This window comes from Vombatus ursinus, unplaced genomic scaffold, assembly GCF_900497805.2.
Source record: "Vombatus ursinus unplaced genomic scaffold, bare-nosed wombat genome assembly UNPS02014894.1, whole genome shotgun sequence".
NCBI lineage: Eukaryota > Metazoa > Chordata > Mammalia > Diprotodontia > Vombatidae > Vombatus > Vombatus ursinus.
The window spans coordinates 7,006,746-7,077,659 of NW_020954672.1; the positions used below are offsets into that span (position 1 = coordinate 7,006,746).

At 39.0% G+C, this 70,914-nt stretch overlaps 1 pseudogene; it reads right to left on the reverse strand.

Annotated features, from left to right (window-relative positions):
* Window positions 1-31,332: 31,332 nt before the first annotated feature.
* On the reverse strand, window positions 31,333-59,873 carry LOC114028765 (annotated as a pseudogene).
* Window positions 59,874-70,914: the final 11,041 nt, after the last annotated feature.

Consider the following 70,914-nt stretch of genomic DNA (forward strand, 5'->3'; position numbering starts at 1 on the left):
CAGACATTAACTAACCACATAACCCTAAACAAGCCTCTTAACCTTTCTGATATTCAGTTTTCTTATCTGTAAAATGAGAATAATAATTGCACCTACTTAGCAAAGTTGACATGAGAATCTAATGAGATAGTGTGCTCAAGTTGTTTTGAAAACCTTAAGGTTTTCTGTCAATGTGCACTATTATCATAGTCCAGTCAGAGAAGCCATGGCCAGTGCAAATGAAGGTGGTTGGGGAGAGGGAGGAGAAGGGAAAAGAGGGAGAGGAAGGAGAAGGGGAAAAGGGAGAGAGGGAGAGGGAGAGGGAGAAGGAGGGAGAGAGAAAGAGACAGAGAGAGAGGCAGAGAGGCAGAGACAGAGAGGAGGAGGGAGGGAGAGGAAGAGATAGAGGGAGAGGAACAGCATAAGGAAGAGGGAGGCGGGAAGGGAGGACAGAAAGAAGAAGGAAGAGAGAGAGTGGGTGAGAGAGGGCAGGAAAGGAGAGAAAGAGGGGAGATAGGGAAAGGGGAGAGAGAGAGGAAGATGGAGAAAGAGAGGGAGGAAGAGGGAAGGAAAAAGGGAAAAGAAGAGGAACAGGATAGGCAGTGGGAGGGAGAGATGAAAGGAGAAGGAGAAAGGGAGAGGGAATTAGAGGGAAAGACAGAAAGAGAGACTAGGGAGAGGAACTGTTTTCCCATATTACATTTTCCTTCTGGTTGCCATCTTTTCTCCCTTTAGTTGTTCTGATCTGTCCACTTATATAACATCTGCCTGCCTGTTCAGATTACAAGGGAAGGAAAGATGTCTCATGGGAAGAAGAGTGATTGTGAATGTGTCACCAGGGTGTGGAAGCCCAAGTTTGGGAAGTGCCCTTAATTTCCTGAAAGCCAGAGAAGGGTTCTTGCTTGCAAAGGTACAGCTTAAGTCAAGCATGAACATGGTGCTTCCTAGACCTAAAAACCTCAGCAATGACTCCTCCCTTGGAATACTAGCAAGGGCAGATAAAGGGCATTCATTCCTTTCTGCTTCTTTCTTATTAGGACGTAAGTTCCACAGCACCCAGGCCTCTGGCCATCTCTACTGGTGCCCATCTCCTAGGATCCTAGACTTTCAGTTTCTCCTTCTCCAAAATGGACTATAATCTGCTCTGCCTTCCTCCCAGGGGCTACTGAATGAGGTATTTGCAAAAGTGCCTTAGAAGCTATAAAGCAATTCAGGAACATAAGGAACTGTAATAGAAAAGGAAATAGAAATTTGAGATAATTATCTGGAGGTCTCAAGTCATATACACATCAGTTCTTTACCTGCTTTGTACTTTTTTGTTCAAGTATAAAACTCGGGTTTCGTCTTCAAGCATCCAAATAAGGAGATGAAGGGAAACGCAGGAGATTTGAGACATATGTTTTTAACTAAAAACAATTTAATTAGATAAGTAGTTAATTGAGACCCTACTACAGTGTCGGGAACTGTGCTGGGTGCTAAGATACAAAGAAAACATGAAACGGAGTCTGTCTTCAAACTTAGTTTTCTTTTAACTGCCTATGTAGCCTTCCATTGTAATTAAGCATGAGTTCAATCACATCAAGCACCAAACTCAAGGCCAATGCCACATCTGCCATAGCCTCAGTTCTATTGGTGGGCTACCCTTAGTCTCAGCATTAGGGTTCTCCAAGCCTGCTCCTTTGGAATCAAGGATTAACATTCTGTTAAGGTGGGAAAATCAGGGTGATGAAGTGGAAAAGAATCCTGGAGGGAGAAGACCTGTGTTGAGATCCTGGCTTTGCCATTTGCAAGTAATAAGTGTATGACTTTGACCAAATTAGTTGGCCTATCTCTCTGGCCCTAGTAAAATGGAAATGGACCATATGACCTCTAAGGTCCCTTCTAGGTCAAAATCTATGCTGTCTGTGATCCTATGATCTTTAGGACTTCAATGGAGCCATTTTAAAAAAATCAAATTCACGAGACGACACAAAATAGAAAAGTACCTCAAATTCAATATGTCCAAAATAGAACTCCTTCTCTTTCCCCCAGACCCTCCTGTCTTTATTACTGTCAAGAGTTCCACCATCCTCCCAGTCACCCAGACTGGAAACCTCAGAGTCTCCTTGATTCCTCACTCACACTCAGTTCACAAATCCAATTTGTTGTTAAATCTTGTCTTTTTGATCTTCACAATGTCTCTTTCTCCCTATCCATACCACCTACCTTTGTAAAGGCTCCCTAAAGGCTCATGTTACCTCTCCCCTGGATAATTACTATAGTCTTCTAATTATTTTTCCTGCCTCGTGTCTTTCCCAAATCCAATCTATCCCCCTCCAAGCTGTCAAAACTTTTTTTTCAAAAAGTGGTCTAAAAAAAAAAGTTTAAAAAAAAGTGGTCTAATCATGTCACCCCAGCTCCTTCCACTCAATAAACTTCAGTGACTCACTATTAACTTCAGGATCAAATATAAAATCCTTTGTTTGGCACTTGAAGAACTTCACAACTTGTCCCCTTCTCTCTTTTCCAGCCTTACCCTTTACTTTCCTCCACATATTTTATAATTTAACTTTTTTGGTTTGGTCATTTTTCAGTCGTGTCTGACTCTTTGTGACCCCATTTGGGGTTTTCTTGGCAAAGACACTGGAGTGGTTTGCCATTTCCTTCTCCAGTTCATTTTATAGATGAGGAACTGGGACAAACAGAGGTTAAGTGACTTGCCCAGGGTCCCATAGCTAGTAAGTGTCTGAGGCCAGATCTCAACTCAGGTCTTTCAGACTCTAAGCCCAGCACTCTATGCACTGTACCACGTAGTTGCCCCTAAGCTCTAGCTGCACTGGCCTATTTGCTAGCCCTCAGGCACTACTCTTCTAACTTCTTGTATTTGCACTGGTTGTCTTCCATGCTTGAAATGATCTCCCTCCTCATCTCCAACTCCTGTCTTCCCTCTATTCCTTCAAGACTCAGCTCAGTGCCCATATTCTGCAAGAGGCATTTCCCAGTTCCTCCCACTACTAAGGTCTTACCTCTGAGATTATGTTTAATTTTTACTGTATGTATGTTGCATGTTCATAGTTATTTGCATGTTGTATCTCTATTAAAATATTAATTAGGGAACATCTTTTCACCTTTATTCATATCCCTGTGCTTAGCACATTGCTTGGCATGTAGTAAGTGCTTAATATAAAAAGCTGGTTGACTGAAGGTATCACAACAAAAGACAAAATTAGCATCCAAAATTTGAAATCACCAGGCTAGAATGATGGATTAAATCTAAAAAGATTAAATTTAATAAGGAGAAGTGTACTGTTATGCTGGGTTCAAAAAATTGACTACATGCATAATTTCAGGACATAGAAGGGAAACAATACTTTAACAATACTTTAATAATACTTCAATATACAATAATACTTCAAACAATATAGGATTGTTCTTGGATTAAAATCCAACTAGCTCTGGATGGCCAAATGTTGGCCAGTAGGACTCTTAGAATGAGATATCCAGAATGGAATACAATCTGCTAGATGTGATCTAACCAGAAGGTGAGTCAACTCTCATTTATTAGGTGCCTACTGTATGCCAGTCACTATGCTAAGCACTGGGGATTCAAAGAAAGGCAAAAAACAGTCCCTGATTTCAAGAAGTTTCCAGTCTAATGAAAGAGACAACCTGCAAACACTTATGTACAAACATAATGTAAGATTTTTAAAAAATCTAAGATTTTTTTTTAAAAAGTAGCTATGTCCTATAATCACTAGCTTATATTGTTTGATTGCAACCAATTAAACCCCTTTGACTCTCCATTAAAGGCTATCAAGGCACCTTTCAGTAACTTGTGCATTTGTTTGTTTGTTTGTGTGAATGTTTGTTTGTTTGTTTGTTTTTGAAACCTTTTAAAAGGGCCAAGGCAAGATGCCAATTATTGAATTGCCTTAATTAGGATAACATGTAGAGGTCATCCAGTAATGGAATAGCGACTTTTAGAGCTCACAAGGACTTCAGCGATAACCTGGTCATCTACATTTGAGGAAACTGAGGCCAGAAGAGGTTAAATGACTTTCCAAAGTCAGGAAAGATTAAATGACTTTCCAAAGGCCACATAGGTTGGACAGAGCAGAGCTAGAGTTTAGACCCAATCTGATTATAAAATCGGTGCATGTTTAACTTTGTTTTTCTTTTGACATGTATTAGAAGAAGCCTCAGACTTTGGAGATAGAGATGGATGAGCTACAGTTTATGAATTGGCCACTTTTCAATCCAAAAAAAATGAATATTTGGTCATAGTGATAGTTCACTGTTTTAAAGTGTATAAATAGTCTCCATAAATTATTTCAGCTAATCTCCTCATTAATACTATGAGATAAATGCTATTATTATCCCCATTTCAGAAGTGGACGTGGAGTCAGGAAGACATGAGTTGGAATCCTGCCTCAGACACTAGCTGTATGACCCTGGGGCAGCCACTTAACCTCTCTCTGCCTCAGTTTTCTCAACTGTAGAATGAGGATAATAATAGTACCTACTTCCCAGGGTTGTATGAGGATCAAATGGGATATTATTCATAAATTCTTAGTACAGTGCCTGGAATATTATATGTACTTAATAAATGCTTATTTCCTTCCTTCCTATTTACCTCAATTTACTCATCTGTAAAATGGAGATAATAACAGCATATATCTCCCAAGGTTGTGAGGATCAAATTAAGATAACATATGTAAAAAGCTTTGTAAACCTTAAAGTACTATATAAATACTACTTATTGTTGTTGTTATAGTGTCTGAGGCAGGATTTGAACCCAGGTCATCTAGAATCCAAGTCCAACACTCTTTCTACTAGATAGGTTATTGGTTTTCTCAATTGTAAAATTGAAGGAATATTAGGGCAGATTAGATGATGTCAAATGTCCCTTCTATCTTTCTTTCTCAGTAATTTTTGCTATAAGAAAGAACCATATCTGATACTATAATGGCTTTCTTATATCAAAAATTACTGAGCAACCTGACTTTATTATAGGATTTAGAGCTGGAGGGAATCTTGGGGACCAAGCAATCAACCAAAGTGTTTATATTAAGCATCTACTATGTGCTAGGTACAGGATATACAAAGGCAAAAATGAAATAATCCCTGCCCTCAAGGAACTCACACTCTATCAGACCAATGAGTTCAAAATTTCATTTTGCAAATAATAACTCACTCATGTAACTATTCAGGCTTTCCCTTAATAACCTGAGACCTAGAGAAAAGTTAAGTGATTTTCTCCAGGTCACACACATAGTCCACAGCAAAACTACTATTCAAATCAAAAACTCAGAGATGGAAAGGACCCTAAAGGCTTCATCTAATTGTCAAATCCCACAAGGATCCAATCTACCAGTCTCTGAGGAACTGCTTCTCTGGTAACAGAAACAGACCAAGAGACTGCTGAATCAGGCCGACTAGAAGATCTAGTCCATTTTTCCCCCACCCCCACCCTCACCAAACAAAATTTCATATGGGGAAATGGAAGCCTAGAGAAATTAAATGACTTACCTAAAGTCACACAGGAAATGAGCAACAGAATCAGGATTCAAACCCAAGTCTTTTAATTCCAAATCCAGCACTCCCCACCCCTTACACCATGCTACTTTAACTCAGGACTCCCTATCCCTGCTAGTCCAAGAGTCTGTGTGACTCATGCCCCAGGTCAGTTTGTAGTGAGGGTTCTGAAGTGAGCCCCTAAGTTTGATCATAAGAGCAAAGCTCCCATGGCAGCTGCATAGTTCCAGATCACTGGAAAGAGAAAAGCTCTAATATTTAAAGTTTAAAAATTAAGATGAACACACAGCCTCTGGTTACTTATTGATCAAGTTCAGAGTTATTTTTAAAAAGCAAATCAGCCAGCTGTGCCCAGCAGTAGTGTATTCTGTCTTCTCTTCTTCATCACGCTGTCACTCCACCATGATCTAGTATGTACTAAAAGCAATAAATTAGGGGATGTTGTTGCTGTTATCAGTTCTGGTCTGTGCATGTGTTTGTGTGTGTGCAAGTGTGTGCATGCCCACAGTTAGCTTTGTCTGTTTGATGTTGTACATAACAGTGTGTGTGGTTATTTTGTGGTTCACAGTTTACTACAAGAATGATTTTTTACTTTGAGGATTTGGGAGTGAAGAAAGATAGCTAGTTTACCTACCTGGCCTGGGAGACTATTTTTCTTCTCCCCTCCAGCTACCTTGCTTTGGTTGAGGTTGAGGTTCCAAGTTTGCCACCAACCTTGCACTGAGATTCCACATGGACTAGATATAAAAGAAAAAGGAAGCTGCCCTTAGTTGGGAGGGGGAGAGGTAGATATGTGGAGTACCCTAGCTTCTCCTTATACATTGATTTTCCTGAAAGCTACTCCATGCCTGAGGTATATTGAGAGTCAGTATCCCATCAATGCCACAGTCTTAGAATGTAAACTCCTTGAGAACTGGGGTTGTCTCACTTTTGTATTTGTAACCCTAGAAACTGGCACATGGAAGGGAAGGGGAGGATAGAAGAAGGGAAGGGGAGGATAGAAGAAGGGAAGGGAAGAGAACAGAAGGAAAGTGAACAGAAGAAAAGGGATAGAAGGGAGGAAGGAAGGGAAAGGCAGAAGGAAGCACTGTGCTAAATGCTTTCCAAATGTTATCTTATTTGATCTCATTTATTGAGGTTACATAGTAGACACCTAATAAGTTGATTGACAGCTAATGAGCCCCAACAGATGTGTTTCTTTTATCAACCAACTGGAGGATACATCATTCACAAGAATATATATTTAATTGAACAGCACAACCAAATAAATGACAAGGGAGTACATTCTCTCACAAGTTAATACGCCTCTAGTGGAAGAGGAGATATAAACATAGAACAGATGTGGCCAGGGAACCTGCAAAATTCATGCCTATGTTGCTTCTATTTGCTCTTCTGTAGAGGTGGTAGCGTTCTCTGGTGATGCCATTGTTTGAGATGTTTTGTTGGTTGGGCTAGAATCCTTTGTTGATTTGTGCTCTCTGCCATGCTGTTTTCAGCTGGGCTTTTTTTTTTCTTCTGTTGAGGATTTCTGTTGAGCTCCTCTCTGTTTCTCCTGGATGTTTCACTAAGCTTCTGCTGCTGTCTGTTCAGCATCTTTGGGTCTTTAGGTAATGAAACTTTTTCTCCTATAAGGGAAGAGGTCTATGAACTCTTCCTATAAGGGAAGAGGTCAATGACTCATAGTCCTAGGGGCTGTTTCAGCTCTTCCATGACCCCACCCACCTAGATGGAGAAGTCCTAGGAATTTAAATTTGTCTTTTAAACTCTCTTGCTTTAATGCCATCTGCTATTGCTCAACCTGGTCTTGTACCTCATTTAGTGTTGGAAAATTCCTTTCAACTCCTTTGTGTTCTCATCATGCCAGCTGTGGTCAATGAAAATCTAACCCTAAGACCAGGATTGAAAGGGGTTAGGTGGAGATGAAGATCTTTGTCTTATTTCTTTGCTAGTAACAAAGTAGTTCCTTCCCTCTCTACATAACAAACACCACAACAAACTGGAAGTGTACACAAATGTGTTTGTCCAATCCCTCGGTAAGGGACTTGGTAAGGGACTTAGACTACCCCGAGTCTAGCCCAGAGAAACAGTGTAGTATAGTAGAAAGAACACTAGTGTTGGGGTCAGTCAAGAAAAGTTAAAGTCATGTTTACATACAAGCTGGGTAGTCCTGCACAAGTCACCTTTCTGAGCTTCCATTTCCTTATCTGTAAAATAGAGAAAGCAATAACTTGAAAGATCGACCTCACAAAGCTGTGTGTCCGTCAACAGTCAATAAGTAGTTATTCAGCACCTACTGTATTTCTAGGCACTTTGCTAAGTGCTGAGGACACAAAAAAAGGTAAAAAAAAATATTCTCTGTTCTTAAAGAATTCACAGTCTAATGAGTAGACCACATGTAGACTACTATGTTCAAATAAGACAAAGACAGGATGAAGTGGAAATAATCATCACCGGAAAGGTACCAGAATTAAGAGGACTGGGAAAGGCTCAGAGTGAATATAAATAGCAATTGTTTCTATTTTGGCCAGAAACCCTGAGGGTCTTCCCCTCCCAGATTGATTTTTTTTTTTTGACTAGGTAAAAGAGGCCATTCTCTGTCTCATTTCTTACCTAGCCTTAATCATTCAATGGGTCTTGCCTTAGTCAAACTGAGAATTGTTAAAGACCTTAGCTTAAAAAGGTGAAGGTCTCCCATTACTTGCAGGGCCATCTCTAGTCATTTTGATTTATATCTCACCACTGGACCCAGATGGCTCCAGAGGAGAAAGTGAAGCTGGTGTCTTTGCACAGCCCTGCCTCATTTAAATCCAATTCATTTGCATGTCATGGCATCACCTCCCTGATGTCATGGTACTCTTTGAGAACTAAGGACAAACAACAACAACAATGACAAGAACTTATTCGGCATCTACTATATTTCCAGGCACTTTGCTAAGTGCTGAGGATACAAAGAAAGGAAAAAAATACTCTCTGCTCTCAAGAAACAGTCTTATGGAGAGAGAAAGTGTAAACAACTATGTTCAAATAAAACAAAGACTGGATAAATTGGAAATAATCAACACAGGGAAGCTACTAGAATTAAGGGGATTGGAAAAGGTTTCCTATAAAAGATGGGACTTTAGCTGAGACTTGCAGGAAGCCAGGGAAGCCAAGAGGCAGAGATGAGGAGGAAGAGAATTCCAGGCATTGGGAAAGCCAGTGAAAATTCCTAAAGGCCAGGAGATGGAGTGTCTTGTGGGAGGAACAGCAAGGAAACCAGGATTATTAAATTACATGGTATAGGGGGTAGACCGGGCAGGGGGTGGAGTGAGCAAAAGAAGACTGAAAAAAAACCACTTTTATATATAGATATTTGCCTAGGCAATGGGGTTAAGGACTCGCCCAGGGTCACACAGCTAGTTAGTTATGTGTCTGAGGCCGGATTTGAACTCAGGTCCTCTTAATTCAGGGCCGGTGCTCTATCCACTGTGCCACCTAACTGCCCTCCCCAAAAAAAACCATTTTTAAAAATGTGAAGTGCTGTCTGCTTTCTTTAGGAGCACCGACTCAAAAAAGAGAGACTTAAAAGTCTTCATACCCCAGTGCCTACCAATCTTCTTTGTGATATGAATTCTGAGAATTTATCACACTAATTTAGAACATTATCACTTGGTTACCTAATGATATTCTTTTAATCTTCATTTCCTTCATGTGAGGATACATGCAAACACATGCAGCCTCTTAGAATAAAATTCGTTGAAATCTCTACCAGCAAAGAACCCAACTCTGCTTAGCAACATTATAAGTTACTATCTCTAAATTGAAGAACAGTGTTCCTATAAAGTAAGTCAAAAGGAATAATGTATCTCATAAAACTCACCACCGGAAACATGGTATCAGATGGCTTCACTGCTATAACCTATGCAAGTCCAGACTCCTTCTGGACATTTTTAGCTGAATTAGCAAGGGGTGTTCTAAATTCCTAACATCTGTGAGTCAATAGAAATGATTCACTTTACAACTGCTTCAGACTTCCTTGGCAAAAACAAAGATGCATAACTTAGACCAGTGCTAAGCGGGACGGTTCCAGGTACAGCCAGTCCAGGGGCTGGCGGGGAAGAAGAGAACCCTCCCAGTTCCTAGATCACCCACATCCACAAGACATCCAGCCTGCAAGTTGAGAATAGAGACTTTATTGTTGCCCTTGTTTTTTGCAGACCAGAGAAGTGGCTAAAAACATGCTCCTCCCTCTATCACCCAAAAAGAACTGGAAATGACCAGAATATTGCAAAAGATAGAAAGGGCAAAAGGCCAAGGACTAGAGAATTGGGAGGCCTGGCAGCAATGGAATTACCTATTTGAATATTCTTGGGAAATTCTCTTAACCTCTTAGAACCTCAGTTTCTTTACCTTTCAAATAAGCAAAACAAAAACTTTCCCTACCTCACAGGATTGCTACAAAGATCTAAGAAGATTCTACTTTTCTATGTGAAATTCTATATAAATGTGAGGGTTTTTTGTTTGTTTTTTTAAAGAGGCTGTGTAGTAGTGGAAGAGTAGAATGAATTCTTCTGACTCTAACACTTTGCTTTGATGAGCTAAGGCTGGAAAGGTAGACAGAAGACAGGTTATGCAGGCTTTTGAATGCCAGGCTAAGGAGACTGAACTTTGTTTTATAGGTAATAGGGAGCCACTGGAGGTTTTTGAGTGGGAGAGTAATATAATTACAGCTGTATATTAAGAATATTAACATAAGGATGGGAATAAGACAATGCAGTAGAAAGAGAACTGAAGCTGAAACCCTGAACTGGAGTCACAGAACCTGATTTAACTTCTTTGCACTTCTATAAAATGAGTGGAGTGGACCAGATGCCCTCCAAGTTTCCTTCCATCTCTGACTCTATGATCCTATAAGTTTCTACCATCATCAAGGACAACATCACACCAACACTGTTGTACCAATGATATTGAAGAAACTTCCATAGGTCCTAGAGTTCTCTGGGTACACCATTTCAAGGATGCTTTTTAGCCTGGCAAAATGGACCTAAAGATGTGCCATGTGATTTCCAGTGTAGATTTCTGGTGGTCAATGTTATTAATAAATGTCTCAAACCGTTGATAATGTCTATAAGGTGGTACAGTGGATAGAGCACTAGTCCTGGAGTCAGGAGCACATGCATTCATATTCAACCCCAGACATTTACTAGTTGTATGAACCTGGGCAAGTCACTTAACCCTGTTTGCTTCAGTTCCTCATCTGTAAAATGAACTGGAGAAGGAAATATCCAGTGTCATTGCCAAGAAAACCCCAAATGGGGTCACAAAGAGTTAGACACAACTGAAACAATTCAACAATGGCAAAAAAATAAATTAGACTGTAAGATTCTTGAAAAAAATACAGTCAAATCCAGTTATTCCCTGGCCTACTAGAATTCCCTAATTGCTCAACCACCATTATTCATGAGGGTATGCAAAACCTGGAGAGGGAAGTTCCTATATCAGAAATTAACACTTGCTGATTCTAAAATAACATTGAGGCATCACCTAGTGCTCACTGGGTTTAAACACCTAGCCATTTGCTCTGTCTTCTAACATTGCCTCTGAATAATCCTGAATTCCAAATGGCAAGGAGTCTGGGTACAAAAGCTTTTCAAAAAAAAGTGATCGCCACACTGAATAGTTTTTAAGTTTTCAAAGTAGACAAAGTTGCTAAGAAGCTGGAGTTTGTTTACAATGCCCTATACTCACCTCCTTTGGAATACCTGGCCCCTCTCCTGTTTTCCTTCTCCTGGAATAAACTGTCCCATCCTCCCAAACAAGGCCTTTTTCCTCCATCACCCTCATTGACTTGTGCCATGTTTTCTGCTAACCATACAACTACTTGACATTCAAAGACACTTTTAACCAAGTATAATTTAAGCTTTAATGGTAGAATTTCAAGAAGTATGAGAAATGCGTGCAGGGGACATTTGGGAGCAAGATCATTCTAGCACCCCTTAAATCAGACCTCTTTGTGAAGTCAGGTTTATCCATAACATACTAGAAATTCTCTCTCACACACACACACACACACACACACCCTAACCAAATCCTTATTCATCCTCATTCAGTAAATGTTGTTACACAGGAATGGTCTGAACTCCTTAAAGATGGCTTTAAAGCATGTGTGTGACAGCAGATTAAAATTTAGCACTTCTTCTTTGAAGTGTCATCTTTCCTTCCATTCAGTCAGTCTTTGGTCTGGGAAATAATGTTGGCAGTTAGCTAAGCTTTATAACTATGCCTGTGGGAGAAGATGTACTCTTCCTCTCTCATTGACTCCTTGGCTCACTCCCCATAGCTTTGCTTGAAACATTCCCCTCTCTCTCTCTCTCTCTCTCTCTCTCTCTCTCTCTCTCTCTCTCTCTCTCTCTCTCTGTCTCTCTCTCTCTTCACATTTCTAACTCCTCTTACCAACCCCCACCTCATTTGCAGCAGATGACCTCATGTCTGTTTTCACTTAGATCCCCACTTCTACTTATCTGTGACTCTATATTTAACCTTTCTTCTTTTGCCTAAATCTGAGACAACATATTCTTCCCTCACTCCAAATATCCTTGTATCTGTGTGACTCATAATAATAATAACAATAATAATTATCATTTAGATAGTACTTTAAGGTTTGCAAAGCAATGTGCAGGTGTCATCTCATCTGGTCCTCACAACAGTCTTATGAGTTATCTGCTATTATTATGCCCATTTTATAGATAGGGAAACTGAGGCACAGAGAGGTTAAATGATTTGGTCAGAGTCACACAGCTATTCAGTGTCTAGGCCAAGATTTGAACTCAGCTTCCTAACTATAAGTCTAACATTCTCTCCACTACACCACCTAGCTGCTTCATTATGAAGTTAGATTAAATTTTATGCTCATCTCCATCTCAATACTTTTACTATCCCCACCTCCCATAGGCTCCTTTCCTTCTATCTTGCTATATAAGGGAGACATGAATATTGGTTGTTGTCCTATATGCTCAAAGAAGACCACAATGACATTATTATGCCGGGGTCAAGGTACAGTGTGTCAACTATAGCTGATCAGACCAACATGAGTGAGGAAGGCTACAAATAGTACATATAAACATTTGGAGTGGAGATGTCTCTAAATTTGCATATCCCAGGTTTCGCATATCCCAGGTTTCTTTTGAACTACTGCAATTTTGCTTTGCTCATAGAGCATAGCACCTTCTTTCATGTAGATACACCATGCCAGGCAGTCCTGTGCCAGTGTCCCCCATGTCTCACAATCGATTCCGAAGTTCTTCAGAGAAACCTTGAGAGTGTCCTTGTATTACTTCTTCTAACCTCTACATAGCACTTGCCTGTGTGAGTTCTCTGTAAAATAAGTCTTTTAGGCAAATGCACATTTGGCATTCAAACAATGTGGCCAGCCATAGCCTCCTTTCTTTCCGTATTTCAATATAAGAAAGACATGAATATATGTAAAAGTAGAAGGCAGAATTATCCAACTCCTTTTATACCTATTTTCTCTAACAAGGAAAGGGTCATTGGCCTGGAAAGGATCCAATGGAAATGATTAATAGAGAATCGCAACTAAAATGGGGAGGAGGCAAGAGAGTACCTAACTGCCCTAAGTGAATTCATGTGACTTGTCCTGGAGCAACTACAACCAGAAGTGCTATACAAACTTGTAAATGTGATGGCTGAACCACTGTTAATAATCTTTAAGCAATGAGGATGAGCAGGAGAGATGTTTCAATACTGAAGACGAGCAATTGTCCTAATTTTAAAAAAGAAAAGAGGGAAGAAAATCGGTGCTGAGGCTGATGAGCTTGGCATACATTTCTGGCAAAATTCTAGAATGGATTATTAAAGGAATAGCCTCTGAACCTTGTAAGAGGAAAAAAGAAGTGATAATTAAAAGTCAACATGAGTTCCTTAAGAACAAATCCAATCCAAAACAATCTCATTCCTTTTTGGCAGTGTAATACTATGGACAGTCTAGCTAGATATCAGCAAGGAATTTGACAAATCTTCTCATGCTATCATTGTGGACAAGATGAGGGAAATAGGGGATAGATGAAATGGTTTGGTGGGTTCAGAATTGGCTCAATCAATCAGTATTTATTAAGTACCTACTATGTTCCAGGCATTTTGCCAGGACCCAAACAAACTGATGCCTTAAATTAATGGAGTGACCTGAAAGGAAGTCTCTAGTGCTGTGCCATTAGAGCTCTGTCCTTGGTACTGTTCCATTCAAGATTTTTGTCAATGACTCGTATGAAGACAAAGATGGCATGCTTATCAAATTTGTGCATGACATGAAGCTAAGAGGAATACCTAAAGTAGCTGATGAGAGAATTAGGATCTAAAAAGAGGTTACCAAGATGAATTGTAATAGGAGTAAAAACAGAATCCTACACATGGATTTTTGAAAATCAATTGTTTAAATTCAAGAGAAGGGAGAATATTCCTAGACGGCAGTTTATGTGAAAAATATCAAGGTATTCTCATGGATATAAAAATCAATATGAATCAACAGTGTTATTTGGCAGTAAGAAGTGTTAATGAGAATGAGTTACTTAGAGGCATGATAAGTTCACCTTCTCTAGAAGTCTAAGCGGAGGATGAACAAATTTTCAAGCAAAAGGTCAATAACAAGAACATTATGGACAAGATTTAGGTTGGTAGACTCATTGAATTTTCAGGATTCTTTAAATTCTGAGATTCAATGATTCTATAATCCTATAGGGATAGAGATTAGGCTCATGATTTCACTGGTAGAGGGAACCCCCAGGTGAGGAAACTCACTCACCAAAGTATGCTGGCCCCTTTTTTGCAATTCATAGTTTAAGAGAGTTGCCTAGAGCACTAAGAATTTAAATGACTTGTCCAGGGTCACACAGCAAGTATGTATCAGAGGCAGGATTAGAACTCAGGTCTTCCTGATTCCTAGGCCAGCTCTTTTTACTATGATATTCTGTCTTCTAATTCTCCATGTCTCTTAATTCAATACAAAATTATGTTAGTAGACTTCTTTAAGCCACTAGCAGATGCTGAGTTTTTTAATAGCTAGAACTCCCAAACACAAAATTTTTTTCTTTATAAACAATTGTGCATATCTGGAGTAGTAAGAAGTGGAAACCACTAAAAGTTTGAGCAGAGGAATGGCATGGTAAGTATGAATGACACTTAAGGAAAAATAATTTGCAGAGTTATTCAGAATGAATTGAAGGAAGGAGAGACTGGTGTCAGGGAACTGAGTTACTAGATTGTTGTAGTAATCCAGTGTGGGATGATGAAGGTCTGAGCTAAATTGCTGACAGAGGGAAAAGAGAGGAAGGATTAAATGAATTAGATTTCAAGCAAGAATCAACAGGACTTTGTGACTGACTGTCTGAATATAACGGATGAAGGAAAGGGATGAGTCAAAAATAACTCCAAGGTTTTATGCTTGGATTATTGGTAGAAAATCAGTTCCATTGACAGAGCCAATGAACTTGAGAAGGGTAAGTCATTTAAATGGGAAATATTAAATATGATTTTAAACATGTTGAGTTTGAGATGACAGTGGGACATCTAAGTAGAAATACCTGACATCCAATTCTACTCTGTAACCAGAGCTTGGTTGAAAAACAGAACTGGATATAGAGATTCAGGAATCAGAAGAATATTAGTGATAGTTGAAGCCATGAATAGTCAGAAGGTGAACTTAAGTAACTACAGATCAATCAGTATAATAATATTGCTTGGGAAAATACTAGAAGAAATCTCCCATATCCACTGACCCAATCCTACCATCCTACAAGATCCATTCTAATGAAACTTCTTTTACAAAACTTTTTCCTCATCATTCCCCTTTGGGTATAATTTTTCTCTAAGTCACCAGGCTTGTGGTCATCTGCTCTTATGGAACTTATCATGCTCTGCTTTGTACTGTGATTATTTTTGTATACACTTTATCTTCCAGTGTTTTTACACATATACCCTATATTCTGTAATCCAGTGACACTGGACCCCTTGCTGTTTCCAGCACTAGACATTCCACCTCCCCATTCTGGACATTTTTTCTGACTGTCCCCCATACCTAGAATTCCCTCCTTCCTCATCTCTGCCTCCAAATTTTCCTGACTTCCACCTTCTACAAGAAACCTTTCCCAGTCTTCCTTAATCTTATCTTATCAAGTAAAATATTCATAAAGCACTTAGCACAGTGCCTGTCAACTAGTAGGCACTATATAAATGCTTATTCCCTTCTCTTCTCCCTTCCTTAATCTTAGTGCCTTTCCTCTGAGATTATCTCCAATTTACCCTGTTTCCCCTATTAGACTGTGAGCTCCTTGAGAGCAGGGACTATTATCCCCCCTCCATTTTGGAGGACATCCCCAGTGCTTAGTATAGTCCCTGGCATATAGGAAGTACTTAATAAATGTTTGTTAATTGACTGATTGAGTCACTGGTAAGTTGTAAGTGTTTTGAACATAGTGATCAAGTCTTATTCAACTTTGTATCCCTTGCAGTGGGAACTATGATGCCTTGAACATAGCAAGCAGATTGCAAATATTTTTTTGAATTAACCATTGGTGAAAATCAATAACTAACTAGCAGCCACCTAAAAGAACTTAGGTATATGTACTAGAAAGCAACTAAACGGGTTTTGCGGTGAGTTTTTTGTTCAGATCAATTGAATTTCCTTTTTTGATGGCACAATCATTCTTGTAAACAAAGAAGTTGTAGATGTGAGCTATCTTGATTTCAACAAACCATTCAGTCACCTTTCTCATTTGAAAGCTACGTCACTGATGTGCTTTACTAACCTGTCAGGTAGAAGAGCAACCACTTCAAGGTTTACATCTAAAAGTTAAGTGATGACAGGCATCAATCTAGGGCATTGTATTGAGTGGTGTGTAGTAGAGATTAAGCAGAGGATTTATTCTATTCCATGTCCTTTCTGACAACCTGGGCAAAGTAATCAGAGAGAAACATCCTTATCAAGTTTGCAGGTGATTTAAAAACATAGAGATAGTAAGGCATGGTAGATAGAGTACTGGGCTTAGAATCAGAAAGATCTAGGTTCAAATCCTGTCTCTGGACTCTTACTAGCTGTGGTAATTCAACTAGCATTTATTAAGTGACTACTAACTAGAATGCCAAGTACTGTGCTAAGTCATTTAGCCTCTATGTTCCTCAGATAACTCCCTAGGACATATATATGGAAGTCATAGATAGGTTAAGATTTTTATTGATGGAAAAAGTTTCCACACAAGGAGCTTCCCTCACCAACAGACTGCTCCTTGTTTGAGATCTGGAAATTTTGTGATTCTCTCAAAAAAAAAAAAAGAATCCCTTAAAAGATCCTCAATCTTTACATTTCATTCTTTGTTTCTATGTTTCTATTAGGAATCTCTTTTGGAGCTGCTGGTAATTCAGATGTCATTTTACATATGCTAATATTTAGAGAAAAGACAGTGCTGTTTTCCACTCTTATTGGCAAGATTTAAGAAATCTCAATGGTCACTCATGGATTTAAAATAAAGTGAAAATGGGAATGTGGGGTGAAGTAAGATCATATTAACTATGTATTCCAGATGAAGGAAATTCTCAGACATTTCCTTTCTCATCTGTCCAAGAAAAGATCAATTACTCTAAACTTTTGGTTCATGTAATATGCATAAACCTTGATGTTTTGGTGGAAGAAGATCCCACCGCACCTGGAGAACCCCAGCTGAGGAAATTGCAACTCCTTCCTGGGTATTAAATTGGGTGGGAGTTCTTATAATCTAAAGGTAGGAATAAAATCCAAAATGATCTGGATATGTTGAAAAATGCTTCTGTAAAAAAACCGTATGAAATTCAAAAAAGATAGGTCCTTGATTATTCAGAGAGATGGGGGGAAGGTAATTTACCCTCTCTCAGATCCAGGATGGATGGGCCCAATCAGAGCAAATAAAAAAAGAGGGGGGGTGTCAAAACAAAATAAAAAACACTAGTCATATCTGACCACAAGCTGAATGAGTCAGCAGTGAGATCCCCAAGAAGAAACAAAAATGATCCTCAGATTTATTAAAAGCAGTATGACATAGAAAAATTGGGAAGGAATCATTCAAAGGGTTCTGATTAAAGCAGCATTGTGTAAAGTTTTGTCATCACACTTTAAAAATATGGAAAAAATGGAAAATGCCCCACAAAGATAATTATAATTATCAAAAATGGATTCTATGAGGGAATGTTAAAGGAACTGGAACAGTTTTGCCTAGAACACAGAAGAGTAAGGAGATTAAATAATGTCTAAAAATAAAGTTTAAGAAAAGTTTTTATGAGAAGGCTATTAAAGGACTCATAGTCAACCATGGGTTGAACACATCAGTAATAAGGTGCCATTATGGAAAATTAATGAAGAATCCTTATATTTACTAAAAGGAAGACCATGGTGCTCCTGTAAGAAATTGCCAATGAGGGTTATAGGGTAGTTGTCGATATCCAAGAAGAAAATAGGCAAAGATTTGATTGAGATGGGTTGCCAGGGGTGGAGAACTTGTAGCCTCAAGGCCACATGTGGCCTTCTAGGTCCTCAAGTACAGCTCTATGACTGAATCCAAACTTATCTGGAACTTTAGCCATTCAGTGACTCAGAATCCCCCAAAGCTTCTTGAGACAAGAAAACCCAGAGAACAAGAGCTAGATAAAACACAGATACAGAAAGACAGATGTAAAGTCAGAAGCCCACCATGATTTTTGTTCTGAGGGCATGTTCAACAGTATTATTTGTATGATGGCAACCCTTGTATAATAGTAGTTATACACCTATTTATGGACCCTACATAAAAAGTGAAAGCAAATAAAGAGAGTGCCTGCACCTATAATTTCATATATGTAAGGAACTCCCAAGTGAGGAAATCTCCTCTAACAAGGCAGATTGGCACCTTCTCTGAAATTATAGTGTTAGAGAACTGCCACTAGCCCTGAGAGATTAAGTGACTTGCCTGGGGTCATACAGCCAGTATGTACCAAAGAAATGACTGGAACCTAGGTCTTTCTAGCTCCAAGACAGTTTTCTATCTACTCCATCATACTTTCTTTCTATGCAACTAAATGTAGCATTTTAACTACTCTTCAGTTCACATTCCATGTACAGTGGTGAAATTGAACAATCCCTCAGAATAAATCATAATGGCAGTAATGATTGGTGGAGAGAATTCCCACTATATTTGGAGTTCCCCAGCTGAGGAAATCATAGCTCCTTGCCTGGCTATTAAATTGGGTGAAGTTATTTATATTCCAGAAGGCAATAATAGAATCTAAAATGACCTGGATAAATTGGAAAACACTTCCATAAGAACAAAATGAAATTATGCCTTGAAAAGGGACAACGAATGTGAGGTGGGATTCTATCTAACTTATTTTAGAAGGGTGTGATACCACACCTTTCCCTCCAAAAGGGAAGTACCAATTGGCTAAACCATGCTCCTTCACTTTCCCTCCCAGTGAAATAATGTACCAATCAACCTACTTCCCCTTCTTCTCTCTTTTCAAATTTGGGATAATAAGGAGGAGAGGCATGGCTAACCTTAAGGAAATTATATCCCTGAGCCATGTAAAAAGAGTACAATTAGAAAGAACTATAAACATATATCCTGTATATCTCTCATATCTGAACTAGAGATGTAAAATTTTGATTCCATGAAAAATTGTATGTTTTGTTGGAATATGTTAGGAGGCAGGGAAGGGACACGAGGGGTAAAGTAGAAATTTAGAGGTAAAATCACAATATAAGCAATATTTTTTAGCCTACATTACAAAGCTAAAGCTTCCTTGTTGGTTTGAGAGAATAAAAATTGATATGCTAATTTGGTTTCCTCAAATCATCATATTAAGTTTATTGTATTTAATTTTTACATACTAATTATTGATTTGCCAACTGAGTTTATTCTTAATGTTAATTTTTAAAGCTTTGTGGAAACTTAATATATTCAATGAATTATTCAATAAATAATATAAAATAAATAGTTATAAGCTGCTGGACTTTAAGAAATCCAGCATCTCTTAATTTTTGCTGTTCATGAAAAGACAGGCCAGACCTTGAGAACAGAAGGAACCATCAAAGTACTAGTAAAGTGCCAAGAGTGATCCATCATTTCCTGAGTGTGCCTGCTTCCTACATCCTTGAAGAGTTCAGCCCTGCCTTGACTTTTCACGTTATGTAACTCTTGTCTGTGTTTTTCACAGGGTCATAGATTCAGAGCAGAAAGAGACCTTAGAAGTCATGTATGCCAACCTTCGTATTTTACAGACAAGGTAACTGAGGCTAAAGAGGCTAGTTGACTTGTGCCCAAAGTCCTAGAGGTAATAAGTGACAGAGATGGGAACTGAACTGGATTACCCATGAATCCTCCAGACAAGATCCACCCAATATGTGTGGGAAACCTTCCTCTGTTTCAGTGTTTTCTGGGCCCCAGTGCAGTTCCTAGGCACCTGTTATCATTCATTCTTGTCATATGACCAGAATATCTGCTTTTCCAGTAAGAAATGTCTTTGATGGTCCCCTGGAGTATAGTGGGCAAGAAGGAGATCCGGATCTGGATCTGGATTCTAATCTTGATAGCCTCCTTTCCATGTGTATGTAAGCTTCTAAGCATCTCTTGCCCTAATATAAAATGGAAGGAGAGTGGGCAGTGGACCAGGTGATACTGAGAGTCTCTGGTGAATGTCATCCCTTGAGGCCGTGGTAAATTATTAAATAATATGATCTCCATGGTGCCAAGTAGTCCAATAAAAAAATTTTTTTTTCAGAAAAGGAGGTAAGGGGTATAGGCAATGAGAGTAGAGAGGAAAAATCCCCCCAAGCTCCTTGAAAATATATTCTCTCCTCTCTGATAAAGGCCTCATTTCTGAAATATATAGAGAATGGAGTCAAATTTATAAGAACACAAGTTATTTCCTAGTTGATAAATGGTCAAAAGATATGAACAGGCAGTTTTCAGATTAAGAAATTAAAACTATCTATAGTCATATAAAAATGTCCTAAATCACTATTAATTAGAGAAATGCACATTTGCACATTAAAACAACTCTGAGGTACCACCTCATGCCTATCAGAATGACTAATATGACAAAAAAATGAAAATTATAGATATTGGAGAAGATGTGGGAAAATTGGAATACTAATGCATTGTTGGTGGAATTGTAAACTGACCCAACCATTCTGTAGAACAATTTGGTACTGTGCTCAAAGGGCTATAAAACAGTGCATACCCTTTGATCCAGCAGTACCACTGCTAGGTCTGTATCCCAAAGAGATCATCAAAAAGGGGAAAAGGACCCATATGTACAAAAGTATTTATAGAGGGCAACTAGGTGGCACAGTGGATAGAGCACCGGCTCTGAAGTCAGGAGGACCCGTATTCAAATCCTGGGCAAGTCACTTAACCCCAATTGCCAAAAAAAAAAAAAAGGATAGTAGCTATTTTTGTGGTGTCAAAGAATTAGAAATTGAGGAGATGCCCATCAATTGGGGAATGACTGAACAAGTTGTGGTATTTGAATGTAATGGAATGCTATTGTTCTATAAGAAATGATGAGCGGGAAGATTTCAGAAAAACCTGGAAAGACTTACATGAACCGATGCTAAGTGAAGTGAGCAGAACCAAGAGAACAGTGTACACAGTAACAGCAATACTGCATGATGACTGACTTTGACAGACTTTGCTCTTCTCAGCAATACATTGATCCAAGACAATTCCAAAAGACTCATAATGGAAAATGCTATGCACATCCAGAGAAAGAACTATGGAGTCTGAATGCAGATCAAAACATGCTATTTTCTCCCTTTTTTTTTCCTTTCTCTTGGTTTTTCCTTTTTGTTTTGATTCTTCATTCACTACATGACTAATGTGGAAATATGTTTAATATGATCGTACATGTATAACCTATATCAGATTGCATGCCATCTTGGGGATGGGGGAGTGGAGAGAGGGAGAAAAAAATTTGGAACTCAAAATCTTATGAAAGTGAATGCTGAAAACTATATTTACATGTAATTGGAAAAAATAAGATACTATTAAGTGGGGGAAAAAACATTTTCCCACATTGAACTTTGTCTAATTTGGTTCATTTTCTGAGCTAGCACTATCCACAGTTTCCATTGCTTCTGAGGCTTCTCACCTGCTTTGGATTCCTCTGTCTTCAGCATGTGAGAGTTACTAGTCTATATTTGGAAATGCTCATGCCAAATCAAGAAATAAACTCATGTGAAAGGGTAGGGGAGCTTGTTGCAGTCAAGGCAAAGCTTAGGTTTTCAGAAGCCTGTGAAGAGGATGAAAATGAAGCAAGAGGAGTGACAGTCTGTGACCTACAAAGGTCTTGCCTCCATGTTTCAGGAGGGATATTCTTGGCAAGATCCCAGCCTGCATTCCTTGACAAAATGCCTGAGAATTCTCTCTATTCTAAAAGATTGGAAATCAGCTTTCTAACATTTAGCAAATGTTTGTTATTAAACACCTACTATGCATAGGGCAGAGGCAGCCAGAGAGCCCAGTGGATAGAGCACTAAGCCTGGAGTCTGTCTGCCCTGAGTTCAAAATCCAGCTTCAGACATTAATTAGCTATGTGACCCTGGGCAAGTCACTTAACCTCTGTTTGCCTTAATCCACTGGAGAAGGAAATGGCAAACCACTCCAGTATCTTTGTCAAGAAAACCTCATGGACTGTACAGTCCATGGGGCCACGAAGATTCCAACAGTACTGAACAACCAAACAACAGCAACAAATGTATAAGGCTCTTTGCCAGGCACTACAGATAGAAGAGTGAAATAATAAAAGCTAACATTTATATGTTGCTTTAAGATTTAGTTGCTTTACATATGTAATACTCTATGGGGTAGAGGGGTGGTACCCACTTTTACGGAGTAGTAGGGGATTTTATGGTCCCTAGGTGTCACATGTAGCCTCTCTCACATCAAGAGAACCCGGTTCTGGGATCCTATGGCTAGCAAACTAGGTTCTGTACTATGTCAAGTAATGGTTCCCACATACATAGTGAGTGTATCAACCCCTTCCTAGCCTGGGATCACTTTTGCTTAGAGGGATTATCTTTGCCAGGTACAGGAACATATGTATTTACACTATTCTCTCTGTACTTATAGACTCTCTTGTTTATGAAAACTTGTGCTTGTCCAGGGTGCTGATTTCAATATGTCTGCATTGTGTTTGGAACTTCCAAATGAAGGTATTATCTGTTCTTCCTCCTTTCACACCTCACACTCTACCAAAATAGGGTTATCCTTTTTATCCCTCTAAAGAAATCCAAATATTTCCCTTAATCTCTACCTGCACAATGATCAATCACTCCAGGCAAGGATTTAGCAGTTGCTGACTTTTCTTTTATATAAATAGGAATCAAATGATAGCAATGATCAGATAGTAAGCAGTGACAGGGGTGGGAGAGGAGGAAGAAGGACAGTTTACTGGAAAGGAGTCCTCTGGAGGCTCACACTACTTGCTATAGAGAAAGAATCAGCTTCTCTTCATTGTAATTCTTCTTCCTTTCAGGAAGGGAGGAGAGTCAGAACTTGGGTAGGCTTAACAGCTAATGGGGAAGTTCCTTCACCAGGAATGGAGATTTGGGGATAGGAAGATGTCCCAGAGTGGTGCTTAAATTGTCTCATCAACCATCACTCTCAAGACTCAGGAGGCTCTCTGGCACCTCAATACTCTGATTGCTTTATCCAGCAAGCCCATCAAAAATCTCAGAAAGAGGAGATGGGACAAGGCATCTGGAGATCAGATCAGACTCAGTGCTTGACCCTGCCTCCCTATATTGTATAAGATGGAGAATAAATTATCTTCTTGAGGCTTTTCTCTCCCAGAATCCTCCAATACACATAGTCCCCAAAAGCCAAGTTCAAAAAGCATCACCAACTGGCAAGCTCCAGGATTATATCTGTTTGAGCCTCTTGTTTCCATAGCAATGCTATCTGGGATGGAAGCCCCAGGGCCTTACAACATCTCTGTGAGGTGGGTGTTGTTATTAGTCTATTTTATAGATGAATCTCAGAGACATTAAGTGACTTCCTTGGGGCCACAGAGTTGTGCCTGAGGCAAGATTTGAATTCCAGCCTTCCTAGCTGTAAGTGCTCTCTTAACTAAACCAAGCCATCTCTCAATAGCAGGACTCCTGTCCTTAAGGAGCTCAAAATCTAATGTGCACAAATATATATAAAGAAATAAAATGCCAGGTGACCTGTGATAAGAGCTAAGGAGAAGTCTAGGCAAAATGCTATAACTAATTTGTTTTTTGAGGGGGGGGGAATGATTATTTTCATCTGGAGGGAGTTGGGAGAGAAGGAGAGATCTGCAGGGAAGATGTGGCACCTGAGTTGAGCCTTAAAGAAAGAGAAAGATTCCAACAATGAAAGATATGGACATTGTGTTCCTGGAATGGAGAACAGCTTGTGCAGATGTACCAAGGAAGGGACAGTAGGATGAGATCAAGGAAAATCCAATTTGGCTGGATGTAGAATGTGTGAAGGACAGGAGAGCAAAATCAAGGCTGGAATGGGAACCAGGTCAGAGCCAAACTGGAGATGCCTTTAAGCACTGACTTAGGAGGCAATAGGAGCCGCTGAGGATTTTGACCATGTAAGAGACTTGGAAATTAGGAAAAAATCTTTTAGTAGCTATGTGAGAGAGACAAGAGGCAGGGAGATCTGAACAACCCTCTAGGTGAGGGGAAATGAGGGTTTGGACTAGACTAGGATATTGGCCCTGAGTACAGAGAAAGGAATAGATGAAAGGCAGTAGGATACAGTAGAATGAAGAAGACATCTGGAAATCAACTCATTCCTTCCTTTTTTTTTCCAAGTTCTCACTTGGAGTGAGGCAATACCCATTCAGATCTTTAAGGTCTTTCCCTGAACCAGTGCTGCCTCACTCAAAGTGAGAATTTGAAAAGACCTTAGCTTAAAAAGACCAAGGTCTTCCACTGCATCCTGGGCCATCTCCACCTCATTCTGATTGATATCTGGCCACTGAACCCAGATGGCTCTGGAGGAGAAAGTGAGGCTGGTGACTTTGCACAGCCCTCCCTCACTCCAATCAAAGTCAATTGCAAGTCATGTCATCATCTCCCTGATGTCATGGTCCTCTTCAAGAATGAAGGACGAACCACATTCTTTCCAATGCAATAGCGAAGAGACAGAACTGTCTCTCTTAATCCCGAGGCTTGCAAAGGCAAAGCCAGACATCTTAAAAGAGAATCATCCCTAATTTACACTTATCTGGGATGATAATCAAGATAGCCAGCAAGGCAGTGCAGTGGATAGAGCTCTGAGCTTAGAGTCAGGAAGACCTGAGTTCAAATCCAGCCTCACACACTTACTAGCTGTGTGACCCTGGACATGTCACTTAACCCTGTTTGCCTCAGTTTCCTCATTTATAAAATGAGCTGGGAGAAGAAAATGGCAAACCACTCCAGTATCTTTGCCAAGAAAATCTCAAATGGTGTTGTGAAGAGTTGGACACTACTGAACAATAGTAGTCAAGATAAATTACAAAGATATGCCAAGAAGTTGCTAGAATTCATGGAAGTCAGTGGACCTAGGTTTGAATTCTACCACTGTTCCTTGCTACCTGTGAGACCTTGTGTAAGAGTCACTTAATTCTCTGGGTCTCAGTTTCTTCTTCCGTAAAATGAGATAGTTGAACTGTATGACCTCTGAAGGTGCCTACCAGCTCTGAATCTTAGATGTCAGAGAGGTTATGAAGGTAGAATGGATAGGGCTTCCATTGAGGCCTATATGAGCTGCTCATTTTATGGATTGGATTGAATTTTGTATCTGATACAAAAACATACAGAAACTATGAGAAGACTGATGAACTGATGCAAAGTAAAGAGAACAGAGGAAACAGTATGCACAAGGGCAACAATAAGGCAAAGGAAAGGAAACCTAAAATGAAGCCCAAGGCAACATAATTGTAATGTGCATTCTCAGCCCTAGGAGGAGATGAGAAAATCAATCTACTTCCTGCCCCTGGAGAGGTCAGGACCTATGACAGCAAAATGATATATAAAATGTCAGATTTGGTCATTATTTCACTTGCTTTTATTTAATTGTTTTTCTATGTTATAAAGAAAGATTAAACTGAGTGGAGTATACCTAAAAATCTGTTGGGTTTTTTTCTTAAACCAACTAAAGAACTTTAATTTTAAATTTTAAACAGAAATATATAGAAAAATCTAAAAATAATTGACTTTATGTAGGCCATTTGGTAAGAAGTGTAGGGCAAAAAGAAAAAAAAGTACATCCCCATTCAGGTTTCAGGGGCATCATCATTATCATCATCATCATCACTTTCCAAATATTGTCTTATCCTCACATCAACACTGTGAAGTAGATACTATTATTATTCCCATTTTACCCATGTGGAAACTAAGACAGACAGAGGTTAAGTGTACTGTCCAAGGTCATACAGCTAGTAAACATCTCAGGCTGGACTTGAGCTCAAGTCTTCATGACTTCAGGTCCAGGGTGCATCCACTGGGCCACCTCTTCAGAGAGCACTGCAAATACTCTCAAAGGAAATCTTTCTCCAGTACAGTAGTCCTTATACTTGTGGGTATTTTAAGGTCCTTGATTTTTACTGATTCTTGAAGTACTTCTTTGTTTTACAATAAACTCTCAAAGAACAATGCTCCCTTTGCCATCATTTTAATGAAGAGTCTCCCAGTCACTATGCTTTCTTTGTTTTCTTTCTAGTTCTTCCTGAAGACAATAGCCTTGACTTGAGCAGCTCTTACATAATAATAGTTTACATTTACATAGTACTCTACAAAGGGCTTTGCTTCTGTTATCTCATTTAACAACAATCTACAAAGGAGTATCATTATCTCCTTTATACAGCTGGGAGATTTGGCCTTTGAGAACATACCTGAGTTAGCCAAAGTCCAACCTAAAATCCAGGTCTCCTGACTCTAAATCTAAGCCTCTTTCCATCTATTTATTTCTTATGCTCTTCTAAGGAGTGTTTGGAATTGAGCCACAGTATGATAAAAATAAAATTTAGGCCCTTTGATGTATATCCAATTGGAGTAACATTTGGATATTTAACCATTGTTCAACGTTCAGCAAATACACATTAAGATTCTTCTGTGTGCAGTGCCCTATCCTAATCTCCTAGAAAGAAACAAAAATAAATACCACACGGTTCCCATAATGGTATCATAGTTTTAGAACTGAAAGGGACTTTAGAGGCCATAAAAAATGTAAGTGCCTTGCCCAAGGACACACAGTTAGTAAGTAACTGAGGCTGGATTTGAACTCAGGTCTATCCTGACTCCAAGTCTAGTTCTATATCCACTGTACCACCTGGCTGTCCTTAGGGAACTTAAAATCTAATGGGGAAAAAGATAAGACATAGATAGATAGTTTGTTTAGTCATTTTTTTCAGTTGCGTCCAATTCTTTGTGACTCCTTTAGGGGTTTTCTTGGCAAAGATACTGAAGTGGTTTGCCATTTCCTTCTCCAGCTCATTTTATAGATAAGGAAACTGAGGTAAACAGGGTTAAGTGACTTGCTCAAAATCACAGAGCTAGTGTCTGAGGCTTTGTTTGAACTCAGGTCTTCCTGACTCCAGCTATATCCACTGTACCACCTAGCTGCCCAATAGGTAATAGGTAGGTGGATGGATGGATTTGATGGATGGATGGATGGATGGTTGGGTAGGTGGATAGATGGATAGATGGATAGATAGATAGATGGATGGATGGATGGATGAATGGATATAATAAGCTTTATAATTCTATAAGTGTAAGTGAAACCAGGTGATACTTCTACCTAAGGTGATCAGAGTTTTCATGGAGGAGGCATCATTTGTGCTGGTTCCTTGAGGTTAGGTATGATACCAACAGGTAAAAATGGGGGAAGGAAAGGGATGATATAACAAGGATGAAGAATCAGGAAGCTTTCATAGTGAGTGTTGGTCAGCAAAGCAAATATTTCCTAGAATGAAATTGGGGAAGGAGATTAGATCACAATACATTTGGAAAATTGCATGATATTTTTAGTGTTCTTTTTTTTACCAAATGCTTGTCTTTTTAAAATTATTCTTCTTCTTGGTAGAAACAGCATGGTATAGTATAGAGGATAGAGTGCTGAGATTGGAGTAAGAATTCCTGGGTTCAACTTCCACTTCTTTTTTTTTTCTTTTTGGTGAGGCAATCAGTGTTAAGTGACTTGCTCAGGGTCTCAACTTCCACTTCTAACATAGTTGTATGCTCATGGGCAAATCACTTAGCATGTATGAACCTCAATTTGTCTATGAGTCTCAAATTTCTCAGCTGATGGGGATAATAATATTTTATGATCTATTTCACACATAACAATACTTGCATGACCTACTTTTGAAGGTTGCTCAAGTAGAGGATACTCTCTGTGTAAGCAAACTAACTTTCCATTCCTGGAGTTCTTTTCCAGATGATATGAGGTAGCTGGTTAAGGAGCAACCATGATATCAGAAGAATCAAAATGTTAGGAGACCCAAAAGGTCATAGAAAGATGCATGATGTGTGTAAGTAGTATCAATAATATAATTGATGACTCATAGGTTAGATATGCTGTAAATGAAATGAGATCACAAGAGTAAGAACTGGAAAGGATCTCAGGGACTTTCTAGTTCAACTCCTTTGTATCATCAAAACAATCTGGTATTGGTTAAGAAATAGAGTGGTGAATCAGTGGAATAGATTAGGTATACAATACACAGTAGTAAATGGCCAAAGTAATCTACTGTTTGATAAACCCTGAGATTAAAACTTTGGGGTAAGAACTCAATATTTGACAAAAATTGCTGAGGAAACTGGAAAGCAGTTTGGCAGAAACTAGGCACAGACTAACATCTCACACCATATGCCAAGATAAGGTCAAAATGGATAAGTGATTTAGGCATAAAGGGCGATACCATAAGTAAATTAGGGGAACATGGAAAAATGTACCTGTCATATCTATGGGTAAGAGAAGAGTTTGTGACCAAACAAGAAAGGAGATTATGAGAAATAAAATAGATAACTCTGATTACATGAAATTTAAAAAACTTTTGCACAAATAAAACTAATGCAGACAAAATTTGAAGAAAAACATGAAACTGAGGGGAAATTGCAGCAAGTTTCTCTGATAAAGGCCACATTTCTTACATATATAGGGAACAAAGCCATATTTATAAAAATAAGAACCACTCCCCAGTTGACAAATGGTCAAAGGATATGAACAGACAGTTTTCAGAAGAAGTTAAAGCAATTCAATAGTCACATTAAAAAAATGTTCTAAATTACTTCTGATTGGAGAAATGCAAATTAAAATAACTCTGAGATACTGCTTTATACCTATCAGATTAGCCAACATGGCAGAAGAAAATGACAAATGCTGGAGGGTATATGGAAAAATTGGGACATTAATGCGCTGTTGGTTGAACTATGAACTAGTCCAACCATTCTGGAGAACAATTTGAAACTACACACAAAAGGGCTATAAAATTGTATGTACTCTTTCACCCAACAATACCACTATTAGGTCTATATCCCAAAGAGATCAAAGAAGCGGGAAAAGGAACAATTTGAACAAAAATATTTATAGCAGCTCTTTTTGTGGTGGCAAAGAATTGGAAATTGAAGGAATGCCCATCAATCGGGGAATGGCTGAACAAGTTGTGATATACAATTGTGATGGAATACTATTGTGCTATAAAAAAATATGAGCATAATGGTTTCAGAAAAATCGGGGAAGACTTATATGAATCAATGCAAAGTAAAGTGAGCAAAACCAGCAGAACATTGTATACAGTAACAGCAATATTGTAAGGATGGTCAACGGTAAAAGACTTAGCTACTCTGATCAAGGCAATGATCCAAGACAATTCCAAAGGACCCATGATGAAAAATGTTATCCATCTCCAGAGATATAACTGATGAACTCTGAATGCAGATTGAAGCATACTTCTTTTTATTATCTTTATTTTCATTGTTTTATTTTGTTTGTGTTTTCTTTTGTAACATGGATAGTTTGGAAATGTTTTACATGACCTTACATGTATAATTGAAATTAAATTTCTTGCCTTAGATGGGGGAGGGGCATGAAGGAAGGAGAGAATTTGGAACTCAAAATTTTTAAAATGATTGCTAATTTTTTACATGTAATTGGGAAATATCTAACAAAATAAATAAACATAATTTTTAAAAAGACAAATGTAGAAACTAAGGCCTGAGGGATATTGTCCAAAGTTGCCTAATAGCAATGCCAGATTTTAAACCCTAGTCTTCTGATTCCAATTCTAGTGTTCTTTTCACTGCAACATGTAGGTATATAATTGGAAAAGGAGATAGTCCATTCATGTCACAAAGGAGAGGATAACCAATGGATAGTCTGAGTACTTCACTGGCATCTACAAAATCCTGAAACACTCAGAGGATGATCTCTTGTTTATTGATTAGATCCTCAATGGAGTAATTATAGGAAGACATGGACAAGAATCCTACAGGATATGGTATGGAATAGTCCGCATTCTATGCCAGTGAAGGAAGTAGCCATATGGATGAAATCCATTAAAGAAGAAATTTAAGTATTTTTTGCAGAATTTCATGTATTTGACAACTGCTGTACTCTGCCAATAGTATATTCCTTCTGGTTTCCAAGATCTTGTTAACTCCTGGTCTTGTTATCCTGAAGTTTATGATTCCTTTTCCACGTGTATTTGTTCCTTCATCTATAAACACTGCAATACACAGGGCTTCATCGATTCTTCCTTGCAAATTCCATTACCTGGTCATAATCAGAGTCTGAAATAGACCTGCTTAAAGGATGTCTGCCACACTGACAACTTGATGGGCTCAGTAATTTTAAACTTCCTGTCGTGATGCATTTTGAATTATTAGCAATAATGTTCCAGAAGATTATACTGCTCTTACAGTAGCTGAATCATATTTTTCCCCCTGATCTTCAAGTACCTCCTGTAAATGTAGCCATTAATATTTTTTTAGTTTTTCTGGACACCATTGCTTATTACATTTAGTGGCTTAAGCATTTTAAGTGGTCAGTTCTCTCTGATAATACTGATATGACAAAAGCAGTAGCATGAATAACCATAAACTCTAGACCTAGAAGGAACCCTAGAGGTTGGTCATCTACTCCAAACTCTTTATTGTATGAATGAGGAAACTGAGATCCAGAGAGGTGAAATGATTTGCCCCAAATTATATAGGTAATATGATTATTATGTACTATATAGGGTATATATATATACATATATACATATATATATGTATACATACAGGTAGTTTCATAACCAAGCTTACCTAGGGGGTTCACAATCAAGTCTTCAAGTCCAAAGTCAGTGTTCTTTCTATTCCTTCACCCTGAGAATTTCCTTACCAAGGATCTGAGAATGTCATGGCTAGTTACTCTCCTCTCTTGGGCCTCAGTTTTCTCATAAATAAAAGGAAGATTTTGGATCAGATGTTCCCTGATGCTCCTTCTGGCTCTGAATCTATGACCAGACTATTCTCAAGGTACCTCTCAGCCCTGACAATTTTTGGTCATGGATAAGAGGAGTAATGAAAGGGCACAGTGACCCAGACAAAGATGGAATGCCCTCCCAAGCCCATTCCTCATCCTAGACTCTGATACAAAGTCTGATAAAGACTCGTAAGAAGGTAAAGGACATTGGTCTGTCGGAGTTGGGGCTGAGATGGTTTGGAATATTAGCTTCAGTTGAAGTCCCCATGCTAGCCTCTGTTTTGACCTTCTTCCAAGACAATGTTCCTGCTGATGGCTTTATACTTGTTGTAGAGGGTGAGGGCAGCTGTAGTAGTAGAAGTTAGGGTCTCCATTTCCATACTGTGGGACCCCAGGCCTGACATGATGCCTGGATCACTTCACCATGGTGGACAGCATCTAGTCCTAGCTGTACCTGGATGTGGCACAGTGGATGCACAGTGGGATCAGCTGGCTGGTCAATTTGAGTGCCAGCTGGGCCATAGCCAAGGTATCACCTTTCCATAGCTGGTTCTGGTGAACAAGGTTGAAGGCCTAAGGCCTCAGAAAGATCACAGCTGAGACCACAGACATCCACTCTGTGGTTGGCTTTCTACCCACATCAACCATGGTGGCCTGCCCCTCTGAGTCCAGGTGGGTCAGCTGGTCTCAGTGGGGACAGAGTTTATGGGTAGCTGGGGGAAGTGGTGTTTCTGTGTTAAGGCACTTAGTGCTGGAGTCAGGATCTTGTGGGTGAGAGCTATAGAATCTCCAGGGAGAACCTGCCTCTAGCCTCACTTAGAAGAAGGACCTGTGGGAATCCCCATCTTGAATGACATAGCTTCCTAATGGTTCTCCTCCCACCTATGAAAGATTTTTAATATCCCTAGAACATTTCTTTCATCATCATCATCATCATCATCACTCATATTTATATAGCATTTTAAAAAGCACTTTGCTCACCTTGCAACATAATTATATATTATGTATATGTATATGTAAACAGTAATAAGTATTATTATTTCCCTCATAAAGATGAAGAAATTAAGGCACAGAATTCAGAGTGTCAGAGCTAGGATTCAAACTCAGATCTTTCCACATATATGGATATGTTTAGTACTATGAGCAGCATTTGGCATTGCATGTTTAATATGACCTTGTTTGGAAATTACAGTTGGTGGTGAGGTCTTCTTTTTTTCCCCCTAACTTTGAAATAATTCCATAATGTAGGAAGATGGTCTCACTATTTTTATAAGGGAAAGGGAAAAAATAAAAATTTAGCTCATATGGACAAATTAGTTATAATATGTACACATCTAGTTAAAAAAAATAAGTAACATCCCCTTAGAGTTAACTGTAAGCAATTTCCTAGCCTGGTAGTCCTTACTTCCCTGCTAAAGTTGGGTGAGTGGTTTTGCCATCGTCGTCATCATAATAATAGTAACAAACAATTATATAGCATTTTGAGTTTTGCAAAGTAGTTTACAAATATTATTTCATTTTACCTTTGCAATATCCCCAGAAGGTAGATGCTATATTATCCCCATTTTACATATAAAAAAACTGAGCCTGGGAGGAGTTCAGTGACTCGCCCACCATCACATAGTTAGTGTCTGATGTTGGATTTGAATTCAGGCCTTCCTTTCTCCAAGTCTGACATTTTACCCATTGTACCACCAAATTGTCTATACCATAAAATGTTGGCTTAGTAGGAATTCAATTAAGTTCAATATTTTTGTTTGTTTGGATCTGTGATTTCATCAGTATAAGAAGCCCTATCAGGCACCTACTTTTACCAATAGAGAGTGGCAGCTGTTTTGCTGCTAATATTATGTGATATTATTATATTAGATATAATATATATTAGAGAGAGAGCTGTTTGGTGTACTTAAAAGGCATGGGATCATAGATGAAGAGTTGGGAGGTGATCAAAGGTTAAAACTCATCTAATTCAACTCATTCATTTTATGGATAAGGAAATCGAGAGGTTGTATGATTTCCCTAAGGTCACACAAGGTGGGAGATTTGGCATTTGCCCAGGGTCAAATAACCAAAATACGTCAGAGGCAAAATTTAAATCTATCCATCTTGGCTGGGAGGCTGACTCACTACCCCTTGCTCTGCATTACTCCTCTGTGATCTACACAGATGATTCAATTACACTACTGTATTTCTTTTTAAAAAATAAATTATTTTATACTGAATTTAACAATGTAAGATGTGCTTTTCCATATACAAAGCAGAAGAAAACATTAGCCTGCTCATGAAGCCACAAATATGTGGCCAATGGAACTCATTTTTCTCTCTAAGTTTGCAACAAATTTAATGTGTATTTTCAACACTATCCATTTTGCCTATTTCCTATTGACCTTCCTTCTGTTCTCTTTTTGGTATTTTAATAAGTGCTTCAATAACCCTCTTTTCTTACTTTTATCTTATTTTTTTAAATTTTGGTAACCCTATCAAAAGCTCCTCTCATTCTTTCCCAACTCCACCCTCCAAAAAAAAAGAAAAAAACTGAAAGAAAAACACAATCCTTATATAAAAATGCATAGTCATATGCCAGGAGGTTGGTAGTATGTTTCATCTGGTCAGAGTTCTTAAGTCTTTAGTAGTCATTTTTCATTATAATATTCTTATGGTAAATGTTGTTCTCTGGGTTCTGCTCACTTGACTCTGCATCAGTTAACTCAAGTCTTCCAAGGATTCTCTGAAACTATCACTTTCATAATTTCTTAAAGGGTAATTAAATTCCATTCCATTCATAGTCCAAAATTTATTCAATTATTCTCCAATTATGCTATTACATTTCAATTATGGTTATATATATATATATATAATTTATATATATATATACATATATATATTTAGTTATATATCTGAATTAAGAGAAATGGAAGTACTCACTTTGCCACGCAGAAGGATACCTTCCTTCAGTTTCCTTGTGAATCTGAGGATCTCAATACAAAGAAGAGTTAGGTTTCATCTTCTTTTCCACCCTAAAACCGTTACATTTGCTCTGCTTTCTGTCTTAAACAATGTGAATAAGTAATATGTCAGAAGAATGACCCTATTATCAGTACCCTCAATGAACATTTAGCACAAGGTGTTTTATTTTGCCATAGCAGCAAGGATGTGCAAAAAAGCATACAGTGGCACTTATATTCCCTGTGCACGTGCATGCACACACACACACACACACACACACACTAACACACACTCTTATTTCCAAATGGAAATATGTCTGGTTAGCAGAGCAGGATAAGGTTAGTTAAGTGCATTTCAGAAATCCACCAGGTTGGAAGGGGCTTAGATTCTGTGTGTCTGGGACACTTTGTGTCCTTAAATAACCAGAGAGCTGAGTTAAAAAGGCGAGAGTCAATCAAGCCATGGACTATCTGGGCAGGGATATCCTGGTGCCAGATTGAGCTGATTGTTAAATTTTCAGTGTGAGTGTTCATACCTTGGAAATCAGCAAATATTCCAAATCAGGCCTTGATTTGTTGTTTTCCTTAATGTTGTTTTCCTTAATTCTTAAAACCTAAGAAAGTGGTAAAAATATTAATAATGCAGATTAATCTTAAAAGTGTGTCATGTGTACATATCCTCCCCCTCCCCCCGCAGAGGACTGGTTATTAAACATTTACCAGCACATCCCTGGGCCTATCCCACGTCAGCTGGGAAGGTAGGGCCAATCAAGGCCCAGGGTCAGCCTTCTTTTAGGTAAAGCTTCTCTGGTAGGTGAGAGGAAAAAATTGAATAAGAAACTGGTGGCTCTTATATCACACAGTGTGATAAGCTCCATGGGCCTAATCCCCACGGAGTTGGATGCATATTACTGTTGGTGTCCACTCCATTCATAGTTCTTTGTGAAGGGTAGAAACATATTGGTCAAGCTCTAGATCAAAGTCAACAAGAGGAGGCCTAGAAGCCAAGAAGGCCCAGAATCCTTATTTCCTCTCTTTTTGAAACTGGTGATGTGTGCCCCCTGTAGGCATTTTATATCTCAGTTATACGAGACTGCTCGACCTTTCTGTGTACAGGAATTGTAATAATAGATACCATAACAGAAATCTCACCAGGATCTCAAGCTATAAAGGGGCTTTAGAGGTCATCCCAGCTCGTTAATACAAATAACCTCTACAATATTCCTGAAAAGTGGTCACCTGAAAACTATTGATGACAGGTAACTCACTGTCTCTTGAGGCAACCTGTTCTACTTTGGGGCAGATCTACTTGTTTGGATGTTTCTTAAGCCTGCATCTATTACTTCTCTCCATTGGTCCTTATTCTTTATCTGAAGCCAAGTAGAATAAAACTACTTTCTTTTTTCCATATGACAAACCTTCAAACAGAGGCTAACAACTAGATCAAACCCTTAGAATAGGGAGCAAATCAATGAAGGAATTCCCTCTACCAATGCAGGTGAGCATCTTTTTGGCATCTTATAGTCTTTTTTTAAAATTATTTGTTTAGTGTTTTATTTTTCCCCAATTAGATGTAAAAATTTTAAATATTCTTTTTCAAATTTTGAGTTCTAAATTCTCTCCCTCTTTCCCTTCCCACATTGAGAAGGTAAGCAATTTGATATAGGTTCTATCTCTATAGTCATGCAAAACATAATTCCATATTAGTCATGTAGTAAAGGAAAATATAGACAAAAATAAAACAAGAAAAAATAAAGAAAATTTTAAAAGTATGATTTGATCTGTATTCAGACACCATCAGTTCTTTCTCTGGGGATGGATAGCATTTTTCATCATAAGTCCTTCAAATTGTCTTAGATCATTGTATTTCTGAGAATAGCTAAGTCATCTTACAATTTGGTCATCTTACAATATTGCTGCTACTGTGTACAATGTTCTCCTGGTTCTACTCATTTCACTTTGCATCAGTTCTTATAAGTCTTTGCAGGTTTTTCTGAGAGCACCCTGCTTGGCATTTCTTATAGCACAGTAGTATTCCTTCACAATCATATACCACAACTTGTTCAGCCATCTCCCAATTAATGGGCATCCCCTCAATTGCCAATTCTTTACAACCAGAAAAGAGATGCTAAAATATTTTTGTACATATAAGTCCTTTTCCTTTTTGTTTTTTATCTCTTTTGGGATAGAGACCTAGTAGTTGTATGGCTGGATCAAAATGTATGCATAGTTTTATAGCCCTTTTGACATAGTTTGAAATTGCTCCACATAGTGATTGAATCAGTTCACAACTCCACTAACAGTGCATTAGTGTCTTAATTTTCCCACATCTCCTCCAACATTTGTCATTTTCCTTTTTTGTCCTATTAGCCAATCTATGCATTTTATGGTTTTAAGAAAGTTGAAGCACAAGAGATTAAGTAATTAACCCAAAGTCACACAGCCAATATGTGTCTCAGGCAAGATTTGAATCTAGTTCTTCCTGGCTCCAAGACTGGCTCTCCATCCACTATGCCACATTTCAAATATCTGAATTACTCAACCAAAAAATATAGATATATGCCAGGAACTCTGATGGACACTGTAAATAAAAATACAAATAATACAATACCTACTTGTGCAGAAAGTATATGGAGAAGATTTCTCCAAGTCTCTGTTTTCCAGAATAAACACGCCTAATTACTTCTAGTAAACAGTTTTTAGAAATCATTTTGTTAGATGCCAGAAATAAATACATAATATGCCTTATCCTAAGCATTCACCATTAAAAAAATCAATCTAAAAGTTTACAATTTTCCCAATTTTAGAGGAGTTAAGAAAAGTTCCCTGAGGAAAACATACATACAGGACATGGTCAGAAACATGGGCACAGACATATCTTGTTTTCCTGATTGTAATTCCCCCATCCCCCAGGCTTTCACACGTCTATTTGGCACATTAACCATCATTTAAACATTCAAACCCCCTCAGGGGTTAGGCAAATCAGAAGTCAGTTTCTCATTATTCACCACCAAAAAAAAAAAAATTGCCTTTCATGATGGAGACTTTCCAAAGCACACATACTTTTTTTGTTTTGTTTGAGGGATGTACAGAATTTAATTTCCTGACACTTAAAATCACTTGACTGAGAACAGCAGGTTGGAAAGAACAGTAACAGGGGCAACATAATATGAAACAAGAGAGTGAAAGAGTTTCTCACTGAAAAGGTTTAATTCTTAAAAAGTAATTTGTGGGAGGGGGATGTTAGTTACATAAAGGCAGAATTATTACCGTGTCCAAGCTTTCCCTATTTGGCACAAAGAGGGCGATTTGTAGCTGGGTGCCTGTCTTGCATTCGAAGGTGAAGGCACTTGACTTGCTTAGCAATTACTAAGTCATCCCTCCCCCAGTGAGTTAGGGCCGGGGGAAACATGTGAACACATAGAAAATAAATTCACCTTTATCTTAGACGTGATTACTTTTTGATCCCATTAAACTAAAAGCTGCCTTGAGACCAATCTAGTTTTTTAAAGGAATGTCATTGGCAGTGTCGAAATGTATTGAATGGGCATAGTTTGTGCTGACACAGAATAAAGCAAGGAAAACAAACCCCTGATTATCACTGATGAGTGACCCTGTGTTTGATATGAAGGGCCGTGACTCTCCTGCCTGAGCTTCGATAAGCCAACCCATTGTTTTAGCGAAGGTTTATAGAGGACTCCTCAATTCATTTACTGAAATAGCATTTTGTGATTTTTTTTTCACTTGGGAATGTCACTTGGACCTTTCCTCAAAAGATAGGGATATCTTAATCCAAATCCAAGGTGAAAACTCTTTCATTCTTCCTCCATAATAATGTGATGGGTTTAATTATTGGACTTGGTAGAAGACTACTTCTGCAAGGAGGACTTCCTATAGCTACGTAGAATCACAAGGGCAACTAACAACAGGAAGAAAAAAAAGAGTGGATTTTATGGAAGTCTCTTTAGAAGGGAAAATAATCCAATCCTGATCCCAGTAATGTGAACGTAGCACCAAGTGCAAAGATATAACTAGGAAAGGGCAACTGGCCTTTCTTCCTGGTGCCAAAAGTTAAAGGCCATCCAAAGCACTGTCCCATACCTCTCTCTCTTTCTTTGGCAGTTGAAACTCCACACCTTCATCCCCTCCTTCCATTCAATATTAGTGGTCAGTCCTTCAGAACTATAGAATGGTATCCTGGGGCAGACTTCCTTATGCCAGTGGTCAAACCCCAGGTGATCTCTTCCTCCACCATCTTCACTTCTCCCTCTACTAATCCCCTGACACCTCAGAAATAGAAGCTGGTAGTTACAACTCTGGAGACACACAGCCTGTCTCGAGTTCTTTGCTCCCTGCCAACCTCCACTCCCATCATATTATAATCATCTAACAGAAGAAGAGTATTGTGGCATGTAATACAACATGTGGAGTGTATTTGCACTACTAAGTCTCATGATTGAGGGCAGATGTTACATGCCCTTAGCTTCCCCTTTGGGGAATCCTTATGCCATTTAATGGCATGTCTAGTAGCATGCTTCACAACATAAAGTTGGCCAGAGAAGGATCTTTGGGGAATTCCTACATCCTCTCTGTTCATGAGACATGAGCAGCCCAGGCAAATGGTGCTGACAGCAGGATATGTTTTATCTTACGGTTATTCTAGGGTGTTGCCCTCATCTGGCTTTTCATGTGAGTTATTTTGGGGTGGTTATATATACGAAATCAGTCACATGTCAGGATGCACATGGATGCAAAGTATATATTTCATAGAGCAAAATGAGTACTACTATACAACTGTACTTCTGTTGGGGGGTAGGGTGGAGGGAGGGAGGGAGCTTCTGGCCTTCAAGTGCCTCTCAAAGTTTTCAAATAAGTGAAACATCTCAGAGCGACATTGAGATGATCAAATGAGATAATATGTATGTAATGTGCCTTGCAAACCTTAGTATTTAAATACTAACTTTTTAAATTGTTATCATAGGCTTTTTCTCCCTGGAGCAATTATTTACTGTATAAAATACTAAATAAATTTTTATAAAAAGATTATAAGGTGACTGAGGAGGCAGCACGATACACTAGAAAGACCATTGAACTGGGAATCAGGAGACTGGATTTCCATCCTGACTGCCATTACTCACTATGTCAGCTTAAGGAAATTTCCATATCTGTCAAAGAGGGAGCTGTAGATTACATAGTCACTTAAGCTCTTTCAAGTTCTAACATACTATGTTCCTATGTAAATCATTTCACTTCTCTAGATCTCAGTTTAGTTATCTGCAAAAGAGGGAGTTAGTCCAAGTGATCTCTAAGCACCTTATAAACCCATTCATTCAATGAGTATTTAGTAAGCAGCTACCATATGCAAGGCACAGGGGAAAAGACAACAATGACTGAGGCAGGATTCAAACCCTGGTATTGCTACCCATGATGCCAATTATGCAGGTATCCCTATGCAACAGAGTCTATCTTTCTGATGCTGACAGCATTACCAAAGCAAGGTCCATCCTTGGAAAACCAGTCTCATGGTGATGGTGCAGATTTTGGATTATGAGTGACCAACAAGCAAACATTGACATCTTTGTTGCATTTTCAAGTCTCAGCTAAAAACCCCTCCTCTTACTGCAAGTCTTTCCCCACCACCCTTAATGCCAGTGTCTTCTCTCTGAGATGACCTCCATCTTACATTGTCTATAGATTGTATGCACAAAGTTGTTTGCATGTTTTTGTTTTACTTTGTATCCCCAGAGTTTAACACAGTGCCGGGAACATATTAAGTACTTAATTATTGCTTGTTGACTCACTGATGGTATTTTCATAGTGGAAACTTGACAACTGCAGTAGAATCTAGGGAAGAATCTTGGCTCTACCACGGTCAATCTATGTGACTTTGGACAAGTGCTGAACCAAAATGGGCCTCAGTTTCTTCAACTATAAAATGAGGGAATTGAATTAGATGGTCCCTAAAGTCCTTTTCAGCTCTAAATCTATGATCCTATGATTTTACATTATTATTGTTCAGTCACTTTTTAGTCATATTTGACTCTTTATGAACCTATTTGGGGCTTTCTTGGCAAAGATACTAGAGTGATTTGCCATTTTTTTCTCCAGCTCATTTTAGAGATGAGGAAACTGAGGCAAACAGGGTTAAGTGACTTGCCCAGGGTCACATAGCTAGTAAGTGTCTGAAGCCAGATTTTAACTCAAGCAGATGAGTCTTCCTAACTCCAGGCATGGGTGCCACCTAACAGCTGGGTTCAAATCCCAATTCTGCCGCCTACTACCTGTGAGACTCCTGGCAAGTCTCACTACTCTGGGCCAGCATTTCCTTATTTATAAACTGAGAAGGATGAACTAGACAATTTCTAAGGTTCCTTTTAGCTTGAAATCTATGATCCTTTGAGTTTGAGAATGGGTAGGAGAAGAGTAGGATGGTCTGGCAGGCTGGTGGGCAGATATTTTGGGAGAGGCAGGGCCTTTTGACATCTCTAATCACTCTGATCAAGCAGCTGTCCCCTCCACCAACATACGGTTCCAGCCTTGTCTCCTCTGTGTCTGCAACACTTGCTCTTATCCCCTTAGGGACTGAACACATGATGTCGACAAACCACTCTAGACAGCCCCTCTTCGTTTGGTTTCCTATATAGCAACACGATCAGCAGAATCATATGCCTTCTTTAATCCACAAACATTCCACACCAGTGACAAACATCTCCTGCAACTACCTAAGAGAGAATATTATGTCTGCCATACAAGGCACATTGACTTTCAGACTTGAGGCAATGTGGTGCAGTGGACACTAGACTTGGGGGCCAGGAAAACCTGGATTCAAATCCTATTTCCCATACTAATTAAGTAATCTTGGACAAATCATTTAAATTTTGAGCCTAAATTTCTTCATCTATAAATAGAATGGTTTTAGTTCCCTATAGTTCCCCCACTGGATGGTATCAAATGAAATAATAGGTGTGGTAGACTTTCTTTTTTAATAAAGCAATATTTACTTCAAAAATAGAACAAGAGCAAACATATAAACATTTTTCCCAACACCTGAAGAGGGAGCATAGTGCCCCCATACCACCTTGGTCTCTGGGCAGGGGAAGTGGATTAGGTTCACAGTTCCTACAGAGCCCACAAAATCCCAAGTCCATTCCTCAGAGCCATAGGGCCTGGGGAAAGAGAAGATGACCTTCAGGCCCCTCTTTCTCCATGGTGCCCCTCCTCTGGGTGGAGCCTTTCACCCCTGGACACTGCCAGAAATTAACAAAATGTGTTTTGAAAACTATCACTACATATATGAGGTTTTATTATTATTACAGGTAAAACATCTCTGTCATCAGTAATTGTGTATGTTGTGTGCTGGTGATTTCATTCCAAGTGGGGAGGAGAAGGGAATTCCTGCCAGTGGGGGAAAGAATAGGCCCTTTTTGGTTGGGGTTATTTGGAGTGACTGACTTACCTTTTTTTTTTTTAATTTAATCTTCATAGGATCATTGATTTAGAGCTAGAAGGGACCTTAGAGGTACCTGAGTCCAGCTCCCTCTTTTTACAGATGGGGAAGTAGAGGCCAAGAGAGGTTCCTTTCCTTCTCAGGGTTACTCAGCTAATGCCAGGTCTTTCTGACTCCAACTCTAGAATTCTCTTCATAATTCCACATAGCTGTCTTACAAATGGGAATGAAATCAATATTCCTTGTTGAACCCAGAAACAACCCCAGGAGGTTGGTATCATGGGTGCCATCATCCCCATTTTACAGAAGAAACTGACCTGTCAATATTCACACTGGTAGTACATGTTAGAGGTGGAATTAAAACCTAGGCATCTACTTGTTCTCTCTCCCTCCTCCATTGTATCCATTACCCTTTGGTTCCTCTCCAATGGGAGGGTAGCTATGTCTTCCCACTATGCACATGGCTGGTAATGGCATTCTGTGACAAAATAGTGATGTCCACAAAGTACATTGGGATTCATAAATGGGAAGGGCTGCTGAGCAAAACATCATCGCAATACATTTCTTTGGCTTCTGTGGTCTTCGGTAGACTTGATTTTTGTTTTAAAAAAATCCTATTAAATTTACTCAAGATACTACATTCATAAACAGGCTTACACATTCCCTTAACAACATAACTAATGTGTATGAATCTTTTATATAATTTTCCTTGTCAAATGATGTTTGACAATAATCAGATGATAATGAAATGTATAATTAATAATAAAAATGCCAACATCTGTTAGCTTGTTAATACAAGCTGATTTCAGTGTACTATTTTAAATGTGTCATCATTAAACTTAATTTATATTAAAATCCGTTAAATACAATCTGCTTTCATTAGTCGTTAATTTAGTCTGGCTCATGACACCAAGGAGGAAGTTTTTTTTTCTCTTTACCCTCTCTCTCCTCCTCTCTTATTTCCCTCCACCCCCCCCCCAAACCAATGGTTTCCCCCAAATGTCTTTAAAACCTGCTGCTGCAGCTCAAATGTTCAATCAGCAGATGGATCAGGTTTGCTGGATGGTTTGCTTGCTCTCAGCTGCGAGTGATTAGCCTGCTGAGCCTGAAGAAGTCTAACTTTGTCTCTGAAATGGGCCCCTTCCCCATGGCACCATCCTCTGTCTGTCCAGTGGTCTGCTTACTTGCTACTTCCTCCCTCAGTGTCCCCCCATGATGCCATCGGGAACCAGTGAGGCCCTCCCAGCAGTGATGGATGAGAAGGTCTCTGCATGTTTGGAGCTCATTTTCCAAGCTATCCAGATGCAACTTTAAAACCCACCAGACTACTTTCCAGCTCAGTCAAAGGCCAGAGGCAGATTTCCTTAAAAGGGTGACTGACCGGTGACCAGATGTCCTTCCCAAATGAGAAACATTTGTTATTTTCCCCCACATACATCTAACTAGAGAAGTATTGGTCACAGGGGATAAGTTATTGTATAGTGAAAAACAGGCCAGGAACTGAGATGAGATTCCCATGCAAAAGTCATCACACCATCTGCAGGGAAAGACCTACATATGGGTCTAACTCTTAAGACTTCCCAGAAAGGGAAACCTATAAAGGAAAGTCTGCTGGGCCTTTAGATGCAAATTACAGTTATTTCTTATTCTGTAGATGTCTGAAAATTCTCTGGGGATTGGCAATGGCCATCTGAAAGCAGCTAATTCCTACCATGACCCTATGAAATCATTTGGCTTTCTATGAAGATCTCAAAGAAATATCATCCTATGCTGTGCTCCCTAGTGGATCAGGCCTGTGGAGTACACTGGTGGTCTCTGTACTAATAGGTCTCCTATGGACAGGAGTACAAGACCATCAGCAAAGGCTGGAGGGAAACAGCTCATGATACAAGCCACAATGCAACTAACATGGCAAAGGCTAAGAATATTGCAATAGTAATTGTTTCATCAGTTGTGACAGGGGGTCTGGTCAATTCTCACTCCCCTACTTGAGCATTAAGCAACATGCATTTATTAAGGGCCCTACTATGCGCTAGATGCTATGCTGGATGCTGGTGATAGAAAGAGAAAATAGTCCCTTTCTTCATAGAGACTGGAAGAAACAACATGTATGCGTAGGTATCACAAAATGTATCTCTTTTTAAAATTTAATCTTTTCCTGTTTGGTCTCCAGTGAGGGGACAACTCCATCACCACCTCCAAATCAACCATAATCAGAAACAGGAAGAGCACCTTTGCTCATATCCTGTTCAATCCTGTGTGTGTATGTGTGTGTGTGTGTGTGATACAAAATAATTCGGAAGGAAGGCACTAATAGTTGGGGGTGGGGAATCATAAAAGGTTTCATGTAAAAAGTGATGCTTCAGCTGTCTTGAAGGAGACTAGGGGTTCCAAGCAGCTGAGATGAAGACGTAGAGCATTTTGGGCATATGGCCACGTCATGCTAGTTTGACTGGACTTGAGAACATGAAGGGCAATCATACGAAATAAGGTTGAAAAGGCAGATTAGAGACAAACTGTGAGGAATCTTAAATGCCAAACAAAGAAATTTATATTTGGTCCTCAGGGTAATAGGGAGGTTCAGGTTAAAGCACATGAAGTAAGTGCTTTCAATATACTTTTGTATCAGCTGACCCGATGCATTATTCTTTTCCCCTCCTTTTTCCATTATGAGCTGAAAGCTGGTGCATTGGATCGTCTGACTCCCACTTACTGTAGTCAATAGAAGTGCTGATAGAGCATGTATGTTGTTAAATAACACACTTCACAAGTCAGATTTAACTAGTCACAAAAACATCCTAATTATCTGCACCCAAAGGAACACGATATTAACATTTAATATGGCCACAAGTTGGTCAGGAAGAAAAAATGAAAATTATGTCTTCCTCTCTCTCTCTTTTTTTTAATTAACAGAAAGATCACTTTAAAAACTAGAAAGTGGAGGTGATAGCATATACTTATACAATGCTTTAGATTCAGAGGTCTCAAAGTGCTTTGTAACTTATTCTTCTTAGCCATAGAGCTCAAATTTCACAAAGAGGTTGGCACCAGCAATACATTTGGGTCCTCAGTTGACTGATTTTTTGGAGCAAAGCCAAAGGGATCAGGTCTAGGAGGACTTCCACTTTCCTCTATGACAGCATCTGGCCCAGATAGGTCCCTGTAGCTACCTCTTTCTTCTCTGCTCCCTTCTCATGGGGCTAGACTTTAATTTCTGGATCAATATAAAGTAATGTTAGAGGCAACAGAGTGTTGTCCTTGGAATTAGGAAGATACACAGTCACCAACTCCGGTTCAAGCCCTCAATACCTATCACTTGGACAACTCTTAGACTCTGCTGACTTCCTGCCTCAAGTCTTTCCCTGCTCCAGTTCATTTTCCACTCAGCTGCCAAAGTACTTCTTTGGTATCTTTTTTTTGGGGGGGAGGGCTAGGCAATGGGGTTAAGTGACTTGCCCAAGATCATACAGCTAGTAAATGTTAAGTGTTTGAGGCCGGATTTGAACTCAGGTCCTCCTGACTCCAGGGCCGGTGCTCTATCCACTGTGACACCTAGCTACCCCCACCAAAGTACTTCTAAAATACAGACCTGACCATGTTCAGTCATTTTTCAGTCCCCCTCCTCAGTTAGCTGCAATGGCTTCCTATTATCTCGGGGACCAAAGGTAAAATCTTCTCTTTGGCTTTCAAAGTCCTTCACAACTTGGCTCCTCACTACCTTTCAGGTCTTCTTCTACCTTCCTTCTTCCAGATACTTCTCCATACAGTGACACTGGCCATCTTGTTATCCCTCCCACATGACATGCCATCTCCCACTTCAGCATTGTCACCATGTGCCCCATGTCGGGAATTCTCTCCCTCCTCATTTCTGCTTCATGGATTCCTTCTGCCTTCTCTGGATTCCTCCAAGACTCAGCTCCAATTCTACCTTCTGTCGGAGGCCTTTCCTGATTCCTGGACCCTTTCCCCAAAGTCCCTTCCTTCTGAGATCACCTTCCATTACACTCTGTAGAGATAGATCTTCTATGTACATAGTTATTTACATGTTCTCTGCCCCAGTGGGATACAAGCCCTTTGAGGGCAGAGACCGTGTTTTGGCCTTTGTGTACCCAGTGCTAAGCACAGCGCCCTGCACACAGGAAGAGCTTAATAAATACTCGCAGACTGACCTAGGTTCAAACCCCACTCCTGACAGTCAATACGGTTAAGACCCTGGCCCAGTCACTTCTATATGCCTCAGGCAACTCTATAGGACAGATAAATTGTCACAGGTGGTTGGGATCTGCTTTGATGGAGTGAGTTACCCCAAACTGACAAAAGCTTAGAAACTTTCTGTCTTTGTATACAAAGTAATGGCAGGATCATGGGCAATATTTTGTATGCAGTTATTTACATGTCTCCTGCATTATAATGGAAATTCCTTGAGTACAGAGACTTTTTTTTTTGCCTTTTTTTTGTGTTCTAAGTACTTAACAGAGGGCCTAGCATATAGTAAGCATTTAATAAATACTTGTTGACTAACAGATAACAAGAAATCTGAGTCATTTACAGAAAAGCATCTGGCTCCAAGTATATTTCACAAACACTAGCTTATGAATCAGGGGACCTAGCTCCAGTTCCTAGCTCATCCACTTATGATTAACTGTGGGACTTTGAACAAAGGGATTAGGAGTGCTGTAAGGGACAAAGTCAGAAAAGTCTAGGAAGAGCTCTATGACCTGAATCAGTGAAGTAAACAGAACCAAGAGAACACTAGATAGGTGGTGCCATAGTACACAGAGCACTGGGCCTGAGGTCAGGGCCACCTGTGTTCAAATCCAACCTTAAATACTTACTAGCTGAATGATCCTGGACAAGTCCCTTCACCTCTGTCTCAGTTTCCTCAACTGTAAAATCAAGATAGTAATAGCATGTACCTCATAGAATTGTTGAGAGAATCACATGAGATAAAATTTGTAAAGCACTTAGCACAGAGTATGGCACATAGTAGGTAGTTAATAAATATAGGTATAAGGGGCAGCTAGGTGGTGCAGTAGATAGAACACCTCAGGTCAGGAGGACCCGAGTTCAAATCCAGCCTCAGACACATAACACTTACTAGCTGTGTGACCCTGGGCAAGTCACTTAACCTCATTGCCTAGCCAAATAAATAAATAAATGCAGGTATAAATGATGTAGATATAAATATAGATGGATATAGATATAGATGTTGATATCAATGTAGGTATATACATAGTTATTGATATAGATATCAGTGTCAATATAGATATAGATATATTGATATCAATATAGATGTAGATGATGTATATAATATAGCTAGGTGGCACAGTGAATAGAGTGCGAGGCTTGGAGTCAGGAAAACTTGAGTTCAAATCCAGCCTCAGACACTAGCTATGTGACCCCGGTCAAGTCATTTAACCCTATTTGCCTCAGTTTCCTCATCTATAAAATGAACTGGAGAGGTAAATAGCAAACTATTCAGGTATCTTTGCCCCCAAATGGGGTCATAAAGAGTTGGACATAACTGAACAACAACAAGATGTAAGAAAGACAGCTTAGAGCAGTGGATGGGGAGGGGGCAGAAGTGGCGATACAATTATCTAAGCCCAACACTATATCTCCTATGCCATGTGGTCTCCCTTAAAGACCCCAAAGAAACAAATAAAAACCTTCAAAGATGTACCAGCTGGATTGTGTTTCCTTGTTTCTTTAGAGATTGTTGACCAACTTTCGTGTTAAAGAACAATGTGTAAATGTGAAAGAGTAAGATTATAGATCTCTGAGGTCTGCCTTCTTAATAACTAAAGCAAAATTAAATAGATGGATATTGTCATATCTATATCCATATTGATGTTGTTGTTTTTGTTGAATCCTGTCTGACTCTTTGTGACCCTATTTGGGGTTTTCTTGGCAAAGATACTGGAGTGGTTTGCCATTTTCTTCTCCAGCTCATTTTACAGATGAGTAAACTGAGGCAAACAGGGTTAAGTGACTTACCCAGGGTCACACAGCTAGTAAGTGTCTGAGGTCGGATTTGAACTCAGGTCCTCCTAACTCCAGGCTGACTGCTCTATCTATTGAGCCACCTAGCTGCCCCATCTATATTGATATTGATAAGTATATCATTATTTATGTCTGCATCTACATCATCTCCATCTACAATGATATCAGTATCTCTGTCTATAATGATATTGATTGTCATTGTTGTTTAGTCATTCAGTCATGCCCAAATCTTTGTGAACTCACGCATCATGGCTTGCCAATGCTGTCCATGGGGTTTCCTTGGCAGAGATATGAGAGTGTTTTGCCATTTCCTTCTCCAATGGATTAAACAGAAGTTACGTGACTTACCCAGGGTCACACAGCTAGTAGTCGTCTGAGGCCCCATTTAAACTCAGGTCTTCCTGACTCCAGGCCCAGCAATCTATACAGTAAGCCATCTAGCTGCCTCTACAACTCTATTGATATTAATATCTATATCATTTATGTCTACATCTATATCATGTAGATTGATATTGTCACAAGTGAAATTTAACAAATAGGTAAACTAGTGCTCTGTTCTAACTTGCTGGGTAACCCCAGGCAAGTCATTTTGTTTTCCTCAACAAGTTCCTCAACTGGAAAATGAAGAGGCAAAAGAATCAGAAGTACTAGGTTCAAATAACCCCTTTTCCACTGATTTCTTGTGTGACCTTGGGCAAATATGAGACCTCTCTGGGCTTCCATCTCCTCTTCTGTAAAATGAGAGGGCTAGATTAGATCAGGCCTGCACAATTTGGCAGTAGGTAGGAGCCAAAATTCAAATAGGCTAAACTTCTTGGGGCCCGCAGATAGATCACACTAGAGACAGACTGACTCCAGTAGGTTGGTGTGGGTTATGTGACCAAAGGAGCATGCGCAATGGCAACCCTGCAGACCCGGATTAGATGATCCCCTCTAGCTCTACATTTAGAACTATTTAATTATAACACAGATTAAATTAGGTAGCATTCAAAGGAGAGCTGTAAAGTACTATGAGCGATTCCATACAGCAAAAAGTTCTCCAAGCTAATAGAAGGCTTAATGGAGGAGTAGGTGTTTATATCATAGCTTTAAGGTGGAAAGGACCTTAGAGGTTATCTAGTCCAACCCCTTCATTAGACATACAAATTAGGAAATTAAGGCCAAGAGATATTAAATAAATTGGCCAAGGTCACACAGGTTACAAGAAGCAACATCAGGTCTCAAACCTAGATCTACTCATTCCAAATTCAGTGTACTTTCTATTACTACACAAAACTGGGTCCCGTGATGCCATGTGTTAATGTGTACATATGAAAATATATGTATACGTACATGTATATATAATACACCTATTTGTGTGCATGTTTATGTGGGGGGGGTGTATATATATGTTTGTGTACGTGTACACACATATGTACGTACACATTTTTTCATTCCTCAAGTGCTCTGATTCTTGATTTTTTTTTCTGTGTTTAGAAGTGATTCTTCATGGCTTTACCTTCTAATTGCCCATCCATCAGCTTTCATTTTTAGGCAGATGGGTATCATGACCTCAGACCTGGTCACATATGTGTGTATATGTAGCCCACATGTCTGGTTATACATATAAGCACATACATGAGCACATATATCTATGCATATATGTATATTATATGCATATATACATTTATAGGAGCAGATCTATAATTTCATTGGTATAGGAAACTTCCTCTACTAATGCAGACTCAAACCTGCTCTGCAATTTATAATCTCAAAGAGTTGTATGGGGCATTAAGAACTTAAGCGACTTGTCCAGTATCCCCTAGACCGGGGTGGGGAACCTGAGGCCTCCAGGCCACATGTAGCCCTCTAGGTCTTCAAGTGCAGCCCTTTGACTGAATCCAAACTTCACTGAACAAATCCCCTCAGTAAAAGGATTTGTTCTATAAAACTTTGACTCAGTCAAAAGTCTGTACCCAAAAACCTAGAAGGCCACATGTGGCCTTAAGGCCACAGGTTCCTCACACCTGCCCTAGCCAATATTTATCAGAGGGAGAATTTGAACCTAGGTCTTCCTGACTTCATAGGTCACCATGCTATGTTTCCTCTGTTTATATACATACAGGAAAAACAAAAAATCCTGTACATACACACCTCTTTGACTCCCCATCGGATTCCCTCTCCACACAAGTTAATTTAATGGGGAGTTGGCTCTAGGATATTAGCAGAACATATGCTGGATCTATGACAGCCAGTAAGAAGTAGGATGGCTTGAGGCCATGATACCCACCTAAAAGTGAAAGCTTATTGATGCACAATTGAAAGATAATTCCGTTTTTAATTAAGCCATGAAGAACCATTTTCAAAAATTGAACAAATCAGAAATGGAAGCACTATGAGAAATGAAAAATTCTTCCTTACATGTTTTTTTCTGGGATTTTCACACTGGCAAAGAAGAAAATCAGACTTCCTCAGCTAAGTCTGAAATGTTCCATGGGGGGTAAGGTAGCTTGAAATATCTGTGAGAAACCTATCTCAGCTGTGGCATTGGATTCCATTCTAAACCTCAAGGGCCGTGTGTACACTGATTCGTATTCATACCTTGGACCATTGCAAACATTTGTCTGGATGTTATTTCAAAGGCAGCCAGGAGGTCAAACTTTAGCAAAGGAGCTGAAGGAAATGACTGCGTGTGTGCATCAGACTGGATTTACGTAGCCATTCACCAAGCAAACATGCCCCATTTGGTGAAACCTGTCACTAGCTGAAAAATTTATCACTGTCTCCCATCTTCCACACAAGAAGACCATGATAAACAAACTGCTTAAAAAAGAGCGATTTGGGGGGGATTTAAAAAAAAAAAGGTCTGTCTTTGGTTTTCATCAAGACTGCAGCTGTAACCAAAAATAATCACGCAGAATTGTAGTTAATTGCGCAGTAACTGACACCATACTCTAAGCCCCTAAAATTCCCAGGTGAGAGCTTGTCTCATCACTGTTGATTCAATGACAAGCTCATCTTCAGCTTGTGATGGGTTATACAAAGACCAGACAAAGCAACATTTGGTTGGCTGTGTCCTCCGTCACAGAAATCTTGTAATTACAATTTTCCTAGGAGAGCAATATTTTTAATATAATGTGTACTTTACAATGTATTGGATTTTTAACAACCAAGATATACACCTTTATAAGTAGTGGTTATTAAAACAATTTAATAGTGTGTCGACAAGTACCAATGTGTACATAAAAACAAAATAGTTCAGTTTGTTTTAATACATACACCAATGCTGTCATGGTCCTGTCAAGTGCTATTGAGAATCACTTTGGACTAACAGGATTACATGATTGGAATAGTATTCAGTGAAGGTCTTAATTCCCTGGGCTAACACTGAGATAAAATGCTCTATGGCTCCTGGGCAGCAAATCTAAGAAATGTGCAGTGTATATATGCTAATATATGATGCATCTGGGATTTTGTCAGTGCTGGGAATTTCTGGTGGGATATTTCTCTACCTACGTAGATTGCAGCTCTTCTGGAAATCATAAGAGTTGTTTAAGACTTGAGGATGATTAGTGGCTTGCTCAGGCTCACTAATATATACATATATATGTATATATGGCAGGATTTGAACCCAAGTCTTTCTGATTATGTGTACTCTATCCACCATGCCACACTGCTTTTTTTATATAAATAAAATGACACATGTACATATTTAGATATGCAATGACAAGCACATATCTATTCATGTGTGTTTAATCCAGCAACAGATTTTTAAAATAACCAACAGATACACTCTGCAGATTTTATCGACAGCCAAACTGGCTAATTACAGACAGGCTTTCATCCCAAGCATTTGGCTATCTTGAAATCTACTCAGCAGAGTTTTCTGAGATCAGAGTTATGCTTATATATGCCCCAGTTTGTGTAAAGACAATTGGCATTGACAGATATGCTGGCACTAAAACTAACTGCACATCAGACCCATATACTCTAAACTATACTACACATTGAAAGACTGCAGCAGTATATCCTATGGAATAACTCAGAAAATACAGCACTGAAAACAGAGTCTAATGGTGGAGAGGAGATTCCGTTTTCCAATCCTGCCTCATTTTTTTTGTAACCAAACTAATAGGTTGCAAAATATTAGCAGTTGGCACCAACCAGATACCCTAACTTAATAAGATATTTAACAGGGTTTTAGACATTATCTATTCCAATTCCTTCATTTGACAGATGAAGGAAAAGGGCTAGAGAGATTTATTAACCTGTACAAGGTCATATAATTAGGAATCCTAATTGCTAATTGGTAAAACATGTCTTAGCAGAAACAGAATTTGAACCCAATTCTTCTGACTTCAGATCCCATGGTCTTTCTACTAAATCACACAGCCTGTACTTTTTTACATGTCAGACAAACATTTTAGAAAGTGAGGTTGTGTACTACACATGAAATAATGCAGAAACCATTTTTATAAAATAAATCATCTGGTCAATTATATATCTTCATATGGTAAGTCATATGGAATTAAAAAGAAAGATAAAATCAAAAGATTTGTATGAATGGATGCCAAATGAAGTAAGTAGAACCAAGAATATAGCACATACAATGACTACAATGAAAATATAAATGAGAATAATAAAGCATGACTGAATGCTATATCAGTATAACGACCAAGTTTAGGCAAAGAGAAAAAAATGAGATAATGTACTTTCCCTCCCTATATTGTAGAAGTGGAAGACTATTAATATAAAATATTGCTTATACTGGGAGACTGTGTCATTGTGTTGGTTGGTTTGGTCAACTTTTTTATTGGTTTTTTAGTCTTTGTTATAAGGGAAGGCTTGTTGGGTATGACACAGGATAGGACACAGTTGAAAATGCATCTGATAAAAAAAACAAATTGGATTGTTGAGTATAGAAGTATACTATTGAGAGACAGAGGAAAAGAGGAAAAGGAGGGCATCTATGGAATAAAATGCACCCAAAATAAGGTCCAGGAACAGTTGTGATTGAGTCATTCAAAATCCAGCTTCATAATATTTGAAGTATAAGGGCATAAGGGCTCCATTGATTATCCTGCCTTACTTAAAAGCAATCATTTTTGTTAAGAAAGAACACTTCTTGTCTGAATCAATCAGAGCTGAGTGTGAACAGGGCCTGTATACCTCCTTGAATCAATCAAAGCTACTGCATAAGGGACTTTGTCATGTCCCAAGGAACTTGTATAAAAAGGAAGAGCTATCTCAGAACCAGAATAGAGATGATTCCTAAGGTCTGAATGAAGAGAGGAAGTAATGGTATCATAGAAAACTGTGCCAGAAAGAACTATCAGCCCATGGGCAACCAGTGAAAAGAGAATGAGAAAATAAAACTTAGTTATGGCAAAGAAGAGGGATATTGAGGAGGGGCATTGACCCTCCTGGCATCTCAGAGCAAAAGACTTGGGCTGATGCCATGAGCTGTCTATTCACAGACACTGCTGCTTTACTACCCAAACTTTTCCAGCAACATGAATTGTGCCTCAATCTACAAAGAGGTCATGTGTTACCTACACATAAAAATAAATATAAATCAAGGCAGAGAGCCAAATGTGTGGCTCAGTGTTAGAAATGTTCCTAACTGGGGGTTCAGTGTAATTGTACCCATAACTTTTCACCTAAGATAAATTCCCTAAAAGTACAAAAAAGGGTACCATGTAGACCTTAGGGGCCATTATATTGCCTCAAGGCACAAAACAAATTAATATTACAAGGTGTTACAGGAGCAATCTAAAAGAACAAGCATTCATCCATATTGTACTGACTAGGCGGGAAGGAACATCCTTCAAAGACTTTGTTCAGAGAAGCATAAAGGATAATTCTTAGCCAGGCTCAAGTCATGGACCAAAGGGTTCTAACTCTTGTAGACATGCAATGGAAGGAACACCGGATGAGAATTCAAAATACCTGAGTTGGCCACCTTCACTCTTCGAGCTTATTCCACTCATGTGGTCTATCCACATGACCTCCAAACAAGTTATTTCACCTCTTGAGGTCTCAATTTTGTCATTTTTGTAATGAAAGGATTGAACTAGATGAACTCTAAAGTCCTTTGCAATTCTTCCAGTCTATAACTGTTGACCAAATGCCTACAGAATCAATCGATGCCCATTAGCTTTCACAGGAAGATACAGGTATCTAAAGCTTTTTAAATAGTCTACAGAAAGATGTTGCAAATCACTCTACTTTTTTAATGAATGATTTGGGGCCACTGATGGCTCTTTAAAACTCCTCATACCAAATTTAATACATAATTAAAGAAACATTTAAATGAAATGGAATTGTCCAGTATTATAAATTCCTTGAGGGCAGAGATTGTTTCATTTGTCATATTTTATCCCCAGGACCCATCACAGAGCCTGGTGCACAGTAGGCCCTTTATAAATTTTTGTTTAACTGAATTAAATCAATGTACATTCACTAAGTATCTACTGTATGCTAGGCAATTGTGCTCTAGGTGCTAAGGATGCAAAGACAAAAAGGAAATGGATTCTGTCCTCAAGGCACTTACATCCTATCAAATGAAACAATACCTATACATATATATGAAATATATTCAAAATAAATACAAGGGATTTGAGGGGTAGAGGCATGGGGGGGGAAATTATGCAAATTAGGAAAAGTCTCATTGGCTTGCCCGAAAAGTAACCTCCTCTGAATACTGTTCCTTTTCATCCAAAAGAGAACAAATTCAAAAATTCACCAAATAATTTTAAAGTATTGAGCACTGACTATGTGCAACACATAGTAGGGAAACACAGAATCAATTGATGTCTTGGTTAGTTTTGCTGAACCATTTTCTTTTTCTCTCTTTTTTATTCTTGATTACAAGGAATGACTCTCTGAGTAAGGAATGGGAACAGGACATATTCAGAAATGAAGATGATGCATTATAAAAACAAGAGAGAGGGAATTTAAGATTTGCAAAGTGACATATGACAAATCTGTTACATCATTTGATCCTCACCACAACTCTGTGAGATTGGTGCTATTCTATCCCTATTTTCCAGATGAGAAAAGTAAGGCTAAGAAGGATTAAGTGACCATTTAACCTCTCAAAGTGTCAGTATTCAACCTTCAAATGAGGGAGTTGGATGAGATGATTTTGCTTCCAGTTCTAAATTCTGTGATGGGGCTCCTCCCCTCCTGATAGAGAGGTTTTAGACAGTACAGATCAAGACATATCTTTTTATCTTTGGACATGGCCAGTGTGGAAATTTATTCTGCTTTACGTGTTTGTAACAAGGAATTTGTTTTTCTTGCTTTTTAAACTTTGGGAAAGAGAGAATATGTATCCTACAATAAAATAAAATTTAATTTAAATATCAATCTTATGACAGCAGCTAGGTGTTATAAGGTAGAGGGTGCTGAAGATGGAGTCAGCAAGATCTAAGCTCAGATCCTTGCCAATGGTCATGTCAGGTGTGGAGTCTGAACTCAGGTCCTCCTGACTAATCCTAGAATTCTATCTGCTATGACATCTATAAGGTAGTAATCACTGAGGTGTATGGAGTGTTCAGAGAGAACTGTTCAGAGAGAACTAGGATCTCTCTTGTGAGGGTTTGTTAAGCCCTTTGAGGGGTAGCTCATCCACCTTTGGTGTCTACCTGTCACCCAACTCTCACCTGTAGTTCCAAGAAGCTGATACAGCCACATCCCAGGAAAACCCTCTCAGCAGATGGACTAAACCAGGCAGAGGGTAACCAGCAGGTCTAATACCCATCAGTGAAGTGGAGGGATATCACCCAAGCATGTGAGGGTGTCCCACAGTGGGACAATGAGAACAATTTGTTCCAACAGTGATGAAGATGGCTCAAGCAGGCACAGTGGAGAACTCAGAGCTTGGTCAGACATAGAAGATGCCAAGGTCATCCATTGTATCCTGGGCCATTGCCAGTCATCCTGATTCTTGTCTTGCCACTGGACTTCAATCACTCTAGAAAAGAGACTCTGGAAGAGAGTAAGGCTGATGATTTTGTACAACTCTGCCTCACTTAAATCCAATTCATGTGCAATTCAATACATCAATCTCCTTCAAAACTGAAGGATGAACAACAGTAATCACCACTCTTTTCAGGTTTTTTTCATTTATGTTTGTTTGTTTTTGCCAATTTCTTCATCTCTTCTTTACTCATGATTTAGTACTAAATAATCATGGTTCATAATTCCTAAATATTTTAGTTTCTTATTTTTGTTCTTTTATCAAATTCCAGGCCAAACTGTAGTTTAATGAGATAGAGTAAAATCAGTTTAAAACAAAAATAAAACTATGACTTCCTACATTTTCCCCAACATAGAAAAGTAATTCTCAATAATCAGCGTTTCCAAGAAAGGTTACTGAGTGATGTTAACAACTGAGTGGCCTGGGTCTTGCCCATTCTCTTCTCATGTTGTAGGAAAACACTACCTGTCAGTGGTTTTACTCAACTTCCTATCAGTCAGTGTCATTCTTCATACTCAATATGATCCTCCCAAGACCAAACATATCATTCAAAATTATTGCCCAAAGAAAGTCCACTCCCAGGTGTTATGTGTACAGTTAGAACCAATGAATAGAAACTTTAATGAGCATTTACTAAAAGAAGTATGGTAGAATATAGAAAGAGGGTTGAACTTGTAGTCATAGGACATCAGTTTGAATCCTGGCTCTGCTACTTACTATCTGTGTGTCCTTAGGTAAATCACTTAACTTCTCTGTGCCTCAGTTTCCCCATGTACAAAATGAGAGATTTGGCCTAGATGTCCTCTGAGCTCCCTTTCAGCTCTAGACCTAGGTCTGTGATCCTATAATCCTATATCCCCAGTGTTATTACGAGTTTGTAGAAATGGTGTTCTTCCTGGTTTTGCTTAAGACAGAAAGGGGGAAAGCACTTATCTGCTCCTCTGGTGGCCCCCACCTTTGGAATGTGGACATTTTAGGCCAGGACCATCCATACCTTTTTTTCTCTCACAGGGTAGTTCTTCCTTCCCAGTTACCACCTATCTCTATATACGGGGAAGAGGGCAGGGAAGAAATGGGGGAGAAGCGAGTGAGGCCACGGCTGGACAATCCAGCTGTCCCAGAAAGCAAAAATGGCACTGTGACTCATTTTCAGCCTATGGCAAAAAAAGGAAAACCCCAGATCTACCTTTTTGGAAGTATATAAAAATGATAAATACTATAAAATTCTCTATTTTTAGCTCATAACCCCCAACCAGGAGAAATACTGGCACTCTTAGGGATCAGGGCTCAAACCTGGGTCCTCTCTGTATCTCAGTAGACCAACACCCAAATCTTGTTTCTCTGTACTATAGCCCCCATTCACAAATAAGACAACACAGAGATCAACAGCAATTAAATCGATTGAATTTATCTAGTGGGCAAAAGAAATCCAAACTGCTCAAAAAGAAATTAGAAAAGTAACTTTCTAGAACTAAATAAGCTTTGGAATCAGCTTCTGTCCCCAAGCCGAGGGGGAGAGAAAGGGAGATCCCACTTCACGGTCTCCTGCCTATCCCCCCAAATGGAAAGTTAGCACCCACCATCCCATTACTGCAGCCCCCTTACCGCTGCCTGGGGGCTCCAGCAGAGACCCCCAGAGGCTCTTGTTGCCTTCTTGCTCAGGCAGGGGCCTTGCAGGATGTTTCTCCTCAATGCTTGGCTCCCCAATCTCTAGTCACCACCAACTGCTCTTCTATTTGTTCATTTGCTCACAGTTGCTGCCATTTCTGGTGCTGTTTCTGCTGGCCCACTCCCCACTCTTGTCTCTACTGCGTGCTTTGTTCAGAAATTCCCAGAAAACTCCTCAAGAAAACCACTCAAGCTCGAATTCCCCCAGCTAAAGACCCTTCTAGCTCCAAGTCTGATTCCTTCTGATGCTTTTCTATTGTTGATACAACACATAGAGTGTGCACCGTGTACTAACAAATATTTTAGTTATTTCTGCATGTCTCTTCTCCTCAACTAGATTATATGTTCTTGGAAGGAAACAACTATATCTTGTACTTTTATGTAGAAGTGTCAAAAATGCAGCAACCACCTGGCATTGTAGACAGAAACACCTCGGACTATAGCCCCAACCAAATTAAAATGCATTTGGAAATATTTAACAAAATAAATAAAAATACAATAGAACATAAATAATGTTAATATGTAGTTTTCTAACTCAATATGGGGTTTACAGGGATCCTTATATACAGAGTTTGACCCCACTGCTTTTGTGTACCTTCTGTATACCTATATAGGAATTCTCATTATTTTTGATTGAGTCAATTAATTAAAGTAAGACAAAGAAAGGGAAGGAAGGATTTAAAACCTACCTATTCAGTGCCTGGCTCTGTATTAGGCACTAGTCATACAAAGATAAAAATTAAATAGACTCTGCCCTCAAGGAATCTATATTTTACTGAGGGAAAACCACATATATACAAAAAAAAAAGTAAATGTGAAATATATGCAATGTAAATACACAATGTTTAGAAAAATACACAAACTTATTCTTTTCCTTGGCCAGAGAAGGGAATTTTATGGATGTCTCTGCCTTCCTACGAGATAAACATGCCAGTGCACCTGGCAAAGTATAATTGAGGGTGGATCAGTTTACAAGAAAAACGCAAGATAATAATAAATTCTCATGAATCATGGCTGAATCACTCCTAAAAGGGAAAATTTCCAGTGGAACTTGAACCTAAAGCAGTACGTATGTGTGTTTTGAAAGTACAGTGGAATCTAATCTCTCAGCACATAATTAAGAAACTTGAAGCCACAGCAAACAAGAGGTACCTTCTACCACACTTTAAAAGGACAGTCACAAAAGCCTCATGCAGAGAACCTTCCACCAGGTACCCGCTTCTTTGATAGTCATTAAATCATTCAAATTTCCACAGCTGGTAAAAGAGCCCATATCATTTATCATGAGGTCAGCAGAGAACAGTCTTGGCACTACCAGGTTCACCTTTTATCCTTTCATGGATTGTTCTATACCTTTCCCTCTCCACCTTTCCTTAACCAAATTTGACTCATTTCATGGTTCAGTCAAAGACCCATCTCCTCAATGATGCTTTCCCTGAGGACTCCTATTATAATGAAGTCCCCCCTCTTCTGAAATCTTGTGGCATTTAATGTCTACACCATGTAATTTGCATTTAATTATTTACCAGTTAATGTTGCCATCTGATGGTTCCATGTCTGCATTTTGTCTCCTTCAATTACTATATAAGCTCACTGAGAGCAGGGACCATTTTTGGTCCTTGCCTTATAACCCCCATAGAACCATCTCAACAAATAATCAATATTTTTAAAACAAGTTCATGGACTGCAGGTTAAGAGCCCCTGATAAAGGGAAAGGACAATAACCATCAAACAATCAAAGATAAGTGTTCCAAAATTATGACCAAGCTTAATACCAAAGAGAGATATGAGAAGACAACCTCCCTTTCCCTCTCCTTCCCTCCACCTCCAGATGTTGTTACATGTAATGGTATTACTGTCAGAATTTTTTTCTATATAGTGATCACTTGTGCTGATTTTTTTTCTTCTTCCTTTTTCTTTTTTAAAAGTTCTTATAAGGGATGGCTCTCCAGAATGAAAAAGGGCATAAGTGGAAATACAGACAATGTAAAAAAATAAAATATATAAATAAATATCTAATTTTAAAAAGAATATTGAACAGTCATGAAGCATTTTAAAGTTTGCACAGAGTTTACATACATGATCTCACTTGAGAGTCACAATAACCACGTGAAGTAGAGTAGGTTGTTGTTCTGTCATGTCCAATTCTTTGTAACCCCTTTTAGGGTTCTCTTGGCAAAAATATTGGAGTGGTTTGCCATTTTTTTCTCCAGTGGATTAAGGCACACAAAGAGATTTGAACTCAGGTCTTTCCTGACTCCAGGTCCCAGTGCTCTATCTATTGAGCCATCTAGCTGCCTCAGGGTAACTCCTACAGATGTTATTATTATCTTCATTTTACAAATGATGAAATTGAGGTTCAAAAAGATTGACTTGCCTTCAGTCATACAATTGATAAGCATCAAAGCAAGGATGTGAATACAAGTCTTTTTGACTCCAAATCCAATACTATATCTCCCAGCCCATACCACCTTTCTGGTCTTCACTGATTCATTCAGTCAACAAGAGGCAAGGAGACCTCTTCATTAATTCTGCTATATAGTGATTGTCAGGTTGTTTTACCCTTTCGGACTCAAGTTCCCAAACACAAAGAAAGCTCTAACCATTTTTACAATCTGTATTAAGTGGGCATGAGTCTCTAGAGCTTTTCTTATCCCGATCAGTTGGAGCTACAAAAGCCAGAATTCTATTTAAGCACCTACTGTGGGTAAGAGTTATGCTAAATTCTCTAGGGAGATATAAAATCAATTCAATTTAACAATCATTTATTAAAAGATGGTTTCTTGGAGGAAAATTTGAGAGAAGAAAATTCAAAGTCCCCTTTTCTACTTACCTCTTCTTGGAGCCCAGGCTTTAGAACCACAGTTCTCCGCCATTTTTGTTTCATAGATCCCTTTGGCAGTCTGGCGAAGAATATTGACCCTTTCTCAGGATAATGTTTTGACAGGCATAAAAAAGCTACATGGGACCACAACAGAAACCAAATATTAGTAGTAAAAATAAAATTTTTTTCTTATTCAAGTTCGTAGACCCCCTAAAATCTATCCATAGACCAAGGAGTCCTTTCCTTGAACCCTAGATTAAACCCTCTTGGTTTAGAGCAAGCCCTGAGCTGCCAGCTCCCTGCTTACTCCTCTGGTCTTCTCCCTACTTCTAGAAGGTTCTGCCAAGCCAAACACCCCTCCCAAACAAAAATCTCACCTGTCACTAACAGCAAACATAACATCCGTGCCCAAAGTCCTGTACAGTCAGTCCAGCCCAACTCATTCCTTCCCACCCTAAGATCATAGATACAGAGCTAGAAGAAACCTTAGAGGTTACTGACAGGTCATTTTATATATTAAAGAACCAAAGCCCAAAGAATTTGAATGTCTTTCCCAGGTATACATCCTGCTCCTGATAATAGTAGCTAGCATTTATACAGTACATTGTTTCATAGAGCAATTTACTTGTTATCTTTTTTGAGCCTCAAAACAGCCCTGCAATGTAGGAGCAATTATCATCCCCATTTTACAGATGAGGAAACTGAGGCTGAAAGAGGTTGCTCGCAGTAATCCTGCAAGGAAGGTACTTGTTTTGTTCCCATTTTACAGATGAGAAACTGAGGCTGGAGAAGATTAAGTGACTTGCCCAGGGTCACATATCTGGTGAGTGTCTGAAGTGGTCTTCTTGTCTCCAAGTCCAGAATCGTTATGCAGAGTGCTACCTCACTGCCTATGTCTGCTTGTTTGACTCGCACTCATAAGGTAGAAGGAGATTTCTAGGAGACGCAGTAAATAGAGTGCTGGGCCTGAACATCTTCCTGAGTTCAAATCTGACCTCAAACACTTACTAGCTGTGTGACCCTGGGCAAGTCACTTAACCCTGTTTGCCTCAGTTTTCTCATCTGTAAAGTGAGCTGGAAAAGAAAATGGTAAACCACTCCAGTATCTTTGCCAAGAAAACCCCAAATGGGGGCTACGAAGAGTCAGACACAACTGAACAATGACTGAATAACAACAACATAAGGTAAAAAGTGGGAAAGAGATATCTGTCATGATCCATAACTGTTCTGGGGTAGAGAATTGATCTATTTCTTCCCAATCTTTTCTTGGTTCTAATGAGTTTATGCTTTTACATGATCATTTAACCTATTTTGCAGTACTATGAAGGCTTACTGCTGTAGGACCAGGTAGAGGTGGAAAGGATTTTACAGATCAGGTATCTAGGGGCCAGAAAAACTTGACTCTGGAGATCAAACAGCTGGGAAATGTTTTAGGGTAAGGGTTAGTTATCTAGATCCTTAAGTGCAGCCTTTTGACTGAATCCAAATTTTACCTAACAAATCTTCCTTCAAGGATTTATTCTGTAAAATTTAGATTCAGTCAAAAGAATGCACTTAAGGATTTAGAAGGCCACCTGTGGCCTAGAGGCCAAAGGTTCCTCACCCCTGGTTAGGATTTAAACAGGCCTTTGTAACTCCAAGTCCAGCACCCTATTCACTAGACCATGTTGCCTCTCTCTCTTTCTCTCTCTCTCTCTCTCTCTCTCTCTCTTCCTCTCCTTCCTCTTTTCCACCTTGTCCATTATATGATTATGTGTCCCAGGTGTTTTCTTCTACCCCTCCTTAAAGAAATTTAAGTGGGTGAGGTAAGATATGGGCCTGCAGCATTTAATTTTGCCGTATGCCTTCTTCTCTGACACTAAATTTCTTGAGCAATAAAATCTTTATCATAATCATTGTCCCTTCATACATACCTCCTAAGAGGGAGGTAATGCATGCATAACAAAGTGTTATTAGTAATAGCAGACTACTTGGAAGAGGTTTGATTTAATTTAACAAGTATTTATTAAGCTCTTACAGTGCCTTGCCCTGTTGATACAAAGATAGATATGACACAGACACTTTCAACAACCTTAATAACAATAATAACAATGATAATTTTTAAAATAATGTTAGCTAACATTTACATAGCTCAAAGTTTTCAAAGTGCTTCCTTTTAATTATCTCATCTCAATAATCCCATTGATTAGGTGGGAAGCACTACATGCTAATATATACGTCTTTCCAGTGTTCTTACATATTACTCCTTTCTGTGTATTCTACAATCCAGTCATCCTCGCCTACTTTGTGGTCCACATGAATAATGCTCCATCTTCTCTCTGTGTACCTTTACCTTGACTGTTCTTGGATTGCTCTCCATCTTCTCTTCCACCTCTTAAAGTCCTCTTCTTTCAAGATGCAGCTTAAGTACCAACATCTGCATGAAACTTTTCAAGGTTCCTCCCAGCTGCTAATGCCTTCCCAACTAAGGTTACCTTTCATATACTCCATGTATCATAAGTATATATAAATATGTATACATTTAATATATGTATATATTGTTTTCCCCATTACAATGTAAGCTTTTTGAAGGTAGGGACTATTTTCATTTGTTTGTTTGTTTCCCCAATGTTTAATACAGTGCATGGCACATAGTAAGCACCAAATAAATACTTGTTGATTGATTGATTGATTGATTGATTAAAGCAGAATGTGATAAGGGCGAAGGTAAAATGCTATGAAAATCTTAAGAGATCATTTTCATCTGAGATAAGGGTCAAAGAGTATTTTGTGGAGGAGATACCTGAAAGAGATGGACAGAAGTTCCTTCTAGCAATAAAGGAGTGTCAGTCAGTCAATAAGCATTTAGGAAGTGATCGGATCACCCACAGTTGGGAGGCATTGTAACTTGACTCTGACATAATGATGTCATTTTGGTCCTCCTCAGAACAAAGAACAACCAACCAAGCCTCCTATATACCTGTTCTTTGGGCTGGGGATACAAAGCAAGGCAAAAGACAGGTCCTTGAGGTGCTTACAATCTGTGGCATAAACAAAGGCATAGAGATGAAAAGATCAAGATAAGAACGATGGGCAGAGACTACTAGACTACTCTGACATAATTCAGAATACAAAGAAGATATTGCATTTAGTAGAGTTGAAGACTTGGATAAATTGGAACTAGACCATGGAGGACATTGAATGTCAGATACAGGAGTTTATACTTTATCCAGAGGCAAAAGAGAATCACTGATAGTTTTTGAGTAGACAATTGACATGACCCAGGTTGTACGTGACAATGTGTTGTAGTGAATAAATTGGAAATAAACCAGGCTAGAAGCAAGGAATCCAATTAGCAAGCCATCCCTGTTGACAACTTGAGAGAACATGAGGGCCTGAACAAGGGTGACTGGAGTGGGACTGAAAAGGAAGGGATGAAAGATCTTGCTAAAATGGGCTTGGTAATTAATTTGACTTCATGAGTCAAAGACAGTAAGGACATCACCAAAAACACCAAAGTTAATAGAAAGGATTGCTCTCATAAGAAAGATAAAGAGGACAGTTTGGGATACGTTGAGTTTGAAGTGTCAGCAAGCTATCCAGATGGAAATATCCAAGACAGTTGGAAATGCAGAACTGGAGCTCTGGGAGGTAGGAAATATAGTTTCAAGAGTCATTAAATCATCTGCACAGAAATGAGAATTGAAGCCACGGGAATGGATGATATCACCGAGAGAGGGGGGCTGGCCAAGGACAAAGCTTTAGGGAACACCCAGCTTTAAAAAGGTCAGAGGAAGATAAGGAGCTAGCCCAGGAGATGGAATAGAAGCAGTGAAGTAAGAGGAGAGTCAGGAAAATGTATTGTCATGAAAGCCAAGGGAAGACAGCGTATCAAGAAGAAAGGAGTGAAAGAGGATCAAAAACAAATCCAAGGAGAATAAGGACAGAGGACACTCCTTGGACGTAGTAATGAGGAGGTCATTGGTGATCTCAGAGAAAGCAGTTTAAGGTAGGTGGTTGGGATGGATATCAGATTGTGAAGAGTTGAGGAAGGAATGGTGATGAGGAAATACCACATTCTTTCCATAGGGAAAGAATGAAGGAATTTAAAAAAAAAAAAAGATGAATAAATGAAATTAAAAGCATATGTTAAGCACCCTACTATGTTTCAAGCATGGTGTTAAGTGCTAGAGATACAAATAGAAAAGGTAAGACAGTCCTGCTGTCAAGGAGCTCACATTTTATCTTACTAGAAGAAATGGAGTTGTTGACTTCCACCTAATTCAAACCTGGAGAGCAATCAAGCAACCCAGGCAAGGGGATAGGGCATCCCCAGTGGCATTGGCTCTTTTTGCTACCCAGCCATTCTGGATAGGTCTTGGGAAATAGGGTCAGGGAAAGAAGAGAAGGGGAACAAGAGATGGGGGAAGAACACTGCGTTTGGAGTTAGGAGGACTGAGTTTGAATTTCTACTCCAACATTTACTGTGTAACTATAGGCAAGTCAATTAATCTTTGTCAGACTCAGTTTTCTCATTTCCCTAGTACCTATCGTCCAAGGGATGCTTCCAATAAAGGTCTCTGGATCTGAACTCAACATATGTAGGATTTAACCCTGGAGAAAAGTGAACCCCAAAGAGGGGTGAGTCAAGTTTTTCTCAAACTCTCTGGTTTATTATGCACTCACCCCAGAGAACAACTCTGGGAAAAATCTAAAACAGAATTTAGGTATGGCTTTTGTCTAGGAGCTACCTAAAGATGACACTCACATTACAAAGTAGTAAATATCAGGTAGAGGACAGCTATTTATTTTTCTCTACTACAAAAAATAAAGGGGGGGGGCAACTAGGTGATGCAGTGGATAGAACACCGGCCCTGGAGTTAGGAGGACCTGAGTTCAAATCCAGCTCAGACACATGATACTCACTAGCTGTGTGACCTTGTGCAAGTCACTTAACCTCAATTGCCTCACCAAAAAAAAAAAAAAAACTTAAAACATAAAAGATTCATTAAGTACATGTAACACCTTGTTACAATAATTAGCACATTTTAAGCCTAGGAGCAGTATAATGTCCCCTCAGGTCCACAGAGTTCCTTTTTTGCTACTTTAGGGAGTTTATATTAAATGAAAAATTAAGAATATTTTCAGTCCCCAGTTAGGAAATAAATTGAAAAACTTCAATAAACTGAATAATTTCGATCCCCTGTTAGGAAAATTCCTAACATTTGGGAAAAAGTTTGGCTCTTTGCCTTAATTTACACTTATATTTAACTCTTGTTAATCCCTAATGTCTCTGTGGTTGAGGCAAAATTCAGGTTACTGGAAACATTTGGGTAAAGAGACAGCAGTGTCTGTTAATAGACGGGCACCAGAAGGAGAAGTTAGGGAAAGAGTAGACATATTCTTAGAACTTGTCTCGGTTCTTGCGTGGCTGAGTGGCATTGGCCCTGGTTTTCTGCTCTGGGAAGCCTGTAGGGTTGAGGGCCCCTCTTGATTCCTTCATTTTCTGCCTCAGTTCAGTCCTACTCTCTCTCTCTCCTTTCACTGGTTGCCCCCACGCTGCCAATTCTTTCTGGCTCAGAATTTGGTATCTCTAGTCCTTCTCTTTATCTCTGCTGCCAGCCCCTCAAAATCTCTTGTTCTAAACCAACTTCTCCTTTTATAGAAGCCCTTCAGGGGGTCACCAAGTTCCTTACTCAACCTTACCCCCTCCCCTTGCACCTAATTGAAAGGTCTTTGATAGGAGATACCCAGGCCTTGTTCACACCAATCTGGATGTGTTCTCACCCTGTTAAATGTATCAAGGCTAAGTGATTGAGATGTATTTTTACCTGAGAAATGTATCTAAGCATGTTGACTATTAATTTAAATGGGGTGGGGTGATTTGATTAATTTATTCAATCTCCCCCCTTTATACATTGACAATTAAATACATATTTACTTCGATGCTTAAATACTTAAATACATTTACTTAAATACTTACACATTTAACTTATAACATTAAACAGTAACCCATCATTTCTATCACACTGTCCTGGGAAATAAAGACTCCCAGGAGATTTATGGAACTTCTGAAAAGATGTTCATTTTCATCTCAGTATTGCTTATTGTTTAATCATTTTTCAGTCCAACTCTTCATGACCTCATTTGGGTTTTCTTGGCAAAGATACTTGAAATGGTTTGCCATTTCCTTCTCCAGCTCATGTTAAGAGATGAGGAAACTGAGGCAAACAGGGTTAAGTGACTTGCCCAGGATTACATAGATAGTAAGTGTCTGAGGCCAGATTTGAACTTGGGAAGATAAGTCTTCTTGACTTCAGGCCCAGCACTCTATCCTCTGCACCTTTATCTCAGCAACCTATCAGGTCCTAATCTATTGACCAACCAGGTATGGCTGGGGCTTTCTTGGTCTTTTCAATTATAACAACCTCCTGGTGGTGGTCATTTGTTTTGGGAAGAGCATGGCTACAAGATGTACCTCTCACTGGAAAACCAGCCCCAACTCAGGAAACCTGAGACCTCTAAAGCTGACAACATAGCCTACAAGGAAGGAAATGTCCATCACTCAGGATCATACCTGAGGAAAAGAAATATAAAGCAGAAGAGGCATCCAGGCACTTGAGGTCCAGTCTGAGACTCACCTAAGCAAGCCCATGTTCTTACCACCATGTGCTCATAGCCACCATGGCTTCTGGGGGAGAGGAGAAGTGAGAGAAATTTCTCCTCTCCTTGGCTGCAAGTCCAGAGAAGAGGCTGGCAGAGTCCTAAGCACATTCTCAAAAGAGGGAAAGATAAAGAAGTTGTTTTTCCTTAATTCCTCTTATCATTTATTGAGTGGGTGGTTCTCCCTGGCCCACTTGCCAACCATTTTCAACACAATCCCTGGTCATGGTGACATACTGGAGCTGCTGCATGCACATATCCTTAAGAAAGGGCCCAAAGCATGTGGTCCACCAGGAGGGGCCAGAGTTTAAACTCAACTCCATCAGTCCTTTACATGTAGGATAATAGTAGGGATAATGATACTTCCATTATCTATTTAGAAGAAATTTCTTTAGAAAACATAGAATGATAAACAATATAACATAGAATGATAAACAATATAAATGATGATGATGATGATGATAATGATGATAACTTTAGCATTGTAGGGCACTAAGAAGTGACAGGAATACAATGCACAAAGGATGGTCAAGTATAGTTCAATTAAATGTGTACCAGACCATACAATCATTGCTTTAGAGCTGGAAGGGACCTTAAAGGTCACCAAGTTCAGCACCTTCATTTTACCGATAAGAAAACTAAGTAATTTGGTCACAAAGCTAGTAAGAACCAGAGGTGGGATATGAACCCAGATCCTCATGACTCCCAAGTTCTATGCCCTATCACGATGTCATACTGCCTCCATGTAAATAAAGATATATAGATTGATATAGATACAGATGGGTAATCATGTGGATATACAGGTTAGAGGTAGAGGTATATGCTGCTTGTCCCCAAAATCTTAGTGCTTCAATAACTTCAGATGTATAAATGCTACAAATGCTACAAAAAAAAGAAATTTAAAAGGTCAATTATTTAGAATGTTAAAATATTGATAAGTTTCTTATTAAAATTCAATATAACCACCCCCTTGTGCTATATGCACCACTCTCGTATGTTTTAGGATTTTATAAAAACTTCCATCAGCTGCTGCTCAGTGATTGAAAGGATTTAATTTATAATCATTGCCTTAAGGTCTTCCAAATAACAAGATTTGATGCAGACATGAACCCACAAACAAAAATCTAATCTAGATAGATCAGATGACCAAGGTGGCCAAGTCATAGGACAGGTTAGAGAAAAGGTCATCCAGAAATTATTGCATACATAATGCATGATGACCAGGTGATCCATTTTTATAAAATTAAAATTAAAATGCATTATTCACATTTCACAACACTAAAAAAGTATAAAGGAAATTTAAATAATCTAATTTATATTTATGTATATATGTATTTGTATATACATTTATACATGTATGGTATGCATGTTGTATACATTCATACACACACACACACATATATATGTGTGTGTGTGTGTGTGTGTGTGTGTATAAATAATATGTACAGTCCTTTCAGTCATGCCCTACTTCTTGGGTCACAACCCCATTTGGGGTTTTCTTGGCCAAATACTAAAGTGGTTAGCCATTTTCTTCTTCAGTTCATTTTTACAGATTAGAAACTGAACCAAATAGGGTTAAGTGACTTGCCCAAAGTCTGAGGCCAGATTTGAATTCAGGAAGATATTAAGGCCTGGCACTCTATGCACTGTGTCACTTAGCAGAGAGAGAGAGAGAGATGATAGATGTGTGTGTATATTTACATACAGATATGTACAAATATATACATGCATGTATATATATTTCATACATGTATATTTATACATATATGTATATTCAAAGATCAATAAATACAGCTCCTGTCCTCTTAGAGTTTCCAAGGGTGGAAGGGGGAAATGCACAAATAAACATAAAACAAAGTAGAACAAATGCATAGGCAAGGTACATACAAGGCACTATCCAAAATTTAAGGTAGGAAGGGCCATGTCTGACCGTGGATACCAAAGAAGACTTCATATAGCACTCGTTCATTTGAGCTGAGCTTTCTAGGATGGGTAGGATTTTAACAGGCAAAGACAAAGAAGAAAAGACCCTCCAGGTGTAACTCAGATAAAGCCAATAGAAATGTTTCAATTCAGGGGTCAAGCACCTGAGAAGGAGTTTTAAATGCCAACTGCAATGAATTATTTAAAAAAAAAAAGTACAATCTTATTTTAAGTATATCAGAAACATCCAGACAAGACCAATAAGTTAGGAAGTGAAGACTCATGTTTTATCATTTTTCATTTTACAAAATATCTCTTTAAACCAATCTATAATTGCTAGGAAAATGAGCCTTTTCATGTGAAATCTGGGAGGGATAGGGAAAGAAATAAGGGATAGAAGAGGCAAGAAAAAATGGGAAAAAGAGAGAATATAATAACAGCAGAGATCATCAATGGTGGTGGCCAAGTGGTGGGAAGTCAGACTTGCATGTGTGTGTCTGTGTGTATGGGAGAGAATGTGTGTTTACAGCTATGTCAATATGCTGCCCTAATTAAAAAAAAAAAAATAAGATGCATTCTTCACTCTCAATAAATATGTGTATGTTCTAACAACTGACTAATATATCTAGGCATGGCAAGAATGGTGGACCAGAGTGATGGGGTAAAGGACAAAGGCAATGTGGGAAGTCAATCCTACGTTCCATTTTGTGACCCACTATCAATTTCATATCTTGTGCAAGGAGCCCATTATGAATGAATGAGCATTGAACCTAAAAGGCTTGGGCCCTGCTGTTTATTGACTGAGGGACTTTGGACCAGTTGCTTGATGTCTCTAAGCCTCTGTTCCCTCTTGCATTATCTATCTCACAGACTTGCTGCGGAGGAAGCATTTGTAATCCTGAAGGTAGCATAGAAACGACAGCTGTTATTACATATGTCAACACTAACCCAGCATCTGCTAATGACAGGGCTATGGCCAAGGTATGAATCCATCGAAGTGAGTAAATTCTGTAGCTAAGTGATTCCTTCTTGTGGGAAGCTAGGAAGTTAGAAATAGCTTCTTCAGTGGAATTCTGAAGCCCCTCTCCCAAAGGGTTGATTCTTTTTCTCCCAGCACCTTCACCCAAACCCAGCAGGTCTTAATTTTCTTCCTCAAACTCTGAGCAAAGTGTAAGCAAACCTTAATTCGTAAACCAAGACAAGTTCATGGTTGGATTCAAAACTTCCAACACTCCAGCATAGTGTTGTCTCAGTGATGTGGGTATTCCCTCTGGTAATTCAGATTGCAACTTATACATTTCCTCCCTGACCCTCGTCCATGTCCTGTAATTTCACAGAGGATTCACTTAGGCCTTCTTCAATTTCTTTTGACATCACTAGGATACAAATAGATCATTATGGAAAGAAAATTTCATTGAAACAAAATAATAGAATCATAGCTTTAGAGCTGAAAGAGACCTTATTCCAGACCCCTCATTTTTTAGATAGGGAAACCGAGGTCTGCAAAGACATGACTTGCTCAAAATTATACTGTTAGTAAAAAGCAAAGTTAGGTTTCAAATTCAGGTCTTCTGATGCTATATCCAGCATATTTTTTTCTACTATATCAGGTTGCTTCCATAGGAGGTATTGAGATATAACAGTATAATGATTCTTTTTTTTTTTATTTTAAGCCTGTGCCAGCTTCATCCTCACAGATTTCCTCTTGAATTTTATTCTACCTTCAATTTCTCAATGGCAGATGCTAGGGCACTTCCAAATTTCTCTCTTCAATAAGTCAGGTCCTTGAGGAATCCTCCATGTACAGCCTTCCTCACTGAACTGAGAAATTCTCATAATTTTTAAAACTTCTGGAGACCCAATTCCCATCTTGAAGGAAAGCATGGACAGGTGCCATTTCCAGAAGCTATCCAAGCGCTGAATCCACCTGTGAAAATCCAGCACTGCTCAGTATGATCACTTCCTGCTCTCCTGACTAGTCACAGACTTTAAACCTCTCAAGTCTTTAGGCTGGTTACATGTCTGTGATGTTGGAGTTCTCATTGCCTTGACATTAGCTTTGAGTAGCCCCATTTCCTAAATGGTTAATCCAGTCTCTGAGGTAGCACATTTTGGATGTAGGGTAGTTGGGTATGGGATAAAGAAGGTGAAGGTAGAGGTGCTTCAGGATAGCAATAGTCATTATTAAAATTAGAGCACACGTGTCTGACCTCAGCATTCCCTTGCTCAAAAAACTCTAAGGTAAAATATGCACCCCATTATTTGATATTTAAAGTTTTTCACAATCTTATTCCAATTTGTCTCTCATACATGCTACAATCCAACAAACTGGTTTGTTTGCTGTTCCTTGTACATGTTTCTTTATAGGAGTGTGGTGGTAAATGTTTAGCAACCTATTCTCAGGGGAGGAAGAAAGAAAGAAAGAAAAAAGAAAAAGAAAGAAAGAGAAAGAAAGAAAGAAAAGGAGAGAAGGAGGAAGGGAGGAAGGAAGGAAGGAAGGAAGGAAGGAAGGAAGGAAGGAAGGAAGG